This window comes from Pelobates fuscus, chromosome 9 (genome assembly GCF_036172605.1).
Source record: "Pelobates fuscus isolate aPelFus1 chromosome 9, aPelFus1.pri, whole genome shotgun sequence".
Classification (NCBI taxonomy): domain Eukaryota; kingdom Metazoa; phylum Chordata; class Amphibia; order Anura; family Pelobatidae; genus Pelobates; species Pelobates fuscus.
In genome coordinates this window covers 163,779,169-163,851,257 of record NC_086325.1, presented here as the reverse complement: position 1 = coordinate 163,851,257, position 72,089 = coordinate 163,779,169, and the positions used below count along the sequence as shown (strand labels likewise).

At 39.5% G+C, this 72,089-nt stretch overlaps 2 protein-coding genes across 2 annotated transcripts; both read left to right on the top strand.

Moving 5' to 3' along the window:
- The first annotated feature begins 34,633 nt into the window (after positions 1 to 34,633).
- LOC134573721 (nicotinamide N-methyltransferase-like) lies at positions 34,634 to 39,409 on the top strand. Its single transcript, XM_063433499.1, has 3 exons — positions 34,634 to 34,784; positions 35,457 to 35,664; positions 38,980 to 39,409. The coding sequence occupies exons 1-3, from the start codon at positions 34,634 to 34,636 to the stop codon at positions 39,407 to 39,409; spliced, it is 789 nt and encodes a 262-aa protein (XP_063289569.1).
- A 16,028-nt stretch (positions 39,410 to 55,437) lies between these two features.
- LOC134572631 (nicotinamide N-methyltransferase-like) lies at positions 55,438 to 64,690 on the top strand. Its single transcript, XM_063431711.1, has 3 exons — positions 55,438 to 55,585; positions 62,014 to 62,221; positions 64,238 to 64,690. The coding sequence occupies exons 1-3, from the start codon at positions 55,438 to 55,440 to the stop codon at positions 64,665 to 64,667; spliced, it is 786 nt and encodes a 261-aa protein (XP_063287781.1). The 3' UTR covers positions 64,668 to 64,690.
- The last annotated feature ends 7,399 nt before the right edge of the window (positions 64,691 to 72,089 follow it).

Below are 72,089 nucleotides of genomic sequence, written 5' to 3'. Positions count from 1 at the left end.
ACCACCCAGCCCCCCTGGGCCCCTCTTGCCTCCCTAAATATAGTACAATCTTACTTGTATTCAAGTCTGAAGCTGCTGGTTCTGCCCCTGTTTGTCTTTGCAGATCGGGGGCAGAGCCAGCACAAGTAAAACACAGACCTGGCCAATCAGCATCTCCTAATAGAGATGAATTGAATCAATGCATCTCTATGAGAAAAGTTCAGTGTCTGTATGCAGAGGGAGGAGAGACTGAATGTTGTGATGCTTACTTTGCAGCACTCAACCAGGAAGCACCTCTGGCAGCCATCTGAGGAGTGGCCAGCGAAGTTATCACTAGGCTGTAATGTAAACACTGCATTTTCTCTGAAAAGACAATGTTTACAACAAAAAGCCTGAAGGGAATGATTCAACTCACCAAAACAAATACAATATTCTGGTGTTGTTCTGGTGACTATAGTGTCCCTTTAAAAATTGTCTAGTTGGTCAAGCACAGAAGAGGTGGTGGAGCAATCTCTTTGTGCTGAACTTTGGATGTGAGGAGCAACAGCTTGGGGGCAAAGAAATTGTATGTGCATTGTTCGTACGGCAAGACCTTAAACATTTTGCCCCTCTACATAAACACTTTTCTTCATTTTGTTGTAACGTATGTGTTACATTTTCCATTTGTAATATGTGTTTTTTTACATGCAGCATTTTAAAAAAATATATATATTATTAAAGTATAAAACAGGAACCTATTTCTTGATTTTCGCACCCCTGCCTTATCTTCAGTTACCGATCTTGTTACAAGAATCTGACGATCTGCCTAGAACCCCTACTAGTGTCATCAGTAACATTGTGGCTATTTAGTCCAGATCCTACCAAACCAAGTTGTGAGGTTGGTAGGGAATACTGAAAAGCAGCCAAATCACCTACTGAAGTTACTGAATAATGTTGGCCCTATGCCACTAAAAAAAATTATTGCTTTGTATATTTTTTCATGAATACTAACCTCACTAAAACAAATAATCTTCTTATTGACTGTTTCTTTCTCTTCAGGTAATTTTACCATCAAAGTTGGTGAGCAGTGACACGCTGGTGGAGATGGGAGACGTATGGCAGTTTCTTGATCTGCTGAAGGAAATTCTTACTATGGACCCAGACAAGAGAATAACTCCGATAGGCCTTCTCAGCCATCCCTTCATAACCATGGCACATCTCCAGCACTTTGCACGGAGTTCATAGTACGTGATCTTCCTTGTGCACTGGGAAGGTTGCTTGGAAATGTTGGGAAAATTGGTATCAATGTGGGAGTAGGAGGATCAATCATATTCAGAAATAATATAGGAAGCTTAATATATCTACTAGAATATGTAGAATTATATAAATTGTATGAGTAACCTCCAGCACTCTAGCTTTTTGCTGCCTCTTGTGATGGTTCATAGTATAACGGAACCCTTCAGGCATACTGTTCTGGCGCCCCCTCTGTTGCAAGAAGTCAAACAGCTCACCACCTACTCTGCAGCCATGAGAGGTGAACGCTTAGCTCAGAGAAAGAGAGCTTCCTGCTCTGTGAAGGGTGTAGTGGAGGCAGGGAGCAGTGAAGTCAAACTGTCCGAAAAAGGTTTGATCACTTACATTGAGGGGTGTCAGGGCAATCCAAGCACCATAACCACTGCAGTGCACTGATCGGTTAGGGTGCCTGGAGTTTTCCTATTACAAATATTGTAAGAGTATTTTTTAACTTTAACAGCAGCTAAAATTATGTTTACTTCAGGTCTGGGAAGGAATGTTGTATTCAACGAGTCGTCATTTGTGTTTTCTTGCTCATATAATTCCCTGTTTATTCAATTATTTTATTACTTTTTTGTCTATTACTTATCATTTGTTTTCATTTTTCCATAACTTTTTACTCGTTAATTTCTTCACAATGTTTATCACTTCCTTGTTTTCAGTGACATTCTTCCTTTTTATATAATTTAATCTCACTGTCTTTGTCTCTCTTTTCCCAGCGTAAATCATTGCTTCCAGGCCATGGAGATAAACAAAGAACAGGTGAGTATAGTGATAGTCCTCATTATGATCCCATTAAAAACGGAGGGGAACTGTTAGGGGTGTCCAGTAGACAGCAATGTGCAGCTGAAGATGTAATGGTTTCTCCAGCTTGTGGGATGGGGATCATTATTCATAACTCTAATTATAACGTGAACACAGACATAGAACAGGTAAAGGGATGATATTCTATTTTTACTAAATAAACTCTTAGTATTTATAAGAAAAATGTCAATTTAATTTGTGTTAACGCAGAGCAGCACTTTTCGGGATTTATTTTCTCTCTTTATTTTCTATGCTATCATACAACAGGAGGTGTGTCCCGAGTCTCCAGAAATGGAGACAGAGTCATCGAATGAAGAGGAAAAAGAGAAGGATTACAACGGGAGACTTCTGGAACTTGTGAGTGCTTCCATGGGTGTAACTGGGTGCAAGAATCAAAGAATCTCAGTCCCCCCTAAGCAATGCATCTGAGTGAGATGATGGGATGAGTCTGACTGTGTGTTTAATTGGATGATTGTATGTAACCTTAAAGGGATACTCTGGGTACCATTACATCTTCATCAATTGAAGTTGTTATGGTGCCAGGAAGTCCTATGTGCCTTCCTATCATAAAGGTTTAACCCTTTATGACAGCAATGTGCAGCTGAAGATGTAATGGTTTCTCCAGCTTGTGGGATGGGGATCATTATTCATAACTCTAATTATAACGTGAACACAGACATAGAACAGGTAAAGGGATGATATTCTATTTTTACTAAATAAACTCTTAGAAATTATAAGAAAAATGTCAATTTAATTTGTGTTAACGCAGAGCAGCACTTATCGGGATTTATTTTCTCTCTTTATTTTCTATGCTATCATACAACAGGAGGTGTGTCCCGAGTCTCCAGAAATGGAGACAGAGTCATCGAATGAAGAGGAAAAAGAGAAGGATTACAACGGGAGACTTCTGGAACTTGTGAGTGCTTCCATGGGTGTAACTGGGTGCAAGAATCAAAGAATCTCAGTCCCCCCTAAGCAATGCATCTGAGTGAGATGATGGGATGAGTCTGACTGTGTGTTTAATTGGATGATTGTATGTAACCTTAAAGGGATACTCTGGGTACCATAACAACTTCATCAATTGAAGTTGTTATGGTGCCAGGAAGTCCTATGTGCCTTCCTATCATAAAGCGTTAAACCGTCTATGAAGGGTTTAACCCTGTCTGCTCTGCAGACAGGGTTAAACCCTTCATAGACGGTTTAACCCTTTATGACAGCAATGTGCAGCTGAAGATGTAATGGTTTCTCCAGCTTGTGGGATGGGGATCATTATTCATAACTCTAATTATAACGTGAACACAGACATAGAACAGGTAAAGGGATGATATTCTATTTTTACTAAATAAACTCTTCGTATTTATAAGAAAAATGTCAATTTAATTTGTGTTAACGCAGAGCAGCACATTTCGGGATTTATTTTCTCACTTTATTTCTATGCTATCATACAACAATAGGTGTGTTTCGAGTCTCCAGAAATGGAGACAGAGTCATCGAATGAAGAGGAAAAAGAGAAGGATTACAACGGGAGACTTCTGGAACTTGTGAGTGCTTCCATGGGTGTAACTGGGTGCAAGAATCAAAGAATCTCAGTCCCCCCCTAAGCAATGCATCTGAGTGAGATGATGGGATGAGTCTGACTGTGTGTTTAATTGGATGATTGTATGTAACCTTAAAGGGATACTCTGGGTACCATTACATCTTCATCAATTGAAGTTGTTATGGTGCCAGGAAGTCCTATGTGCCTTCCTATCATAAAGGTTTAACCCTTTATGACAGCAATGTGCAGCTGAAGATGTAATGGTTTCTCCAGCTTGTGGGATGGGGATCATTATTCATAATTCTAATTATAACGTGAACACAGACATAGAACAGGTAAAGGGATGATATTCTATTTTTACTAAATAAACTCTTAGTATTTATAAGAAAAATGTCAATTTAATTTGTGTTAACGCAGAGCAGCACATTTCGGGATTTATTTTCGCACTTTATTTCTATGCTATCATACAACAGGAGGTGTGGCCTGAGCCTCCAGAAATGGAGACAGAGTCATCGAATGAAGAGGAAAAAGAGAAGGATTACAACGGGAGACTTCTGGAACTTGTGAGTACTTCCATGGGTGTAACTGGGTGCAAGAATCAAAGAATCTCAGTCCCCCCTAAGCAATGCATCTGAGTGAGATGATGGGATGAGTCTGACTGTGTGTTTAATTGGATGATTGTATGTAACCTTAAAGGGATACTCTGGGTACCATAACAACTTCATCAATTGAAGTTGTTATGGTGCCAGGAAGTCCTATGTGCCTTCCTATCATAAAGGTTTAACCCTTTATGACAGCAATGTGCAGCTGAAGATGTAATGGTTTCTCCAGCTTGTGGGATGGGGATCATTATTCATAACTCTAATTATAACGTGAACACAGACATAGAACAGGTAAAGGGACGATATTCTATTTTTACTAAATAAACTCTTAGTATTTATAAGAAAAATGTCAATTTAATTTGTGTTAACGCAGAGCAGCACATTTTGGGATTTATTTTCTCACTTTATTTTCTATGCTATCATACAACAATAGGTGTGTTTCGAGTCTCCAGAAATGGAGACAGAGTCATCGAATGAAGAGGAAAAAGAGAAGGATTACAACGGGAGACTTCTGGAACTTGTGAGTACTTCCATGGGTGTAACTGGGTGCAAGAATCAAAGAATCTCAGTCCCCCCTAAGCAATGCATCTGAGTGAGATGATGGGATGAGTCTGACTGTGTGTTTAATTGGATGATTGCATGTAACCTTAAAGGGATACTCTGGGTACCATTACATCTTCATCAATTGAAGTTGTTATGGTGCCAGGAAGTCCTATGTGCCTTCCTATCATAAAGGTTTAACCCTTTATGACAGCAATGTGCAGCTGAAGATGTAATGGTTTCTCCAGCTTGTGGGATGGGGATCATTATTCATAACTCTAATTATAACGTGAACACAGACATAGAACAGGTAAAGGGATGATATTCTATTTTTACTAAATAAACTCTTAGTATTTATAAGAAAAATGTCAATTTAATTTGTGTTAACGCAGAGCAGCACATTTCGGGATTTATTTTCTCACTTTATTTTCTATGCTATCATACAACAATAGGTGTGTTTCGAGTCTCCAGAAATGGAGACAGAGTCATCGAATGAAGAGGAAAAAGAGAAGGATTACAACGGGAGACTTCTGGAACTTGTGAGTACTTCCATGGGTGTAACTGGGTGCAAGAATCAAAGAATCTCAGTCCCCCCTAAGCAATGCATCTGAGTGAGATGATGGGATGAGTCTGACTGTGTGTTTAATTGGATGATTGCATGTAACCTTAAAGGGATACTCTGGGTACCATTACATCTTCATCAATTGAAGTTGTTATGGTGCCAGGAAGTCCTATGTGCCTTTCTATCATAAAGGTTTAACCCTTTATGACAGCAATGTGCAGCTGAAGATGTAATGGTTTCTCCAGCTTGTGGGATGGGGATCATTATTCATAACTCTAATTATAACGTGAACACAGACATAGAACAGGTAAAGGGATGATATTCTATTTTTACTAAATAAACTCTTAGTATTTATAAGAAAAATGTCAATTTAATTTGTGTTAACGCAGAGCAGCACATTTCGGGATTTATTTTCGCACTTTATTTCTATGCTATCATACAATAGGAGGTGTGTCCCGAGTCTCCAGAAATGGAGACAGAGTCATCGAATGAAGAGGACAAGAAGGAACAGCTGATAGAAGAAGATTCTGGGAAGAAAGAAAAGGAAAAAAAGAATGATCGCAACGAGAGACATCTGGAACTTGTGAGTACTTCCATGGGTGTAACTGGGTGCAAGAATCAAAGAATCTCAGTCCCCCCTAAGCAATGCATCTGAGTGAGATGATGGGGTGAGTCTGACTGTGTGTTTAATTGGATGATTGTATGTAACCTTAAAGGGATACTCTGGGTACCATAACAACTTCATCAATTGAAGTTGTTATGGTGCCAGGAAGTCCTATGTGCCTTCCTATCATAAAGCGTTAAACCGTCTATGAAGGGTTTAACCCTGTCTGCTCTGCAGACAGGGTTAAACCCTTCATAGACGGTTTAAGCCTTTATGACAGCAATGTGCAGCTGAAGATGTAATGGTTTCTCCAGCTTGTGGGATGGGGATCATTATTCATAACTCTAATTATAACGTGAACACAGACATAGAACAGGTAAAGGGATGATATTCTATTTTTACTAAATAAACTCTTATTATTTATAAGAAAAATGTCAATTTAATTTGTGTTAACGCAGAGCAGCACATTTCGGGATTTATTTTCGCACTTTATTTCTATGCTATCATACAATAGGAGATGTGTCCCGAGTCTCCAGAAATGGAGACAGAGTCATCGAATGAAGAGGACAAGAAGGAACAGCTGATAGAAGAAGATTCTGGGAAGAAAGAAAAGGAAAAAAAGAATGATCGCAATGAGAGACATCTGGAACTTGTGAGTGCTTCCATGGGTGTAACTGGGTGCAAGAATCAAAGAATCTCAGTCCCCCCTAAGCAATGCATCTGAGTGAGATGATGGGATGAGTCTGACTGTGTGTTTAATTGGATGATTGTATGTAACCTTAAAGGGATACTCTGGGTACCATAACAACTTCATCAATTGAAGTTGTTATGGTGCCAGGAAGTCCTATGTGCCTTCCTATCATAAAGCGTTAAACCGTCTATGAAGGGTTTAACCCTGTCTGCTCTGCACAGTGCCTTCAACCGATTCTGCATTAAATCCGGAGGCCTGGGACTTGGTACCACTGACTTGTTCCCTATTCATAAAACTGAGTGCAAAATGAACATTTTATGAATGGGTTGTGTTTACAATCAGTGTGCTGTGAATTCAGGTTTGTATCAGTGTGAGGTTCCCATAAATGTCAATGTAGGGTATATCTGGAAAGATATGTCAATGTTTATATGGAAAAGCAAGGTGTGTTTGTGTGTCGGGTTTGTGTGCAAGTGAATATGTGTGTATTTGTGTGTTGCTTTTTTTTTTCCATTTTTTTTCTTGATCGGAGGAATTCCAGGGCCCAGTCGCAATTATTTGTGCTGTTTTTATTTTGTATCTCTGTGTATAAAATATAATTCATAGTGTCACACATATTACTATGAAAGTTGATACATGACATTGTCCAAGGGATACATTAACGAATAAATTCTGATTCTGTTTTTCTTTTGATTTGTAGCATACAAATTCTATCGCACTTGCAAAGCAAATAGCTAGCCAAACTGAGGCTGAGCCCCTGGGAGCATGTGAGAGTTCCCCATCAGCACAGATCGAGATCCAAGACCAGGTAAGGATGTACGCAATATGGCAGATTAGTCCTTAAGGTTTTGGGGCACTAGATATTGACTGGAGGTAGAGACTTTACCTCTCCGAACTTTGTTATACACAGAAAAAAAAAAGATGACAATACTCTCTACATTACAGAAAGGAAGATCTTAGATCTATATTTATTGCTATGGTTCTAGGGATAATTTATTTATTTAGAACACATTGCTTATTCTGCGTACAGTTTGATAATTGTAGTACTGAGTGTGTGTGATTTATCACCTTCCCATGTGTGTCACTGTGATACACTATACACCAGTGGGAGGCAAACTTTGGCAGTCCAGATGTTCTGAACTACATCTCCCCTGATGCTTTGCCAGAATTATGGCTGTCAGAGCATTTTGGGAGATGGTTGTGTAACCCTGCTATACTCACTCTAACCTCGTGGCACATAGCACAGCATAGCGCATTGTGTTGACTTGTTATATCCTGTGTGCTTTCTATTTTATTCCACTCTTTACAGAGAAATCGATACATATATATATACACACATATACACACACACACACATACATACAACATACATATACACACACACACACATATACATACACACATACATACACACACACACACACCTAATGGATCAAAGTTAATGAATAGCAATGCCCAATTGACGCCTTCAATGAATACATTCTGATGGTTTTCTTTTCCTTTCGTGGCTAGCATGCTCAAGAAGGACCTTTACTGGAAGAGTCAAGCGAAGCAGAAGAGAGCTGTGAAGTAGTTGCGGAGGATATGGAACCTGACACCCAGGAAAGACAACCTCAGTGCGGGAAGGATACATCGGATGAAAACGAAATCGAAATCCTGAGTGAGTTTGATGAAGGCGACAAAGTAGAGGAGGAGAAAAAAAAGAAAAAGAGGGGATCCCGCATGAGACGGTGGTTACGAGCCTTGTGCTGCTGCTTCCACAGAAAACCAAAGAAATTGAAGGTGAACACACCTGAGACCTCAGATGTCATCATATATCAAGTCCATGGACTTTGCAATTCGAGCAGAGAAAGCAGCACAGAGAGCGAAGCCGCAGCTTCCACCCACTCCTCCCTGCCATCAGAGCGCAGTGCAGGTATGCTGCGGAAATGGAAATGTGTCAACGACCTGTCTAAAATAGGAATGTAAAAAACAAAAAGCCTCTTCATAAACATCAATAAAATATCAAGGCATTCCATCAATAAGAATCAAGAATGTGGAAAACCTTCCCGCTGCCTGTATGGATGAAATCAACATGTTTATTTTTATTTATTTATTATTGCCATTTATATAGCGCCAACAGATTCCGTAGCGCTTTACAATATTATGAGAGGGGGATTTAACTATAAATAGGACAATTACAAATAAACTTACAGGAACAATAGGTTGAAGAGGACCCTGCTCGGCACCTCAAAATGCATAACACATTGGGAATCCAACTGAAAATTGATTGTGAGGGGGGTGATTGTGAGAGGGAGGGGGTGATGAGGAGAGGGGGGTGATTGTGAGAGGGAGGGGGTGATGAGGAGAGGGGTGGTGACTGTGAGAGGGGGGTGATTGTCAGAGGGAGGGGGGTGATGAGGAGGGGGGTGTGATTGTGAAAGGGAGGGGGGCGATGAGGAGAGGGGGGGTGATTGTGAGAGGGAGGGGGGTGATGAGGAGAGGGGGGGTGATTGTAAGAGGGAGGGGGTGATTGTGAGAGGGAGGGGGTGATGAGGAGGGGGGGGTGATTGTAAGAGGGAGGGGGTGATTGTGAGAGGGAGGAGGGTGATGAGGAGAGGGGGGTGATTGTAAGAGGGAGGGGGTGATTGTGAGAGGGAGGGGGGAGATGAGGAGAGGGGGGGTGATTGTGAGAGGGGGGTGATTGTCAGAGGGAGGGGTTGATGAGGAGACGGGGGGTGATTGTGAGAGGGAGGGGGGCGATGAGGAGAGGGGGGTGATTGTGAGAGGGGGGGTGATTGTGAGAGGGAGGGGGTGATGAGAAGAGGGGGGTGTAGCGTTACTCACCTTTCCCAGGGGCCGGTCGCGGTCCTCTCTTCAAGCCGCGCGCGGTCCTGTGGCTGCACAAGCCGCGCGCGGCTCATCCAACGCTTCAGACAGGAAGGCGGGCAGTGACCGCGAGATGCGGTCACATGTCCCGCCTGAATCTAAAAGCGCGCCGCGAGTCTCGGGCGCGCTCTTAAAGAGACAGTGGGAGCCTAAATTGCCAAAAGGCTCCCATTGGCCCCTGTCATCCCACACACCCCATACACTTACCATTTGGGGGTGTGGAAGTGACAGGAGCCAATCACATTAGTTTTGAACCTATTTATACTTACCCTTTTCCCTTAGTTCCTTGCCCTATCGTGGTTTCTGCTACAGTTCCCTTTAGCGCTTGTTGTGTTCAGTTGTGTTCCTCCGTATTTGACCTTGGCTTTGTATTCTGACTTCGTTTTCGCTTTATCCTTGTCTGTTCTGTTTGCCGGCTTGCTGATTCCTGTGTACCAGACCCCAGCTAGTTCTCGTTTACGCTGTCTCTTTGTGCCCTTGACCTCGGATCGTTCCTGACTCCTATATACGTCGAGTCCGGCCACTCTAAGGTCCGGTAGACGTATCTCTCCTCTGTGCTGTCTTCTGTTTAGCTGGATCCTGCGTGTAGGGGTATATTCTCGTTACATTACGATAGGGCCATGGACCCCGCAGATTTAGCTCAACAGATGGTGTCCCATGAGGCTAGATTTGTAGAGCAGGATCACCGTATGGATCAGATAGCTCAGGCTCTCCAGACGCTCTTAGGTAGAACCATTCCAGCAACCACACCTAACCCTCCTACACCCCTGCTTCCTGAAGTATCTACTTTGCCTAATACTTTGGCCCATTTAACGCCTCCTCCTAGGTATGGAGGGGATTCTAAGACATGCAGAGGGTTCATTAACCAAATAGAGTTTCACTTTGAGATGTATCCACGTTCATTTCCCACAGAGAGATACAAAGTTGGGTTCTTTATGCACCAACTTACCGACAAAGCACTTGAGTGGGCAAATCCTATTTGGGAAGCTAATGGACCTATGGTGCATGACTTTCACAGTTTTCTTACAGCTTTTCGCAGAACTTTTGACACTATGAAAAGGTCTAAGAATGCCGCAAGAGCATTAATGAGAGTTAAACAGGGTTCTAGATCTGTGGCTGATTTCGCTATTCAGTTTCGTACCCTTGCCTCACAGGTAGATTGGACCAACAATGGGTTAACTACTGCCTTCATGGAAGGCTTATCAGACTCTATATTGGATGAGGTAGCAGCTAAGGAGCTTCCTGTTGCCTTAGAGGACCTTATTGACTACCTCATTGATATAGATAATAGGATTCGTGACAGGCTCTATACCAAGAACAGGAATAGACGTTTTGTTACACCTATTCACCCCAGAGTTAATACACCGGAGAGTGTTAAAGTATCTGAAGAGGAACCTATGCAATTAGGGGTTGCCAAATAATGATAATGAAAAATTACATAGAAGAAGGGAGGGACTCTGCCTATATTGTGGTAGGAGAGACCATATGGTAAAGGAATGTCCTTTGCTCCCGGAAAACTCTCGCACCTAAGACCTTATAGGGGACTGGCCTTGGGTGTGATTTCTAAGTCTCCTACATTGCCTCCTAACCGACTGCTTCTCCCTGTTTCTTTACACATGGGAGAGAGTTGTATAGTTGAAAATATATTCGCCCTGGTTGACTCTGGGGCAGCTGAGAATTTTATAGACTCTGGTTTTGTAAAGAAAAACAACATTCCCATCAGGGAGAAGGAGATACCCTTGGCCGTTGAGGCCATAGATGGTAGACCATTGATATCTCCAGTTGTTACTCGTGAGACTGCACCGCTACACATGTACACAGGGGTTTTACACTATGAAACCATTCGGTTCCAGGTCATCACCTCTCCCTCTTCACAGTTAGTGTTAGGGTATCCATGGTTACGTGCCCACAATCCCATTTTTGACTGGGAGACAGGGCAGATAAAATCATGAATCAGAGTGAAGCCTGCCATGAGTCTTGTACTATTGAAGTCACGCCTGTGAATACTATTAATGTTCCTACCATTCCTCCTTTGTCTACGACTATACCCTCTCAGTATTTATCTCTAAAGACTGTCTTTGATAAAAGAGAGGCTGACAAATTACCGCCTCACAGACCCTACGATTGTGCTATTGACTTGTTGCCTGGCACTATACCCCCAAAGGGCAGGGTGTACCCTCTATCGGTTCAAGAAAACCGTGTCATGGAGGAATACATCAAAGAATCATTAGACAAGGGATTTATTAGGAGATCCTCTTCTCCGGCTGGAGCGGGGTTCTTCTTTGTATCAAAAAAAAGAAGGTGATTTAAGACCTTGCATTGATTATAGAGGTCTTAATAAAATCACCATCAAAAATGCTTACCCTATACCATTAATAACAGAATTGTTTGACAGGCTCAAACATGCTACGGTATTCACCAAATTAGATACAATTTGATACGTATAAAAAAGGACCACGAATGGAAGACAGCCTTCAACACTAGGTCAGGTCATTATGAGTATACCGTCATGCCATTTGGGCTTTGCAATGCCCCAGCAGTATTCCAAGAATTTATTAATGATGTCTTAAGAGACTTTATTCACTCATTTGTTATTGTGTACTTGGATGACATTTTAATATATTCTACAGACTTACACACTCATCACAGACATGTTATGACAGTTCTGAAGACCCTTCTTGCTAATGGTCTTTATTGTAAACTAGAAAAATGTCTATTCGACCAATCCGAAGTCCAGTTTTTGGGGTATTTGATTTCCGCTAAGGGTTTTCGTATGGATCCCCGGAAGCTCGCTGCTGTCATAGAATGGCCTCTGCCGCAAGGTCTAAAAGCCATCCAGCGTTTTCTGGGTTTCTCTAATTATTATAGACATTTTATCAAAGGTTTTTCGTCTATTGTAGCACCTATTACTCGTATGACAAAAAAGGATGGCAATACTCGTGTCTGGTCTACTGAGGCACTTCAAGCTTTTGACTTTCTTAAGAATACGTTCGCCTGTGCACCTATTTTACAGCATCCTGTCCCCTCATTGCCCTATATACTTGAAGTTGATGCTTCGGATATCGGGGTAGGTGCTGTCTTATCTCAAAGAGAGTCTCCTGAAAAGCCATTGCATCCTTGTGGCTTCTTTTCTAAACAAATGTCCAAAGCAGAGAAGAATTATGATGTGGGTAATCGCGAACTCCTTCCTATCATTTTAGCACTCAAAGAATGGAGACATTTGTTAGAAGGCACTAAGGATCCCATCCTCATATTTACGGATCATAAGAACCTGTCCTACCTTAGCGAAGCTAAAAGATTGTCTTCCAGGCAGGCTAGGTGGTCACTGTTCTTGTCCCATTTCAATTATATAATCACCTATAGGCCAGGTGATTGGAACACTAAAGCGGACGCTCTGTCCAGACAGTTTGAAACTATTGACAAACAGGAGATTGATGTTACTCCTGTCATTCCCCTAGACAGGATAATAGCAACTACTGTATTGTCTATTTCCTTGTCCCTCTTGCAGGCCATACAAGCGAAACAAAGCATGGCACCTAGCGAGAGGCCTAATGATAAATTGTTCGTTGACGTTCCCGAGAGACGGGATATTCTGTCACTATATCATGATACTAAGACTGCTGGACATCCTGGTATTTCCAAAACAGTGTCAGCTGTTTCTCGGTATTTTTGGGGGGTTTACTTACGAAAGGATGTCACTGACTATAAAAGTGCTTGTACTACTTGTGCCTGTATGAAATCCTCTCGTAGAGTTCCTTGTGGGCTGTTGCATCCGTTACCCGTTCCCGAGAGACCTTGGACCAACCTATCTATGGATTTTATTGTTGAATTACCCCCTTCGAATGGTAACACAGTCATCCTGATGATAGTTGACCGGTTTTCCAAAATGGCTCACTTTGTGTCTCTTCGCAAGTTGCCCACATCCAAGGAACTGGCCATTATCTTCGCTAGAGAAGTATTTCGGTTACATGGCATTCCCTTATCTATTGTGTCCGATAGGGGTAGCCAATTTATTTCCAGGTTCTGGAAAGCCTTTTGTACAGAAATGGGTATTTCTCTCTCGTTTTCTTCCGCTTACCATCCCCAGTCTAATGGAGCTGCTGAACGTGCCAACCAGTCTCTGGAGCAGTACCTCCGTTGTTTTGTGTCTCACCATCAGGACAATTGGTCTGACCTGCTTCCTTGGGCTGAATTTGCTCGGAATAACGCCACTCATGATTCTTCCGGCAAAAGCACTTTTTACGTCGTCTATGGCCAGCATCCCGTTGTTCTCCCGGCTGCATTCTCCTCACAGGGCATGCTAGTTCTGGATGAGCATTTGGCTGGTTTGCGTAATACTTGGGAGCAGGTTCAGCGTTCTTTGGTTGACTCTGCTGCTCGCCAGAAGGCTCAGGCTGACAAGCATCGCAGAGCGGCTCCTTCCTATGTTGTGGGGGACAGAGTTTTGCTTTCCACGCGGAATATTCGCCTCCGGGTGCCTTCTATGAAATTGGCTCCCCGCTTCATTGGTCTTTATCGTATTATACATAAGGTTAATCCCGTTTCTTATGCCTTGGGTCTGCCTAAGAATCTGCGCATACCTAATGTTTTTCACACCTCGTTGTTGAAGCCTTACGTGCGCAACCGCTATACCCGGCATGCTCCTCCTCCCCCTCCTGTCTCTGTGGAGGGTCATGAGGAATTCGAGGTGTCTGCTGTTCTTGACTCTCGTTTCCTTAGGGGTCGGCTTCAGTACTTGGTACATTGGAAGGGTTATGGGCCTGAGGAGCGCAGTTGGATTTCTGCTGATGCTGTTCATGCTCCCCGCCTTGTGCGTTCTTTCCATTCACGTTTTCCTACCCGACCTAGTCCTGCCCGCCCGGAGGGCGTGTCCTCAGGGGGGGTACTGTAGCGTTACTCACCTTTCCCAGGGGCCGGCCGCGGTCCTCTCTTCAAGCCGCGCGTGGTCCTGCGGCTGCACAAGCCGCGCGCGGCTCATCCGACGCTTCAGACAGGAAGGCGGGCAGTGACCGCGAGATGCGGTCACATGTCCCGCCTGAATCGAAGAGCGCGCCGCGAGTCTCGGGCGCGCTCTTAAAGAGACAGTGGGAGCCTAAATTGCCAAAAGGCTCCCATTGGACCATGTCATCCCACACACCCCATACACTTACCTTTTGGGGGTGTGGAAGTGACAGGAGCCAATCACATTAGTTTTGAACCTATTTATACTTACCCTTTTCCCTTAGTTCCTTGCCCTATCGTGGTTTCTGCTACAGTTCCCTTTAGCGCTTGTTGTGTTCAGTTGTGTTCCTCCGTATTTGACCTTGGCTTTGTATTCTGACTTCGTTTTCGCTTTATCCTTGTCTGTTCTGTTTGCCGGCTTGCTGATTCCTGTGTACCAGACCCTGGCTAGTTCTCGTTTACGCTGTCTCTTTGTGCCCTTGACCTCGGATCGTTCCTGACTCTGTACTTCTCCTATATACGTCGAGTCCGGCCACTCTAAGGTCCGGTAGACGTATCTCTCCTCTGTGCTGTCTTCTGTTTAGCTGGATCCTGCGTGTAGGGGTATATTCTCGTTACAGGGGGGTGATTGTGAGAGGGAGAGGGGTGATGAGGAGAGGGGGGTGATGAGGAGAGGGGGGTGATGAGGAGAGGGGGGTGATTGTGAGAGCGGGGTGATTGTCAGAGGGAGGGGGTGATGAGGAGACGGGGGTGATTGTGAGAGGGAGGGGGGCGATGAGGAGAGGGGGGTAATTGTGAGAGGGGGGGTGATTTTGAGAGGGAGGGGGTGATGAGAAGAGGGGGGTGATTGTGAGAGGGAGAGGGGTGATGAGGAGACGGGGGTGATTGTGAGAGGGAGGGGGTGATGAGGAGGGGGGGTGATTGTGAGAGGGAGGGGGTGATGAGGAGAGGGGGGTGATTGTGAGAGGGAGGGGGTGATGAGGAGAGAAGGGTGATGAGGAGAGGGGGGTGATTGTGAGAGGGGCGTGATTGTGAGAGGGGGGGTGATGATGAGGGGGGGGTGATTGTGAGAGGGAGGGGGTGATGAGGAGAGGGAGGGTGATTGTGAGAGGGAGGGGGTGATGAGGAGAGGGGGGTGATGAGGAGGGGGGGTGATTGTGAGAGGGAGGGGGTGAATAGGAGAGGGGGGTGATTGTGAGAGGGAGGGGGTGATGAGGAGAGAAGGGTGATGAGGAGAGGGGGGTGATTGTGAGAGGGGCGTGATTGTGAGAGGGGGGGGTGATGATGAGGGGGGGGTGATTGTGAGAGGGAGGGGGTGATGAGGAGAGGGAGGGTGATTGTGAGAGGGAGGGGGTGATGAGGAGAGGGGGGTGATGAGGAGAGGGGGGTGATTGTGAGAGGGGGGTGATAAGGAGAGGAAAGGGGGTGATAAGGAGAGGGAAGGGGGTGATAAGGAGAGGGGGCTGATTGTGAGAGGGAGGGGGGTGATTGTGAGAGGGGGTGATGTAAGAGGTAGGGGGGTGACAGGAGGGTCATTGCAGTCTGCCCCAGGCACCCCCCTAGTAAGTGGCACCCGGGGCAGACCGCCCCCCTTAGTACGCCACTGGTCATATCATATGCGTAGAATTTCTCCTTATTTTCAGTTCAGTGTTTTAGTGTTCACTGTTTTTAGAATAGTGTAATTTTAATTTTGCTAAAAATTTAAATGTAGGCCCCTCTTGATCTTGAGGCTCTAGGCTGAAGCCTAGTTAGCCTATAGGAAAATCCAGCCCTGCCTGAATCACACATACAATACTTACATGACGTCAATGACCTCTAAAACCTATATTACGTTTGATATGATGTATAATTTACTGACTGTACTTTTGAACTTTTATGTTATACTTTGTTTTATTTTATGTTTGTAATATTGATTGCTATTGTCATGTAATATCAACCAAATTGAAAAAAAAATCTCAATAAAATGTATACATTTAAAAATAAATAAATGAATGGAGTAATTCGTTATTAGTTAACAGTCCCTTTAGTTACACATAAAAGTGTTTGTGGTGGTGAGGAGATTCTTATCACATTTTGGTGAGTTAAGATTTATGATAAAGACTTGAATCCTGTCTTAGATCTGAGATTCCCTTTCCAGATGTTGCCAGCACTTGGCAATAAGACAGGAGATATAATCCAAAAGCTGGTCATTTCCCACCAGTCGCAGAGAGAGTAAGGAACGTTTGATGCAGCCTCATATTTTACAGATGGCGTTAATCAAGGAAGTTTTTGTGATTTGCCGAATCAGCCCACATCGACCTCATAACCCTCTTTGCTATGGGACACTTGGAGGTGCGTCATAGCATAAAAATGTACCTCGGCACACTATTAGAAAGATACTGCTTTGTAATTCACTTACTTACTGCAGTAAGCTGTATTTACACCGACTCTCTTTCTTAGGTCCACAATAAAGTAACAACATAAGTCTTTTGCCTCTTTTTATTTCATGGGAGAACGTTCTTGCATTTGGAGATTTACGTTTTATCGAAATGTTCCAACGTACTAGTTTATAGATTCTTTTCCCTGGTAATTGCACGAGTTTATTTTCTGTTCTCCCACAGTGAATGTCCTAAATCTGAGAAACAAAAAGAAGGGTGGTGGTGGTCAGTTTTTCATTAGTTATTCAGAGTTATTCATTAAAGGAACACTATAGGGTCAGGGGCACAAACATGTGTTCCTGATCCTATAGTGTTAAAACCACCATTTATGTGGCCTGACCCCCTCTTAGCCCGTTAGAAGGGGTTAAAACTCCCCTTATTTCCACCGGCACTGGTCTGCCGGCACTGGCCCCGCCCCCGCCCCCGATCTGCCTCCTTGGTGACATCATCAAACTGTAAGATTTTTAGCCAATCCAATGCTTTCCCATAGAAAAATTGGCTGGAATCGGCAAGTTGGCGGAATGAGAGCAGTGCCAAACACCATTTTGGTCAATCAGAACCTCCTCATTGAGTCAATGTATCTCTATGAGGAGAATTCTACGTCTCCATACAGAGCGTCTGTGGAGTGGCCACTTGGAGGTGTCCCTAGGGGGCAATGTAAACCCTGCCTTTTCTCTGAAAAAATATGCAAATATATTTTCTTGGACAATGTAAAACAATTCTGAGAAATGGCAATGCTTACATTTGGATGAAAGCATGTAACCAATGTTCCAGAGTCTTCATATTTGGCATGATCTTGCACAGTATGGTAACACCGAATACGGCTAATAATTCTTTGTATTACTACTCATGGTTCCATAGGTCTGCTTCTGTATGAAAAGCTATGTGGCAGCATTTTATTGTCCCCAGAATTGGCCAAATAGTCCCATTTGTTGCAATGGGAAGGATGTTTTAAACTTTATTGCTTCTAAACCTCTTTTGCTGCCCATTCACACAGGGGACAATTTAGTCCCTTTAAAAGTTGGGAAACAAGCAAGCACAGGCTCAAAATCTCCTTTGATTGCACCTTGTTGAATGGGGCCCTTGATGGGTTGAGATAAATGGTTAATCGGATAATTACAACATTTTAAATTATTGGGAATTCAAAAGGAATTTCAAATTTAAGGCCAAAATATCTGAGCTGGTTGATTTGGCCTTAAATTTGAAATTCACTTTGAATTCACTTTGCATTCTTCACAATTCTTGCTTTAGTGAATAAGTCTGAATGTGTGTATTGTGTTTTTATGAAATTAAAAGATAGTGAGTTGGACACCAGCATGTGTTACGTATTTTGACAGGAGGAGCCCAGGCAGCAGGAATAAGCCAAAGCGGGGTATCAAAAGGAATAAGCAGAAGTGTAGTCAGAAAGGACAAAGTTAAATCCTAAAGGTACATTTTAACAAAATGGAGGCTCTTTAGTTTTATTCCAATGGCCATTTGTTTAAATGTACATAAGGATTTAGGCCAGAGCGACGGTAACGTTCTCTTTGTTTTTACTATGTATTTTGAACTGTTGGATACTAAGCTACTGCTGCTGTAAACGCGGTGCTTTGTGTTTGTATAGGAATTGAAGAAGGCTCACTTGGGATGGCCAAAAATTGTTAAGAAATACATTTCTATTGAGTGACTGTTGGCTGTGGTGGGAGAGGATACAATGAATTTATAGTCAACTGAATCTTTGGTCTTCATCTCTACAAACCACATTATCCACAGCCAGCCTAACTTCTAGCTGAGGATCATGGTTTAGCATAGACTATCTGCCCAGTTGCTTTTCTTTTATGACAGCAAGCAGCAAGTGGCTGCTCGATGTTTAGTAGATGGCATGGCAGGTGGGGGCATTAGGGAGGTTTAAAACTAATGACAACTGAGCAAAGTTAATATAAGCCATTGGAGGATTTTGAGAAAGAAGCATTGTGGCGCTCTGCTCCCCTCCCCTCCAATTCCCTTTTCAACCCCTCAGTCGCAGGCAATATGTGAAAAGTAAAACATTTATTTGGTTGGTCAAAATTTAGCTTGCAACGTAAATGCAAACGAAATTCAGATGGACCAAACCAAACCATGGACAAAATGTAGTTCAGTAGATCAGGTTTTATTTTCTGATGGAAAAGGGACGAAACAAATTTAGGTCCATGCCCAAGTCTTGTTTAGAGCATCTGCTCTGCCAGAGATTGCCTACCCCTGCTGTTAAGAAAATAAACTACAGGTTTCCCATTTGTGTGCTGTTCATGCCAGCTACGTCTTACCAGCTCATTCAGCCTAAAAGGCCAACACATTAATGAGCACTCTGCATTGACCTTTTAATAGCAATTGTCTGTCCCCGAGCTAATCAGCATTTTAATTATGGTGTAACGAGATGTTTACAGTGAAGCTGCGGGTGAGAATTATCAATGCATGACTCTAGAGGAAGAGAAAACTTAAACGGCCACTTCAGGGTGGAAATGGATAATGTACCCGGGAAGATAATTAATATTTATGTAATACCAGCTTTTGTGTCTAATGAACAGTGTGAGCCGTAATTCAAGCTGCTCCAAACACATGCAGGAGACCAGGATTGACTCTATACAGATTAAACAAAAGGTTAAGGAATATCACAACCAAAAGAAAAATGCAGTAACCAGCACTATAAAACCTGGTTTGTTGGCATAAGACTGCTATCAAGTCTGCCTAAAACACGGCTATTCACTACAGTAGAAAGTCAAAGTAAAGTGAATTTTAACTTTAAGACCAAGATTCCCAAACTGAAAATGTAGACAACTTTAAGAATGTTTCCTATTAGTTTATATTGGATTAGAATTTTAAATTCACTTTGAATTTAATATAAAATGTGGATGATCCATGTTTTAATGAAAAGTCCTGTAAGTGTTAGCAATAACAGGTTTTACAATTTTACTATTTTACTATTCATAAATCGGTCTCTCATTGGGTATTACAATTGCATTAGAACATGGGTCCTCAAACTCCGGCCCCCCAGATGTTGCTGAACTACAACTCCCATGATTCTTTGAATTACATAGATAGCCAGAGAATCATGGGAGTTGTAGTTCAGCAACATCTGGGGGGCCGGAGTTTGAGGACCCATGCATTAAAATGTGTTGCCAGATAAAGCTATCGAGGGTGATGTATACCTACCAAGTGTCTCATTTTAGGTGGGACAGTCCTGATTTTGGGTTGTGATTCCTAAGTCTCTCTTTCCTGCCCCAAAGTCTATTTTTTTTACCAGTAAACAGTGTTTGAAACACTTTTCAATCTCTTAACTGAATGATTCTGGGTATCATTCATGTCGACTTCCGAGCAATGCTTTATTCAGTGGGGCAATATTAATTTTATGAATCTTATCCAGTCTAGAATCTGGGTTGACTGGCTTCTGGGTACTCCAGATGAAAGTTTAACCTCCTCCACACTAGATAAGCACTCTAGGGCATTTCAGCTTCAGCATGTGCAATTACTTGGTTAATTCCCGACAATTCATGATTTACATCTTTATTTATTGAATTGTCAATTATCATGAATTCAAAGTGAAATAAATTTTTTATTCCCCCCAAAAGAGCCAAACCGGATACATTCTCAAAGTCAGTTATGTTTTATCAGTTCGGCTATTTTTGGCCTTTTTTCGTGTTTGTGAATAACCCAAGTCGAACTACAAAACATTTCTTCAGTTCAGCTATTTTTTTTATCTCAATATATCATCCTAAAATGTGCAATTTGTGACAATTCCTGGTTATATTCTTGCTTTCTAGATTGTTACATAAAGAATGGTTATTCACTGCCAACTCTATCACATTAACATCAAACATTTAGACTAACAAAGTCAACTGTGACTATTGTCGAATTGTAGAATTCTCCCAAATCCACTGTTGTTGTCTGTATCTTGCCATTTGGATTTAATTCCTACAATACAGAATTTATTGAATAGCACTGGCAGTGTATAGTATTTGAGGACACATCCGCACACATTAAAAGAAAATAGTAACTCTAATTATAATTTGGACTATAACACTTAACACTGGGTCTCTGTTTTCCATTATATTTTCTAGATAGATATATGCTGTGCAATTCACCATTTTTGTGTGTTGTTGACCACTTTGTTAATTACTGTGTACAACAAAATATTGGTGTAATATAAATAAAAGCTGGCAAACAATTAACCAGACGGATTCACACCTGTGTTTGATTCACTTTTCTAATACTTAGATCTCCGACGATTTTTTTTTCTCTAGAGAAATAAAGCAGGATACTGTGACTTTTCAGTAATTCTGCCAATCTTCTGGCTGACTCAGACTTGAAAATGAGTTTTATGTCTTGTAACCTGCTGATTAATTGAGTCTCTGCCGTGTATGTCTGTCTGCGGTTGTGTTTTTCACGAGGAATCGATTAGGTCGGTATTAAACATGCCCGTTCGTACTAGTAGAAACAGAAATAAGTTAATTTCCCTTTTAAATGAATGTTTTCATTCGAAATGGTCAGAGAATAATTCCAATCAATTTTTTTTCCCAACTATAAAAAAAAGTGCTTATGCCCTATCTGCAAACCATCTGTTAATATATTATTCAATTAATTCCCAAAGTATAATATGCAGAGGAGTGCGCATGGGGAGTGCCACATGTGACCATGTGGGTATTCTTTGGTTTTGCCCGTACCCTAAATAAATTCAAGTCTCTATTTATGTGGCAGTTTTAATTGTTTGTAATCTTTGCTTTTGACTTTAATATATACACCAGGCTACCGCTAAATTGGTAATTTAGTCCACGTGGTTTACATTTTCTATTTATGTACAGTTTAGCACTCGATTCCAGTAAGTATCGATTCACAAACCGGACTTTACATAGGACACAAGGTCATGCGTTTAGACTGGAAGAAAGAAGATTTTGTCTAAGGCAAAGGAAAGTTTTTTTTACTGTAAGAACAATAAGGATGTGGAATTCTCTGCCTGAAGAAGTGGTTTTATCAGAGTCCATACAGATGTTCAAACAACAACTAGATGCATACTTGCAAAAACAGAATATTCAAGGATATAATTTTTCCATGTAGGTAATAGCTTCTTGATCCAAGGATAAATCTTAGTGCCATTCTGAGGTCAAGAAGGATTTTTTTCGTAGTTTGTTGCAAAATTGGAAGTGCTTCAAACTGGGTGTTTTGCCTTCTTTTGGATCAACAGAAAAAAAAAACAAATGTGAGGAAGGCTGAACTTGATGGACTCAAGTCTCTTTTCAGCTGTGTAACTATGTAACAATGTAATAAGTATTTAAGGGAACACTGTAGGGTTAGGAGTACAAACATGTATTGCCAATGCTATAGTGTTCTATTCTCTATTCAGGTGCCCCACCTCACCTTTGTGAGTGTTTAAAATAGTTTGAAAGATGATATTTTAAAGTTTACTTACATTATATCCCACAACATGCTAGTCTTGATGCGTCTGCTCCACCACCATAGCTGAGATCATCAATCTTGATGATCTCACCCAATCCAATGCCCTCCCATAAGGGCGTATGTGAGGCAAATTGCTGTGCTGAGCCAATCAAATGCTCTCTATGAAAAGAGAATGCTCTCTATTGAATAATGAAGTCTGGCTTATACTGGACACTGCACCCAGACTCCTTCATTTAAATTAATTGGTCTGGGTGTCCCTTTAAGTTTTAGTGTGTATACAGCATTAGAGAAACTGAGAAAATATAGACAAAAAATGTTTAGATGTGTCCAATAACAGAAAAATAATTAAAAATAACTAAATAGATATTAAATTAAAATAACTAAATACATTTAAATAACTATATATATATATATATATATATATATATATATATATATATATATATATATATAGTTATTTAAATGTATTTAGTTATTTTAATTTTTAGTATAGTAATATAGTATATATATAAAACATTGCCTAATAAAAAGGTGAAATAAAAATATCTTTACACCCCTTAAAATTGCTAGAAACATAATACGTACAAGATTCTTATTAACACACTTGTGCTTGGCTATATTGCACTATTGGTTGTTTTCTTTATCTTTTTTAGATTTTTGCTGCTGATTTCAAACACAGATACCTCAATATCTACTTGTACGTATTGTGTTTCTATCACTGTTAATGGGTGTTAAGATATTTTTAATTCACCTTTTTATTGAGCACAATTTTCTTTATTTATTGCTGTGTGTTTTACTCTCTGTAAGGTTTTGGGACACCTTTTTTAGACCACTGCCACCTCTCTATTATAGTGAGCGTCTACTTCTGTTTGTTTTTTTAATTAAAAGATTGATGTGTATTTATGTGCGATTGTGTGTCAGAAATATTGTGGCTATGCATTTCTAGATTTACACCAAGAAATGCAAAACATTTTTTTAATCTATCTTTTAGGCACCCAGCATGTCCAATGAATTAGACCAGTGGTAGATTCTCAGATGTTGCAAAACAAATGCTACCATGATGCTTTGCCTGAATTCAGAGTGACAAAGCATCATGGAAGTTGTAGTTGTTGTGGAGACTGACCTTTTGAACACCAGAAATGAGACACCAGGAAGGAAGCTCAGGATGTTGGGACAAGAGCCCCAAATCAGGACTGCCCTGTCAAATGTAGGACTGTTGGGAGGTATCATATAGTGTGAAGGCATATGCAGTTTATCAGGAAAACCTTTGGAGCCTATGAGTTATTTTTTGCAGGGGACACCATCAAAGATGTAATACACCTGTGCATGCAATGTGCAATTATGAAACACATTCTGAGATAATCCATTGGAATGTACGAAAATAGGATAGCACGTACTGCTGAACTCACCATAGTTATTGATGTGTAGAATGTGACGTCTATTTACATACATGAATCCTTTTAAATAAACTGATCCTGACACTCCTCAAAATACAGTAGTCAGCTTATCCGGTGATTTATTATCTCTCTTCTTAATTATTCAGACAATTTACACTCCGTTTCATAATAGTGCTAATGCTTTGAAAAAGGTCCGTTAGTGAATGGTCCTCATTCCTTCCATCAATGGACAAGTTTAAGAGATATCAGTTATCTGTCAAAATTGATTATCCGCCAGCCGTACTATGCCCTTGATTAATAACTGATGATCTGCTATCCTAACCCTTCAGTAATCACATCTAATGCTTCCATAGAAACTCAATAAATGGTGGTGACTATGGAACTGATATAAGCTTGCCAGATCCACCATATCTTCACATACGGTAGACAATATCACTTTTTCATGCAGCACATGAAGCATAGAGCCTTGTAGAATGTTTACTTGAAAAGAACACGATAGTGTTAGGAATACAAACATGTGACCTGTTCTTTGTTTAAGGTCCCAGTCCCCCTCCAATCACATCATCATGCTGGTCTCCACTCTGCTACCCTTCTTCCTTAGCTGAGATGACCAGTCTTGATGATCTTAGCCAATCCAATGATTTTCCACAGGAAAGCATTGAGAGGATAGGGTGCATGCACAAACACTGCGCCAATCAGCATTCCTTTATAGAGATGCATTGAAGTAATGCAGAGCATGATGATGCTGAATGTAGGTCCTGCAAAGATTGCATGACCTAACCGAGGAACTCCCTCTAGTGGCTGTCTGAGTGATAACCTCTAGAGGTGTTACACGGCAGCTTTTTAAACACTGCCTTTTCTCTGAGAAGGCAATATTTCAAATGCTAGGCCTGCATGGACATGCTATAGACACCAGACCAAATACAAGGAACCAAAAGTGTATAAGTGCTGTAGAGGTGATGAGGTACTCAGTTCAGCTGCACTGTACCACCGTGACACAAAAATGTATACACAGATAATAATATTACCACAAAAAGCTTGCTTGAACTGATGACAAAATTAATCTATAGATAACAGAAAAAACACAATATTGTGAAGACAATCTGGAGAGTGTAATGTATAATTTGGAGTTTTTTTAGACATTATATTTCTATTGATATACTGTGTTTAGGCGATATGCCCTTGTTTTTACTCCATGTAATTCTGATTGCCTTTTCTTTTATTGGTGCTTTTCATGTCGTCATCTGTTCTCTATAATTCCGCCTTCTATGCCATGTGGACTTATACTTTGGAGGTAGACACACCTTCGATTGATTAGAGAAGGTATAAAACACACGCCCAACTGAACTCACTTATGCTTGAGAAAGCCCCGAGAGGCGGGGCGAAACATGTAGCACGCCGAACCCAGAAGTCACTACATGCGGATGGAGAGTCTGTTATCAGCTGGAATACACAGTGTAATAGGACTTGTATGGTTTATTCACTGATACCCAGGACTATATTTGATCTACTCATACACCACTTTTTTAATTATTTGATATATTTGTTTATTTGAAAATTAAATAAATATTTTTGTATACTTCAACTATTCGGCTGAGAGTGAGTTCATCAAGCAAACTGCACTTGGATCTTACGTTCTCCAGGGGCTGATCCTCCCAGAGCCTGATAGTTTGGAGTGGTACTTCAACCACTCCACAATTGTGAGTTTTATATTTTTACATATACCCTGCAAAAGACTGTTTTACAATATTGCACTAGGTTCTTGTTTTTATGTATTTTAGATTAAGCTGTTCCTGTGTACAAGTACAAGTGCAAGTATAAATTTGCTGTTCACATTATATTGTATATATATTGTATATATTTTGCCTGACCACTTGGTGTTTTATGCATGCTTCAGCTGCTCTCTGATCTTGTTTTTATTTCTGTATATACGTGTGTGTATATATTGGTAGATTTCTCATACTATCTGTTCAAGTATATTTCTCTGATTGCTATTTTTCCAAATAACATTGCACACCTGCACCTTTTGGATTTTGGATTTTTAATGTACACAAAGGGGTAATGGGGAGAAATCACACGGACCAGAGCTCCATAACCCCTGGCTCTGGGTTTGAAAAGCTCCATGGGAGAGGGAAGTTTCCCACACTGTGCTGACATGATCTGGATGGTAAGCTCCCAGTGAACAGATGATTCTTTGCAATAATAGTGGAGAAAAAGTACAAGTAAAACTGTAGGGTACATAGAATCCAGATATTAAACCCACAGTCTGCTGGTACATAGGTAGCAATCCATACTGTAATAAAATATAACCTTTAATTGATAGTTTAAAACCAATATTGATTCAGTCACAATGTATCTAAATAGCACAATCGCTATGTTAAACTAAAAGTAAGATAGTAACAAAGGAGAGGGAAAGGAAAGATGAGATAAATAGAATCGTGCCTATTAGGATCCTGGCACTGGTAATAAGGGAAAGACAGGGTTAAATACAGGGTAGAGCCCAATTGCCCAGCGTTGTCTCCCCACTCCCGTTTCCCAGTATCACCAAAAATAAATTAAATTCCTTCCATCACTAATCGCTACCTAAAGACTAACATTAGAAAACATCTAATCTAGCTTCGCGTCTGATGCGTCTGAAATAAAATAAAATGGAGCAGAGGGGTGGCTGTTCGAGTCTAGCAATCTGTTTCAGAGTCGTCCCTGTCTGCCTCCCACACCCTCTGCCGCACTAGTCCCGACGCGCGTTTCGCCGAGAGTCGGCTTTTCAAGGGAACCGGATAAGTGAATAGCCGTCATTTAAATATCCCGAACTCCATTCTGCTAGACTGTTCGGCAAGGATAATGCAATTCTTAATTAAATTGGAACAAGAGAACTTAGAAAAGACCAATGGGGATTTGGATACGGAGATTAAAAAAATCAAAATATTTGAAAAAGAACCAAACTTTATAGCTATGGAAACAAAGTTAGAAAAGAACTTGGAGAATTTTAAGAGGAATATAAGACAAAAAAAACATTATAAATTCCAGAGGGATTTTAAGGATTTCCAGGAAGGAAATATCTTTAAAAATAAAACTAAAACTAAACATAGTTTTAGAAACAACAAACTGGGGAATAAGGGTTTTTCCTCCTCTGATGAAACAGAATGGTCTGAATCAGAAACAAGATCTCGATATAATAAAAGACCACCTCCCAAAAAGACACAATATACATCTACAGCCCAAACTAGAGGCATCTTGAGAAACACAGATAGGAACATTTCCTTCTCAGATCCCCCTCCCTTTGGTTCAACCCCAGATTCTAACTCTAGACAAGAAGACCCCTCAGGTTCATCTCAGTCCTCCTCGACTTTTTTAGATCAGGAATGGCGCCAACCACAAAGAGCACGACTCAGAGACAGGAAAAAGTGGGGGTACAAAATACATCAGTCCAACTTCCAATAGTGGATAAATTGGAAGATAACAAAATAATCAATTTATCCAACTTTGTTCTCAAACCAAGACATATCTCACTTCTACAAAAAGGGCTATCATTTGTTCCTACACCCTCTAGAAATAGGTTCAACTGGGCCAAGGATGTAAACCAATTTGGTCAGAAATTGGCCCTTCATGCCTTTCATGAAAAGAGAAATCTAAAGAATCTGAGGGAATTAGGTCTTACATCAGAGGATAATGAAATATACAACCTCCTTACAGACCTGTATTCTGAACAGGAACTATCAGATTCCCTTACAGACTGTAAACCTCTTTGTTGGTTTACTCCGAACCTTAAAGAATTCCCATGTATAGATTTATTTGTTCAAATGTGTACCAGTGATTTAGAGTGTCAAAGAACCCAACAGTGTCAAACTTCCAACTTGAAATTTGAGGAAAGTTTAGCCTTACAAGAACTACAATTAGAGACAGAAATTGTGATAAAATCCTCTGATAAAGGAGGGAATATAGTCCTCATGCAGAGAGACCAATACATTAATATGTGTATGAAACATCTATCAGATGATAAGGCTTATCAGACCCTAAAAGAAGATCCTACCACAGGATTCCTGAGGGAATTACAGCTATTGGTACAAGGAGGCTTAACGGATAAAGTAATTACACAAAATGAATATAGGTACATTGTGTCGCAGCTTAATATTACTATAGAGCAAAGGGAGTGTTTACATTACTCCCTAGGGACAACTCCAGTGGCGACTCCTCAGACGGCCATTAGAGGGGCTTCCTGGGTTAGACGTTCAGCATCTCCATACTCTGCATGAAAATGCTGAACTTTCCCCAAAGATATGCATTGATTTAATTCATCTTTATGAGGAGATGCCGATTAGCCAGGGCGGTATTTGGCTCCACCCTCAGCACCACCTTGACAACCTCAGCCAGATTAGCTGAGATCATTACTTCTGATTATGTCAGCCAAGGAGTCAGATCAGGGCGGAGTCTGAGAGTAGGGTAATATTTTACTATATTTGGGAGGGCAAGTGGGGGTAGATAGTGATTTTAACATTATAGGGTCAGGAATAAATGTTTCTGTTCCTGACCCTATAGTGTTCCGTTAATTCTTTAACATTTTTGAACACTCTAAATGTATTATCTTTTTTAAATGAAAAAAATTCCCTATTATTACCACTGAAATCAAGAACAACAGGTATTTCCTAACAGTCTGTTGATATATCTCAGTAGTTCATTCCTATTTGTGTACAATATATTTTGCATCTCTATTTATACTCTCTGGTTCATACTTGTAAATGGTTCTTTTAATTTTAGGGTCGGCTCTCTATGCATGATTTATGTGATACATTTCTGTTGAGTCTAATGAATTGTAATATTTTTTTATTTTTTTTGCGACTAAGGGGACAAATGACAACTAGTGATGCCCATATGTTTTCGTCTACAGTTTACAGTATAAATGGTAATAACTAACCTTGGCTCAATAGTTACTTGATAATTTAATTTCTCTTTTTTGATTAAGGTGATGTCAAATATTGGTCAATGATGATATATCTCCTTCTCACATTAAAAACAGATTGTCTATGTAGCTACAGAATAACAGATGACAGAAAGCACCTGACACCTAAATGTTTGTAAGCCAAACTAAGTGAAGCATATGAATATTTATTAAGCTTGTTTCCTGATTGTTATATATACCTAACATGATTAGTGGCAAGGTGTTGCTTGGAGTTTAATAGGGTATTTCACATTCTATATATTTAATCCTGTAACCCACTGGCCACTGAGTTCTGTCTCTGTAGAATACCTGCTCTTGTTGTGGTTCTGGGCCATCAGAAGCTTGAGACGAGTTGGTAAGATTCTATGCATTCCGGGCTAAATTTTTAAGATACATCATTATGAGGTCAGCTATCACATCCGGTGTTTGTGAAATGAAATGTGAAAAAAGGGATTTCTCTCTCTATGTTTCTCTCTCTGTCTATATATATATATATATATATATATATATATATATAAAGGATTAACTGAATGTTGGTATTACAAGCTGTCAAGACAATCTCCCTTTCTCAAGAACTGCAGAAAGCGTCAGTGCTTTGAGAAATGCTTTATACTTAAGAAAGGGAGGTTCTCCTGAAGGCTTGTCCTTCCTAAAACTCTGTTAATTCAATGAAAAAGGTATTACAAGATACTAATAGCATCTGCTATTTTACATCTATTTTATAAGTATAATACACATAGACATAATCAGACAAAAATCGGTCTAGACTTTTAAAGTCAAAGCAGACAAACATGAGGGAAAGAGACTAGAGACGGGGCTGTGAGTCCTGCTAAAGAGGTTTAGCATGGAGAAAATTAGCTTTGTTTTCTAAGCACAACAAAGCCAAATTAATGGGACATTTGCTCTGCATTTGCTGGTGACTGGTGATTCTGTTGTCTCTATTAGTGAGCAACATATGCGAGAGGTCTGCACGTGGGCCGACCAGGATTAGTACTGAACTGTCATGCTCATTTTGAAGGAGCATGTGTCATTGTTGATGACATAGAAGATGTGGTGTATTACCAAACTCTATAAACTATGTACGCATACACATATAAACTCTGGTCCGTCTACTTTAGCAAATTTTTATTCAGAGACAAAACAACAACAACATACAAATAATCACACACTCTCTAACTAACTAAAACAACAACAACAACAACAACCACCACAATCTAACTAACTGACAATAACAACTAAACCTTATAAAGTCATTAGATCCCACTCACAGTTCACCATGATACAAATGAGCCCATGTCTGCTCATGTGTCTGCTCAGTAGCACAGCCAAGAAGGAACAGGGAGGAATGGAGATAGGGGGAAGTGGTAATCTCTTTCCTGACTTGTAAAGGTATTGAATGACCTAATTACCATATCAAAGGTTAAAGCTTATCCCCCTGTAAAAAAGGCATACTTGATCACCATATTAGTTTGAGGACAGAATGTCACACAAGAGATCAGACTGCACACTGAAACAGCTACACATTAAACTTATAAATCCATTATCCAAACAAATAATGTTAACAATACACAAGATAAATTGACAAAGCAAAAAAGGCAAATTAATACAACAGTAATTACCCAATTCCACAAGCCTAACAAGACAGAAACACGAGTCACCAATACCCCTAAACATTTTGTCACCTTCATGGCTACCTTCGTAATCGATGGGTAATCACTTTCGTATTAAGAATTTTGCCTTTTTTGCTTTGTCTATTTATCTTGTTGTACTGTAAACATTTTCTGTATTTTTAAATTTAATTTGTAGCTGTTGTAGTGTGCATTCCGATCTCTTGTATATATAAGTTTGTTTGGAGCACTTGAGAGAGTGCTTATGTGGATTGCACCTAGTTGTGTAATTATATTAAAATATTGTTTTCTTTTCATGTATTTTTGTTATCACTGTTGATGACATACTATGCCCGCTCTTTGGCCAAGAACCCTCTTCTCTGATCTGCCTTTAAATGCCCAGGCTGGATTTTTGACCCAGTCTGGCCCATAGATGTATTATAGTTTGTGTGATTTGTGATGTTTGAGCTGTTATTTTGGTGTGTGAGTTACTTGTGATGTGTGTCTTTGTGTTTTGTGACCCATGATGCTTGAATGCAAGACTGCAATGGCCATGGGTTAACGCATAGGGGCTCAGGCAGCTTGTGGTCTGCAACACCAGCTGGGGCAGACCACATGAATTGCTCTACAAGTATATTTGAGAGCTGCATGGATTACTTTCTGCAAAGCACTGATGTTTTCTGCAATTCTGGACTGGAGGGAGCAGCAAGCACCACTAGAGGTACAGACCACATGAACCACCTACTGGGCCACAATGGGAACGAATTCCTTCCTCCCTGGCCCAAAGTAAGCAAAATGGAGGATGGGATTGCCTTCATACAGAACACACAACACCATTTCCAAAAGTGAGACTTTGTTGTTGTTTGTTGTGTATGGAGGCTGCCTGTGGTGTTGTATATATTTGGAAGCTGATTACGGCATTTTGTGTTTATAGATGGAGTTGTATGCAGTGTAATATGTGTGTAGAGAGGGATGTTTGTGGTGTAGTGTGTGTGGGGTGGTAGAAGAGTTGTTGCATGTGTGGAGGATAGAGGCTGTAGAGTGTGTGCAGAGGTGATATTGGCTATTGTACATACAGGTGGGTGGGGGAAAAGGGTTGTAGAACGTGAAGGGGATAGGGACTATAGAGTATGTATGATAGATGGAAATTGTAGTATGCTTGGTTGGATTTACATGCCAGGTGCCCGTGGGCACAGAATTCTAAACATATATTAAATTTTGACAACTGTATGTGTATATATGTATGTCCATATTGCTGCTTATAATATACTGTGTTTTAATCTGTGAGTGTGTCGTGTGTGGGGGATGCGGCTGTAGTGTGTGTGGGCAGAGCCGATCCTGGCCAGGTGCACGGGGTGTAACGTGTATACGGGCATATCAGAAAGGAGTAGAGCATTAGGCTCTGCCCCAGCATTAGGGCCCACCCCTCATGTTAAGACCTGCCCCTTATCACACTACAGCTCTAACCCCCCACTGCACCCCCTATACCTCATTACAGCACCTATACCCCAACTAGATCACTATCTCCCCTACTATAGGCACTAACCCCACATTTGCAGCCACATACCCTACTACAGCCCTAACCCCCTACTACAGCCCAGGACTCCCTACGTCTGCCCCTAACTCAGCACTAAAGACCCTAAACCCACTTCTGCAATCCTTTTAATCAAACAGCATTCCCCCACTACAGTCTCTTATTCCTATTGCAGACCCTATCCCCCACTACAGCCCCTACCCTCTAAATGTAGCTCCTATCGCCAACTACAGTCCCCTGCCCCCCCAATTGCACCCACTACAGCCCCTACCCCCTTACTACAGCCTCTAGCTCCCTACTAAAATATCTTAACCCAATGGTAGCTCTTACGATCAAAGAGCAGTCCCTATCCCCCCACTCTAGACCCTATCACTACTACAGTCTCCAAATTCCGCCCTTACGATCAATGAGCAGTCCCTATCCCCCCACTCTAGACCCTATCACTACTACAGTCTCCAAATTCCGCCCTTACGATCAATGAGCAGTCCCTATCCCCCCACTCTAGACCCTATCACTACTACAGTCTCCAAATTCCGCCCTTACAATCAATGAGCAGTCCCTACCCCCCCCCCCCCTAGACCCTATCACTACTACAGTCTCCAAATTCCCTACTACAGGACTTCCTCAATTGAATAAAATCCACATGGCAGAAAGATCCTGTAAGCACTTAAACCCTCTTAAATAAGGCCTGACTGTCCTCACAAATCGCACCCAGGAGATAGAATGCAAAATGGATGAAGTAATTGGAGTAATCATCTCACATAAGGCTGCCCTTTAAGACCTCCTACTGGATAGGATACACAGAGCTCTGCATCCCATGATCCCAAGCAGCATGGGGATGTAATAATGCAAATGCATTTTTTTCATATAAAAGAGAGTCACCACCTCAGAATGAGGGCACAATGGTTCCATTTTATCAGGACCTTGCCCCAAGCACATTGAAAAAAAAGAGCCCTAGAAACAGGCGCCCAACTATTCTAGACACCGTTATGCATGGGTTTACCCTTTCTGACTTGCTTCAGAAACACAACAAATTCCACGTACTCAATAAAAAATCAGACAACAGCTTGAGTATCTGCTCCCTTAACAAAACGAACCACTAAATCCATGAACTCACTGAAGCATGTTTCCGCAAGGAAGAACCGAGTGACCACCAGTTCTACAACATGATTCCAACAAGAGAAGTTTTGATAACCTTCACCTTCTTCTAAAGAACTCTACCTTTTGCAGAGACTGCCCTTGATAGAAGAACTCTACTTTAAACAGAGTTTTCTCAACCACAGATCCTTGAAGCACCCACCTGAATCCCAGGTTTCCTACCATTGAGCAGTTTATTATAATGTTCTTTATATTACCAAACAACCTGATATGCAAACTGAATATTGTGCATAATAATTTCTTCATACTAACGAATGCATAATTAGCAATTTGTGTATTGCGTTTTTCAATTGATATTTTTTCTACTGTTCTTTACACTGTACTTTGAGGTGCGCATCACTAGAATTTTAGAAATACATGATTGTGACTGTTCTACACACTTAATCTATATTTAAAGTGCACCATATACTTAAATGTTTAACGTTGAGGTGTAGATGTAATTTGGGTTGAGGTTCCTTGATGGAGAGGATGCCTCATAAACCACCCCACACATTTTTCCAACCATGACAATGGGGAGCTTTTACATCCCATACTTTGCAATGGGGCTTGCTTCTGGTGGTGGGGGAACTCAGGTCATGATCCATAGATCCTTACCTCTCAATCTGTACATACGTTAATAATAGATTTTATGACCTCACTATGCTTTTTCCAGTTTGATTGGTACCAATTTGCATCACCCCAACTTCTACATCAGTGCGGAGAGTTGGAATATATTTTAGATCAACACCATCAGACAAGACCCCATCCATTAATTAACCTGAAAGACTACCTACAATCAAACAAATTGCCCAAACATGTCAAACCAAATGCTATAAAATGGAGCCAGGCACTTAGCTTAACAATTACATTTCCCGAACATTACGTAGACAACCTTTTTTATGATAGAGCTTCTTAATATTTGCATAGTAAGTTTTATCATGAATTCCATTTCATTGCTGAGCACAATGTGACGGCCAAGGAGGCATAAATATTATTGATTGGAGCATTGTTGATTTGACATTGCTAGTGTTATACTGTGTGTGGTGTGAAGCACTTTACCACACATATTACGCTGCAAACTTTGCATTGTGTTTTCTTTTATAGATTGGTCCATGTATTATCTCTGATAGAAGGGTAACATTTTATATAGGGTTGAGTGTGCTTTCACATTATGTTTTACACTATTTGTTTTTGTTTGTTAATATTTCAGTGATTGATTCACTAGTACTATAGTGAACTAGTATACTATTTCGTTTGGCACAATATTAGTGTCATTATCCGCTATTGTATGTATCTCTATTTGTATCATGCCTAGGCAGCATTACAAATCCATCTTTGGATCACAATTAAATTAGTGGTTGACCAGCATCCTTTGATCTCCCCTTGGCCTTGGTCCATGGTCATCGTGACCCATCTGGAATTTGTCCGGTTTGCCCAAAGTCCAGTGCAGGCGTATCTAAGTCACATGCACATACATGTAAATTCATTAAAAATAGAGATAGCAAATCACATATTTATCAGAAGACATATATACACTAATACAAGTCCCACAGACTCTGACACATGACAGATCATACAAACATGCTGACACATTATGAGTTACACTTGTAAAAACATTGCACGTTACACACATGACTTATACATACACACATAAATTGACAAAAATGATGTAACATTTTGAAACACAAAGTTGATTTATAACAATTCAAACTGTTCAGTTTTTTAGCAGATAAAGGTTCTGCAGGGTGAGTTTATACAGAATATATATTTGTTTTTTTTAGATATCATTGTGAGGTTCAAATATGGCATTTGATACACGTAAACATTATCACGAAGAAGAACTTGACCCGTGTCTTCTCGTAAGAACATATGCTTCAGCTGAGGTACATTCTGATTTCAGAAGAAATTTTGTGGAATATCCAATGAAAACACTATTTGATTTTTTCTCCTCTGGTATGTATGATGTTATCATTGAGGATTATAATGAGACCAGTTATGGATCACATAAACAGTAGTTTGATATCAATGAAAGAAAATCTTACATTCAACAAGAATTAATTATGAAGGTTTATTCCACACTGATAGGCCATTCTCTGAGCTACAGAGATTACTTTCAGTCAGGATGTTTTGTGAAAAGAAAGTTGCAGAAACTATCAACAGATTGCTCTCAGCCAAGTATGGCTAAGGCAGATGACACACTTCCTTCTAGCCAATCATTCCTTTTAGCCAATCAGTCCTTCTAGCCAATCAGTCCTTCTAGCCAATCAGCACGGAGATTTGCTGAAACTATTGAGCTGACACTCTCATCTAATCACAACTGCCCTTTGCTACTCAAGCTAATGCTACTTAAATAATCCAAGCAGTACAGAGGGGACAGGCTTCGGGGGACTTTCGTTTAGAACTAAAACATTAAAATTTATTTAACAATCAATGGAAGAATGGCAGAAACTATAACCGATTCATAGAGAAAAAGCAGTTACAGTGCCTATAATGTCCTTGTAAGAAGGGAAGCTATGGTGGAATAGGAACAGAATGAGAAACAAAAACATTATTCAATGAACCAAGTTTGTTATATATGTAGAATATACTAAATAGTCTGCATTTGTTTATGTATACCTTCTGCAGATATTGTGAAAGGAGATACTCTGATGGATTTTTCCATTGGTCCATCCATGTGTTTTCTGATGTCGGCAGCCGATTACTTCAAAGAAATTATCACACTAGAATCGTCGGAAGCCTGTAAGATCGAAACAGAGAAATGGTTAAGAAATGACCCAGATGCCATAGACTGGTCAGATTCTGCAATGTTTGCCTGTGAACTCAAAGGAGAAAGGTGAGAGTGATACGTAATATTAAAGAACACAAATGAAATAGTTCACGTCTAATGAGCAAATAACAAGCATGTAAACCAAAAAAGTAAAATTCCTGGAAATATTACACTTTCAGCAAATGATAATTTAGTAGAAAAATATCAGCGAAATGGAATAGAATAAAGCCAAACATAGAGCTATTAAAGCTTACATAATAACAGGACAAAAATGTGTTAAACTTCAACCATGTATACATAAATGATTCAGCTGATCATAAATACAGGAAATGGGTTTGGAAACAGGTTTCATGTCCAAGATCAAGCCCAATGCAGAACAAATGCTTTAATTTTATATTTAAAATAAATCTATATATATTTTTTACTGATTGGGGTGTTTGCTACTTTAATCTTCTTTAAATATGTCTCAATAAAGAATCATTTTATTCTAAATTAGTAATTTCTAAGGATTTACAGAAATTTCAGCTGCCGAATTTTTTGGCCGAAAATGGCCCTATCCCTGTTTCCCGTTTTTTTTTTTTTTAAATATATTTTTTATTTTTTTGTAGTGCATAGTTTAACAGACATGCTTGCATTAACAATTCAGATGATTATATATCACAATGAAAGATAGTAATGAAAAGTCAAGAATACTGCACTTGGGACAGGGGAGAAAGAACACTATGGGACAGGGGAGAAAGAACACTATTTGACTGGGAGGGGGGAAAGAACACTATGGGATGGGGGGGTGGAATAACACTATGGGACAGGGGAGGGGGAGAGAAAAGAACACTATGGGACAGGGGGGAGAACATTATGGGACAGAAGAGGGGGGGAAGAACACTGGGACAGGTGAGGGGAGAAAAGAACACTATGGGACGGGGGGGAGAACATTATGGGACAGAAGAGGGGGGGAAGAACACTGGGACAGGTGAGGGGAGAAAAGAACACTATGGGACAGGGGGGGAGAACATTATGGGACAGAAGAGGGGGGGAAGAACACTGGGACAGGTGAGGGGAGAAAAGAACACTATGAGACAGGGGAGTGGGGAAGAACACTATGGGACAGGGGATAGGAGAAAAGAACACTATGGGACGGGGGTGGAATAACACTATGGGACAGGGGAGGGGGAGAGAAAAGAACACTATGGGACAGGAGGGGGGGGACATTATGGGACAGAAGAGGGGGGGAAGAACACTGGGACAGGTGAGGGGAGAAAAGAACACTATGGGACGGGGATAGGAGAAAAGAACACTATGGGACAGGGGAGTGGGGAAGAACACTATGGGACAGGGGAGTGGGGAAGAACACTATGGGACAGAGTGGGGGGAAACATTATGGGACTGGGGAGGAGGGAGGAAAGAACACTAAAAAAGAGGGAGGGGAGAGGAACACTAGAAGGGGGAGAGAGGAACATTAAGCGGGGGGGCGAAGGGGGGAGAGAGGGAGGAGGACCACTAAAAGAGAAAGGAGAAAGGCAGGTTCTCATATAAGATTAATTCAATTCCTTAAAAAAGTCTAATATTAATATGATTATAGAAAAAAAAAACATTTTAATATAGACAATATAGACACTATAGAGGAAAGGGACCTCAGTTAGGAAAAAGGACAAATGAGTCATTTATTACATGTGAGTTTACAGAGGAAGAGGTTCTATTTCAACTGTCAAAAGTAAAGACAAATAAGTCAATGGGACCTGATGGAATACACGCAAAGTTATTAAAAGAGCTTAGTGGTGTACTGGCAAAACCATTAACAGATTTATTTAACCAATCATTGATAACAGGAGTAGTCCCAGAAGATTGGAAGTTGGCGAATGTTGTGCCCATTCACAAGAAAGGTAGTAGGGAGGAGTCGGGCAACTATAGGCCAGTAAGCCTTACTTCAGTAGTGGGGAAAGTGATGGAAACCATGTTAAAGGATAGGATTGTTCGACATCTAAAAACAAATGGATTTCAAGATCAAAGACAACATGGGTTTACTTCAGGGAGATCATGCCAAACTAATCTTATTGATTTTTTTGATTGGGTAACTAAAATTATAGATCAGGGTGGTGCAGTAGACATTGCTTACCTAGATTTCAGTAAGGCTTTTGACACTGTTGCACACAGAAGGCTTATCAATAAATTGCAATCTATAAGTTTGGATTTCAATATTGTTGAATGGGTAAGGCAGTGGCTAAGTGACAGGCAATGGAGTGTAGTCAATGGAGTATATTCGAAGCTTGGGATTGTCACCAGTGGGGTACCTCATGGATCTGTACTTGGACCCATTCTCTTTAATATTTTTATTAGTGAAATTGCAGAAGGTCTTGATGGTAAGGTATGTATTTTTGCTGATGATACTAAGATATGTAACAGGGTTGATGTCCCGCGAGGGATAAGCCAAATGGCAAATGATTTAGGTACACTAGAAAAATGGTCAGAGTTGTGGCAACTGATATTTAATGTGAATAAGTGCAAAATAATGCATCTTGGACGTAAAAACCCAAGGACTGAGTACTGTGCTCTTGTAATCTCACCCTTATAGTCAAGATGCAACAAAACAGAACATGCTGCTGGCTTGTCTAGGCTCAGGCAGGGGTAATCACAAATCCAATATTAATTGCATGCCAACATAGGTGCACAAGAAAAAATTGGGCTATTTTGCCCTAGCATTTAGAAATTCCATTTGAATCCCAGGTAATTAATACTGTAGTAAATAACCGTAAGCATTGAGGCAGTGCTTCTGACATCACTTGGTAGGATTCAATTAAACAGTTTTCCAAACAAATCAAACAACCCACCAAAACAATACACATTAAATGAATCACAAATGAGATTTGGAGATTCATTTTTGGAAGAATTGCTACTTGTCTGTGATCGTGAATCAACCAAATTGTAAAAGTACGAGCCGCCATATGACATAATCACAAAGTAACCGCAATGGCAAATTGACAAGAGCATGTAAGGCTAGTCTGTACAATATTGCCGCCATATGCGATAATACATATACATATCTGGCCACAATCATGGGAGAAACTAGACATCCATATGTAAAAGTGAGAGGGAACTAAAAACATCCAAAGTAGAATATAACCCTTTCACCACAAACGTAAAGTAATATTTATTTTCAATATTTATAAATATTATTCAAAGCACTTTAAGCTTATCGGGAGTCGATAAACTACCGATAAATGTTGTCAGATGGAAGCAATCAGTCTAGGAAAAAAGTTATCAAAACTGTCAAACATCAAGTCAAATGTACCAAAATTCACAAGAACAATACTGCAATATATTGTTGTTTATTGCCGTCTCAGGTGTCATTTTACAATTATTTCACATTATCTTATTGTCTTTCAGAGATCAATGGAAAGAACAACAAGAAAAAGTAAGAGGGGCCGTGAAACGTGTGATAAAATGGGATGTTACCCAAGACGATCCAGTATCTCATACTGTACTACCAGAAGTAGATTGTCTCTCTTGTGTTTGGTATTTACACGTTCTGAGCAAACACCATGATATGTTGACTAGCTACCTGAAAAAATTATCTTCCTTTTTGAAAGTGGGAGGACACATGATATTGTTCTTTGCCCTGAATATGTCATATTACTGGGTTGGAGAACATACGTTTTTTTCACTGAATTGTAGCGAAGAAGTCATATTAAAGGCTCTCAGAGATGCTGGGTGTTCACTAGTGATGTATGAGAAGAATGAAAGCAAGTTGGACACTCACATGGTGGATCTTGAACATTTAGGTCATTTTGTAGCCCGTAAAGAAAGAGAGCTTTAAAGGGACACTCCAAACACCTAAAGAACGCTAGCTTTCTCAAGTGCTTTATGTGTGAAGAGTGTTAGTCTTCTTTTTTTTTTAATTCTTTTTTTTTGGGATGCAGGTAGGTACAACAGTGCCTGTATCGCCCCAACGGCATCAGCAGGCTTGATTTTCATAGACATAACAGTTGTGGCATGTTGAGTATGCATACATTTTTAAATGAATAAGATAACGATGCAGTAAACAAGCTATAAGCAAAATGGTTCAAGTTAAATTAGCATAATTGGTTTGAGGCGTCACGGTGAAGTCACCAGGCTTGTATACTAATAAGAAAACATTAATATAAGATTCGCTTGCCTCGCTTTTCACACCATTTATACATAATAAAGTGAATAAGCTATTTGCGGCACGTCGCCCGCTGGGTTAGTATTACTAACATGTATAGTCACAATGGTATCACCAGGCTTGTGTCTTTAAACATCAATGCCTGTTCTGAGTAGTGTTTGTTTGTCTATTGACATCTCAGCTTATGCACATTCAAGTGAGTAATACAGGCTGGTTCTAGGTACTCTACATTAGCTTGCTGGTCGGCTGCAAGTTTTTGCAATGAAGAGGTATGTAGCATAGGTGGGCAACGAGCCTAAATTAAAACAAAACATATACGCTTTTATATTTTTGTGCCTTTCTATCGCTGGTTCAGCATTCTGGAGTCCTGGTCCCTGGGGACAATCTAAATTGCAACGCATTGTTAGGAAAGCTAAGTTTTGCATGCAAGAGTGGCACATGAAGGCTAGAAAACACCTCCGTATAGAAGCCTGACTACCAGCGAGTTACTGTCGGAGTCTTCTTTTTTATTTTATAAAAAAAACATGTATAAAACTTTACTTTATCCTCTTCCCTTCCTACAATGTTTCAACTGTAAAGTTAAGGATAAAAACTTAAATAATAATAATAAAAAAAAACATCCAACGCCCTCTTTACAGTCATGCAAGTCTTGATATATTTTGGAAATTAAAAAAAAATCTCTGATTAGGATTTTGTCTGCATTAGCCACACATTTATGTTTACTGTAAGTTTTGTGCTGAATGTTTGCAATCTGATAACCGTTTTTGTCCAATATTGTTAAAATGTTTTTCTTAAAAATATTGATAAGGCAAAGTAGGTCAAAATGTTTCATTTAAAGTTTGTGTGACGCCTACATTATGTTACAAAATTTGTATTTGAGCTTCAACGATAATATAATTAAAATGCTTTGATGCATTGTTAGATAACTATATACTTTCAAATCATTTATTCCGCTATAAATATGTCTGCACAGGGTGGGAAAAAAAATAATCTAGAATTTGGATTTGGAAGAGAATGACTAGGAAGAGAAAGCGAGTATGGGCTATTCACGAAAGGGAGTATTTAAGGTGATTTCAAACTGAAATTCAAATTTAAAGGACCACTATAGGCACCCAGACCACTTCAACTCAATGAAGTGGTCTGGGTGCCAGGTCCATCTAGGTTTAACCCTGCTTGCTGTAAACATAGCAGTTTCAGAGAAACTGCTATGTTTACAAATGGGTTAATCCAGCCTCTAGTGGCTGTCTTCAGTGAGAAGACGCCAATGTCCATAGGAAAGCATTGACAATGCTTTCCTATGAGACTGGCTGAATGCGTGCGCGGCTCTTGCCGTGTGCGCATTCAGCCAATGACGGCAGAAGAGGTAGGAGAGTCCCCAGCGCCAAGGGAGCCTGGCGCTGGAAAAAGGTAAGAATTTTATCCCCTTCCTCACCCTTTTGACAGGAGTTGTCAAAAAGTGTGTGCATCTGTGTGTCTGTTTATCTGTGTATGTGCGTGTGTAGCATGCTGAACTACTGGAACAATATAGAACAAACAATCGGACACTCCAGCATTTGAAACAAAATAAAATGTATGTAATTAGGTACATAAATGGGAAAAAAAATATACCTTTGGTAGTTTGATAGTTTGAAATGATGTCTTTAGATCTTCTCGGTCACTATTTACGGGAAAACCCAATTAACAAGTATTAACAATTTCACATTAAAACAGAATAAATCGGAAAACAAATACGTAAATTAGCAAAGCTATTAAAATCTGGGCATATTGATTTAACTAATTTAAACTTACTTTAAAAAAAAGTACGAGAAAATATTTTGCTATGGCATGAAAGGAAATGGAAATGCACTAAAACTAAGTACTACATGAAATACATAAACAGAAACACTAAAAAGAATAACACTGAGCATGTTATCTCAAGTATACAAAGATATATCTTAAGATAAATGCAGTGACGTGGGACAGAACGATCCACGTGTTTGATAAACTGAATGTCCTCTATGAACAAGTAAATGTACTGAATACAAAAAATGGTAAAATTATATATTAGAAATAAATACGAACAAGGCATACTGCATAAACAATACAATTACAGAACACATGGAGATTGAACGGTAGAAACATAGACACAGGTGAAACAAAATCCATTTTACATGAGCAAATCACTAAAAGCTGCAAAATGAAGATTAAAAATATATTAAAATATAGACCTTAATTGCACTACAGAGTTGTCTTTAATGTTAGCACTCGACTTGTTTCTGATTCAAGGCTCGTAAACCCCCCCTTTTGAATTTGTTTAAATTTAGTGTTTTATATCCCCTCTTTGGAATGTCTTACCCCTTTAGTGTGCCTTACACTCCCTTGTGTCTCTTACGACCTCCCCTTGGGTATCTCATCCTTTTCCTAGCCCCTTTGTGTGTGTCTTACTTCCCACCAGCCATTTTGGGTGTCTCTTTATGAACCCAAGCCCCATTCTGTGTCTCTTCCTCCCCCCACCAGATCCTTTATTTCTATCTTTCTTTACCTATGCCTATTTGTGTAGATCTTTCTCCCCTCAGTCTGTTTTGTTTGTTTCTTTCCCCCCAAGTCATATAAACATAGATATACAGACAAAAATACATACATGCACAAAGACACAAACATACAGAAACACAGGCATAGTCATTCTCATAAGAGAAATTTGCCTTTTAGCTGATACCAGCAAGGTGATTTGTATGTGTTATAGCCCTATTCAGGGTTAAGTATGTAGGGGTTTATAAAACACACCTTCATGTCTCATTAGAGATGTTTACACTTTGTCTGATACCAGCAAAGTTTATTGTATGTGTAGAAGCCCTATAAAGGGTTAAATGTTAAAGGGTTTATGAAATACCCCTTCCTGTCTTACTGGAGATTCTTGGCTGATATCAGCATATCTAATGGCTAGTGTAGGAACTCACCTACTGAGGCTTGCCTTGACGTGGCAGGTGAGCTTATATATTCAAATGGACATTGGAATAAAACTAAAGAGCCTCCATTTTGTTTAAATGTACATGGGGATTTAGGCCAGAGCGCAGGTTAACGTTCTCTTTATTTTCCTTTTTTAGTTATCTATTATATTTTTAACCTGACTTTTTTGATTTTACCATCTCATAAGAACACGCCAAAAGAATCCTTAGGTAGGGATTATACCACCCAAACGTCATACACCGAGCAGTATAAGCCTGCTCAACATATTGTGAGTACATTTTATATCTTCTTTTAACTTATATTCCAGTTAAACAGAGAGCACTATATATTTTATCTTTTTATTTTCGGCTGAAATCACTGTTGGATCACTGTTACTCCATTTATCCTTGAGTGGGGATAATTCCACTTCACACATTTCATACCAGAGCTGGATTTTAGCTCTGGGAATTGTGAGTAATAATTATATACTCTCATTTATCCATTTGTATTTACGTACTGTACCATCGGATTCCTTTTCTGTTCTTCTCTCCATATGGCGCACTGAAAAATTCAACCTACACCTGAGACGAAAATACTGTTGTCCTACAAGAACCTCTCTCACTGTGGACTATTATTCTGGACTTTATTTGTAACTATTTTTATGCTTATTTTTTAGACATATTCTTCTGTATTAAAGGCCAACCCTTTCTTTTATTTTTATTGTTCTATTTTAACTATTTATAAGGGTTTGGAGGGTATTCCCTTGTTTATAGGTGTGCTGCCCATTATATATATTTTCATATTTGTGGCACATTAGCGCTGATCCAATTTTGACTTTTTTTCTATTCACACTGTCATACAAACACAGACATACAGTCATACAGAAACACACAGACATTGTCATACAGAGACATACAGATATAGACATACAGTCATACAGAGACATAGACAGTGTTATACAGAGACATAAAGACACAGACATACAGTTATACAGAGACATAGACAAAGTCATACAGAGACAAAGACACAGGCATACCGAGACATATGGACACAGTCACACAAAGACATACAGATGTAATCATACAGAAACACACAAACAAATGCATACAGAGACAGACATACAGTCAAACAGAGACATAGAGAGACAGGCATACAGAGACAAACATACATAGACATACCTACATAAACATACAGGCATACAGAGACAGACGTACAGTCATACAGAGTTATACAGACACAGGCATACAGATACATACATACATACATAGACATACAGGCATACAGAAACATACAGTCTCAATGACATACTTACATCTGTACATTTAGGTACCTGGGAAGCATGCTCTCTGTTGGCTCTGTGTATTCCCATACTGCAGCCCAGCCCCATCACTGGGTACTATTATACCCACAGGGAGCAGGGATATGGTGTAATTCATATCCCCGCCCCTCCACGCAGCTCACAGCATACACCATGGTAGGAGGAAAGGCTGCGCAGAGGGTAGGAGCCTGGGCTCATGAACGATAGAAGGCTGGGCTGTGCAGGCGGTAGGAGGCTTTATCTCCTGTGCTTCCTTATAGTAGCGCTGGTCCTGTGTGCATGTATCTGCCTGTAATGTATTGTGTTTGAATTTGTGAGTACAGTGAGTGTATTCAGCTGTGCTAATGGATGCAGGGTCAAATAAAATGTTAATAGTGGTTAGCATGAAGTGGGGGTTTAAGATTAGAGAGGGGTCATTTCACAGTTACATTACATGGGACATTTAGTAGTAAGAGGTTTAAAAGCTTGAGAGGGGTTAAAATTGTTATATACGTGGTGCTCGTGATTATTGGGTTTAAGGTTAGAGAGGGGATACATTTAATATTCAGGTAACAGAGCACCACAGCAATAATGTGTGTAGAAATCAGTCTGGGTAAATAAGATACATTGTTCTTGTTCTAAATTACATTTTAGTTGTATAAATTGTTATTAGTAAGTCACCTAAAATTTCTCAAAATAGCCCCGACCCTGGCCACACCCTCGCACACAACCCTAAAATGAAAGTGTCCCTCTTTGTCCCTTTGAGATGTTGGGAGGTGTGCCCCTGAAGACAAGCTGCCACTGATTTCCTACAGTCCCCTTCCTGCCACCAGAGAGATCGTAGACTTGGTGTTTTTGGACAAGATTATTCCACTGACAGTTGCCACACTGCTGGAACGTATATATTTGAGACATGTGACTGTTATACACATTGGGAAATCCATTACCAACGTTACTATTAAAAAGGCTCAATTCTCAAAAAAAAAAAATCAATACATTTGTGAGACATAAAAATTAAACCATCGTCACCCACACAGAAGGACTAAGGAAGGAATAAGCCAGAGATGTACAAAGTTAAAATGGATTTAGGCATAATGACCGAATGCACCTTGTTTATAGGTTTTATTAATATTGTAATAGTACATAACATTTTACAAATAATACTGTCATCTTTGACATAAATAAAAATTAGATGTATGATAAGGACTATACAGCATTGCACACAACCGATTCTATATGTTTTTATTCTCACATCTAAATCCAGATGGAACCCATTAGAGAATGAGTAGGAGACCATCATCCTCACAGCATTGGATCCTGGTTCCATGAAGGGGCAGTCGACATCAGCGACCGATGAGACACCACAACTTCCTTCATAGATGTCTTCTCATATGGCTGCATAGTGTGATAGTCTCCTTACTCGCCAATCTTAACTGAAAAAAGTATATTAATCGACTCCCTGGGCAGACATTTGCAGTGTATGGTGCATAGTAATTAGAATGTATTTTTTTTTTTTTAGAATTCTGCCAGCAGATGCCTCCATAGGACAGTTACTGGTTAATATGTAATAACAACCTAAGCCCAATGCATAGTATCTATTTCCTAATTCTTTGCTATCACACTGGGATACAGTTTACAACTCCAGGGAGGGTATTCTAACTTTCCTTCACAATAACCAGCAACTAGTTACGAATCACTACGATATAATCTTTCAATGTAGGGTAATAACTGCTTGATCCAAGGATAAATCTGACTGCCATTCTGGGGTCAAGAAGGAATTTTTTTGTGATTGTGCTGATAGGAGCTTTTGTAGATGCCCCTTCTATGGAAACCCATTGGTGGGATGGCAGTTGTTTGGTCCACTCGTATATTCTTACTAGGTGGGTGGCTTTATGATATGTTTCTATGTTAGGTAGACCTATCCCCCCTTCTCTTCTAGTTTGTGTTAGGAGAGAATATGCCAGTCTGGGGTGGGCGTTTTTCCATAGGTATTGTGAGAAGGCGTTCTTGATGTTAATAAAAAACTTTTTAGGGATGGTTATAGGAAGGGCTTGGAGGAGGTAGAGAATACGAGGGAGAATATTCATTTTTAGGACATTTAATTTACCAAACCAGTTGTGTTGTAAATTGTTCCATTTGGACAGATCTCTATTTATATTCGTCATTAGTGGTGGAAAGTTAAGATTGTAGGTCTGAGACAGGTGTCGAGGAATTTGTATGCCCAGGTATTTAATTGAGACTGTTGCCCAAGAGAAATGGAATTCGTTTTTAAGCTGATTCTCTACTTCTGGTGAAGTTTGAATCGGGAGTAACTCACATTTAGCAAGGTTGTCTTTAAAATTTGAGAGTTTTCCGTAATCCTGCATCTCTTGGAGAATATGAGGGATGGATTGTATAGGGTTTTTGACCGAAAATAAAATATCGTCGGCGAAGGCCGATACCTTGTACTCTGAGGTGTCTATTTTTATTCCTTGAATTAGGGGGTTGTCCCGTATACCCTGTAAGAATGGTTCTAGCTTTAGGATGAAAAGTAAGGGTGAAAGAGGGCATCCTTGACGGGTGCCGTTTGTTATTGTAAACGGGGTGGAGAGTTGCCCATTGATGCGCAGTCTGGCTGTTGGTTTGGAGTATATGGCTGACATCCAGTCCAGCCATCTAGGTCCAAACCCCAATGCCCTCAGCGTTGTCAGCATAAAGGACCAATCAACTCTATCAAATGCCTTCTCGGCGTCTATAGCCAAGAGGGCACTTTGACAGACCTCCTGTTTAGCCCAGTGAATCAGGTTTAGAATTTTTGTAGTATTATTTTTTGCCTCTCTGTTTGGTACAAAGCCAGCTTGATCTGGATGGATCAAGTCTCCGCCCAGACTTTCTGTGGCTGTCCAATCACAGACTTCCCAACGCAGCTCAATGAGAAGTCTTTGCAAGGGAGATCTTGTAGGCAACCGCAGCCTCTTGAGTTTAGCTTTATGGAGCTAAACAAACAAGGAATTAACAGGGCCAGTTAATTTATAAAAGTGAAAATGTCTATTGAAATCTGCACTTTTTGTAAAATGAAAAAATACACTACAAAAAAACACTATTCACACATAAAGCACTTCAGCAAGCTAAACTGCTCTAGGGGTCTAGAATATCACTCTAATAATTTTATCACCACCCCCTTGCCTTAATTTATAACCCAGATCTTTCAAGAGAATTAATTAATTAATTAATGTTTGCAGAAATAGCCAAACTGGTGAAAAAAAAAATCCAACTATTATTTTTTTTTAGTTTGGCTATTCAGCATAAATGTGTCATTCTGCTGTTAACTCTCCACAGTTCTCCATTTATGTAATAAATTCCTTGGAGTTATCAATTGTATATGCTAGGGAATTTTGTAAATATCGTGTTAAGCATTTTTTTTATTATTATTGATTTGAAATAATACAATTATTGAACTGATTAATATTTTTTCATTCTACTCCTTTTTGAGTCACGGTTGAAATTTTGTAGCACTTAAATCTTTTTTGTTTCAATATAAATCCAACAACCCTCGGGCCTCATCTCACACTCAGTGAAGCTCTACATTTAAAATCCTGCAGCAAATCCAACAACCCTCAGGTATTGACTGAAGCTTGCAAGATACTCCACTCCATTTATTCTTGCATTGCTACCATATTATCACGTGTTACTATAGATTTGTTACCATTTATACCTGTAGTTTGCCACTGTAATTTTCTGTGCATGCAGTTTGCATCATTGTCATTTAATGTTTCTGACCAATATTTCATGTAGACAGTTACTCATATTTTGGGTGACCGAATTTGGTTGCTAAACCTTTCAATAGTATATAACACATAGCTACTCTACCACCTCCCTCCACTTTCCTATTCTCCTCCCATCTGTAAATATCTTCATATAATTGTATAACACTCATACTCAGTGGAGTGCTCTGCATTTTACTTTTCCTCACCACTCATTTACGTTGTTTCTTAATCTGTATTTTCTGTCCCCAGTATAGACATGGTCATCACCATTTTTTAAAAACTGACACCCTTTACCCCGATAACCTTCATCAACTATGACAGGAATCAAATGTATTTTTCTAGAGATTGTGTTTAATAATAAAGTTGGGTATAACTGTACATGAATATATTTGTAATATTCTCAGAACATAATTAAATAATTAAACTGTTATTCAATAAATTCAATCAAAATAAATTGAATATAAAATAAAATCTGCTAATCATATGAAAAATATAGAGAATTAAATACAATATTATGAGTATAATATAAACTGTGTGATGGTATTGTAAATACGAATATCCATTTCACTAATTCCCAGATCATATGAATTTGTTCCCATTAAAATAATACAAATAACAGCTACCAATGTTATTTGCTCAAACGCATGTGATTGCAGTATCATACAAATTAACTGTTTTACATATACTCAGACAAGCAACACACTCTTTGCCTGACAGACAAATGCCTTCACTGATGCATGCACTGACATACACTCACTGACAGAAACACAGTCATTGTCACGCACACTGTTTAACCAACACACATGTTCACAGAAACATACACACTCACAGTTACACACACACACACACACACACACTGATAGACATACACATTCACTAACAGACACACATACACACTCACCAGAAGACATATACTCTAAGTGACAGACACGCATACATACACTGACAGACACACACTCTTAGTGACACACATACATTTACTAACAGACACACACTCTATAAATACTAATTGATATTGTCAGCGCTTAGAAGCTAATCCCCTTAAAATGTAACAAGGGTGCACACATATAAAAATGTATCTAAAAACTGTAACAATAAAAACAGTATATATGTCCCTAAAAAGTCCAAAGTCTGTTCAATTTACATCTAGGTTCCTTTGGGGGAAAGTCCAAATTCCTACTGTAGCAATAGAGGACCCAACGGTGTACTGGAAATTCCTTAAGGCAAAGAGAGACAAAATATAGTGTAACTATTTAACATATATTGCCCCAGTATAAAAAACGATTCTGGCCCTGAAAATTTAAATTCACTTATAATTTTTTTCTTTTAGTTTTTTTATTTGGATTTTAGACATGTGCAATTCGTTTCGCTCCCTGAATGTGAATTTGGCCGAATTTCAAGCAAAACTGACATTCAGATGCTTCCGAATGTCTGAAGTGCCGAATTTCGGAAGTGTGGAACTTCGTCAATTCGGACATTCAGATGCTTCCGAATTGCCGAAGTAGCGAATTTCGGAAGTGCCGAATTGCTGTAGTGCCAAACCAAATCAAATTGCTGAAGTGCCGAAGTACCGAATTGCCAAACCGCCAAAGTCCGAATTACCGAACCAAACTGAATTTTGGAAGTGACGAATTTCAGAAGTGTCGAAGTGCTTCAGATTTCTGAAAAGTGGCAAAACAAGAGATGGAGTGAAAATTACGCAAATTATGACAGGGGCAGGGGTAAGGTTAGTGGTAGGGGTAGGGAGCCCTACAGATGTTCCGAATTGCCAAAGTCCCGAATTTTGTACATGCCAAACCAAAGCAAATTCACAAAGTGCTGAATTGTTAATCTGCCAAATTTTTTTACCTATCCGAATTTCCGAACCTAACTGAATTTTTTGCCCATGCACATCCCTATTGGATTTACAGAATGGGAGTTGTGTTCCATAGCATTCTGAGTGCCGGTTATTGCTCACTGCAGGTGCTCTGAATGGCAACTCCCAAAATGCTTTGTGTCCAGCTAAGCTTGGACAATGGGAGTTTCTGGCATACTCATCACAAGTTATTCTACTAAATCAGGGATTGTGAATAGGTTAACTGAATAGGTAAGTGAAACGTTTAGGCCAGTGCCTGATAATTGGAATAAATGTCTCAAGCTCTGCTGTTTCTTCAGCTCAGCTATTTTGTCCTAAATTTTGCAATTCCCTTTGTATTCACAGCTAAATGACATCAATTCAGTAATAGTTTATTCAGAGCATTTTTAGTTCAAGTTATGTGTAATGATGATGTGTGCCTTTGTACCATAAGCAGGTTAGTATGCAGGACATGACCACTTTCAAGAGGTGAATTAAAGATGATTTCCTGTACCTGGTAAATGATGAGAAGCCGAGAGTGTGGTTTGCAGAGTGGGGGATTGTGATAAAGTTTTCATAGGACCTTGTATGTAGATAGTCAAAATAAGCCATCGAGGGTTTCTACCAACAAATATGATGTATGAAAGATATGAACAGGAATTTGCTGGTAAAGGCAACATAAAAATTAATAATGCCCTGGAGTTCAAAGAGTTAAATCAAGGAGATGGGATAAAAAAAAAAAAAAAAAAAACACCAGTTCCACAGATTGCCTTAGGCACTGTGAACCCATGATAGGATCCTGTTGATTTAAAATGTGTGATCGGAAGCTGGCTGGTATGATGAATTCTAATAAATAGTTTGTTTTCGTCAATCCAGCAATTTCCAAAGACAGGTCTGGCCAGACAATTAGAACGGGAAGCATTAATACAAGGTAAAGCTAAAATCTCTGTCTCCATCCGAAATGATTATTATTTTTCATTCTTTGTGAGTAGTTTATTTTTTCACATGTATAAACTGCATGTTCCGTGATCATATGATCAACTAAATCTTTTTAAAATTTTCAGTAATTCTTCATTAAATTCAAGACAGTAAATTATTCCACATAATAATTTTTTTTTTTTTAAAAAGAGTCAATAGAATATACAAAGATGCATATAAACGTGCAGAATGAAATAAATCCCAATAAAATCAGGGTTGCAAACATTCTGAAGAAATGGTAGCAGGAACCATATACCAGAGATTAACTAGCTTATTCTTCTTCTCATTTATACTTAAACAGTGAATGTATTTATTAACTACATAAATATTTTTGTTCCATCTCTTAATGTCCGAAACTATTCCCAATTCGACCATTTAGACATAGCTGGAAACACTTCTATACGTTATTGAACTTTTATTATTTCTTTGCATTTAGCCATAGGTTTATTTATGGTCAACATACTATATAAAATGTTCAACTTGTGTTAGTCTTTAACTATAGCAACTCTTTCCTTTATAAAAAAAAAAAAATGTACTCATATAAGTTTACTGATTCATATCTAGAATATTTTGTTCCAGATATTCCATATTGTGAACCCGTAATAATTTATTATGGCGACCTAGTTTCTTTTTCCATTTAGTCCGGAAAATCAATAGATTTTCAATGATAAATTCTTATGCTTAACATTTAGCAGATCTCTTTTACAGTCACAACTCTAAACTAAAAACACAACTTCCTTAACTTCCATCAAGTGAGACTCAGTTTTGCACCATTTTTACATTACTAAACTCTTTCCACTGTGTCATATATTTGGTATACAATACTAGCATCATGCAAAGGATGATTAAGACCTTATTTTTGTGCTACAAATATGGTGGAAATTATAATTTGTTTTATCTTGCCAATTACATTTTCTTTTTTTAAACTAGCTAGAATCATATTTAACCATTGTATATAGGCCTAAATGGACAATTCCTAAAAAGATATATCCATTTTGGATAATATATGAGTTTAATACATTAATTCTACCTGTCCAGGCAAGGGGGTCCACATAAATGCCTCAGGGGTGGGGCATAATTGTACTAACATCCATGTTTTGCCCCTATTTGGCAATGTCATGAAAGCATAGTCATTATCACATAAAACGCGCAGGCATGCAAAGAGTTGGGAAACCTGATGCAAAAGCGTGACAGAAGAATCAAATTGTCCTTGTCTGATTTGAGTGTTGCAGTTTCTAATCTGCTTTAATGGTAACACTATTTAATGTACCACATTAGTCATACACCCATGATCAAGGCACTATAACTGAATTATAAAAATGTGTAATCTACATTTTGTGTTACGTGTGGTCACAGTAATACGTGGCATGCACAACACAAGCTAGAGCACCAGATTGCACCAACATCATATTGGACCCACAGCACTTTTCACATCATAGCACCAGATTTCACTTCCTCCAGCACCAGACTGCACACAAAGCTATTGCCATAGCAATATTAGCATGCACAGCAGTTGCCACAATACTAGGAGACACACACAGCACCAGCTATAGCACCATAATGTGCCCACAGAACTAGATGTTGTGGCAACAGTTATGACACAATTAAGATTTCTTAATAGCAACATGAGTAGATTAATTTCTAAAGGAGTTACATGCAAAGTTACAAACAATTCCTCTAGAATTTAATTCAGTCATATCCACATAGATGCATTTTTAAACAATGTTACAGGAGACGTTCAGAGTTCAGCTAGAAATTCATTAACACAGAATGCAACACAGAGCGTTGCAGCTTAAAGTCCTAAAAATCTTAGATGCTATCAGTCTGAATCACACTCAGTTAACTCACTCACTGCTGGCTACAATTCTCACAGGCTAAACACTTTAATATTGCAACTAAAAAAAAAACCACAATATGTCTTACAAAAATAGTTAATTTAACCATTCCTTCAACCCAGTAACCAAAATAAAAATTTAAACAAGTGTTTACACTGCAGATTATTAACTTTTCTGATTAAAGATTAACTATCCCTAAATTCAGATAGGTTAATATATCTGGATAGCTTTGTCGGGAGTGGCCTTTTATAGCAGAACTTGATTTCATGTTCTATAGGTGAGAGTTGGAGGTAACTAGTGGCTAGAGAGGCCACTAGAGGCAAGAAACAGGTACTGGAATTTAAAAGAACAGTATTAAATGGAAAAAGTCGTTCTTCTACTGATCGTCTTATAGACTTATAGTCTTATAAACTTTGATCAACAGATGGTGTTATAGCATCTCAAGAATTTCTTATTACGAATTCCAACTACCACTTCGTATAAGGGGTTAATTGAATTTTGTGATGCAAATGCTGTCAAATATATTATCTTTGTGGGTACCTTTCCTTAAAGTAGCTCTCAAGCTTCAAAAGAGTTTTTTTAGACTTGCAGTCTACTTTTTGGGCCATAAAGTATATTTTTGACGCATCTGGACTTTGTTTCAACTTTCTCTTACAAATGTTTCTTGTAGAAATCCACATTAAATTTAAAAAAATAAAATTAATTACTTTGGTAATATCTCTTTCTGGTAATCCTGTGTCTGTTTTTTTCAGTCACACTGTCTTATTTTGTGGGCTATGTGTCTATTAGTAATATGTGGCACATGTGATATATATTCCTGCCTTTTACACACATTCAGCTAATATTAGTTTAACAATATTTCATTTCATTCATTAAGATTTTATTTATGAATATTCAATATTGTTAACATGGTACCATTTGTATATGATTAAACATAATTATAGTTAATATATATCTGATAAATATATATGTGTGGGCTGGGCTCTTAATCCTCTTTGTTATAAACACTTACGTTTCTTGTGAGAAGAAACCTTATCTCTGGTCAGTGTTTACTTTAGTCGTATTCCTTTGGTCATTCAGTGAATAGAGCTAGAGAAATAAATGTGCCTGTGTTTTGCATTTTGTTAAAAAATTGGGTCACATCTGCTAAGTGCTGACTTTCCAGTATGCAGTTTTTATTTTACTCTTATCACAAAATGCCTGACAGTAAAAAAACCTGACATTGTGTATCTTATCCCCAATTTCCCCCTGGTGTATTACATTCCCCTTGTGTGTCTTCTGCATTTCCCTTTTGTGTTTTACTTCCAATTTAGCCCCTTATGTCTCTTACTTCTCTCATCGACTTTGTGTGTCTCTTTCTCCCCCCAGCCCCTTTGTGTGTTATTGTCCCTTTCTCGTTTTTGTCTTCTTAACTACTTTTAAAATGTTAATTATGCATCTGAAATTATTGTAAGAGGATCTTGCTGGTATAAATCCAATTTCATCTTTATGACTTACTGTTGGGATGACCTGTTTCAATCTCCCAGCTAATACAGAATCAAAAATCTTTCTATCTTCATTTTATCAGTGAAATGGGTCTATATTTTTTTAGGATTTTCATTCGATTTTAAAATAGGTAAATATCTGCTATTAGGCACGTACTTTCTCTACAAAATTCAGTGAACATATAAGTTACATGTCTACAAATACTTCTGGAGAAAATGTCATAAAAGATTTCTTGGAATCCATCCGGACATGGAGTTTTTTTTTTTTTAATTCTAGTTATAGCTTGTAAAACTTCTGTTTCTACAATAGGCTTATTGAGGTAATTTTTTTTTTTTTTTATTCCTAGATGTGGAAAATCACCTATTTCTCTATTCTCATTTGATACTAATTTAAGATTCATTTTATTTCTTGTTTGATGTTACAGAGCTTAAACCTTCCAATACGTTTGTAACAGATAAAGAAATAAAAACGTGGTAAAGGCTCATTTGTTTGGGTTGAGCACCCCATCCCTCCACTATAGGTGCCCCTTTGAAGGTGTCCACAGTAAAACATAACTTGTACTGGAGATAGAACAAGCATTATAAGCAGCATGTATTGCAAAATTAGTGTGGCACTCACTGATATTGGGGCACTGTGTTATTGTGGTGGGCTTAACATGGTATATGGTGTAACTAAATTACCATATTTATTTTCTATGTTTGTTAATTTGAAGTAGCCTTGTAAAATGTAAAACTGTATTTTTTGTGTGTGCTATTCCTTAATTTGAAGCATGTTTGTCGGTAGGTTTGTTTATGATATAGTATGTAATTTAATAATATACTTACATTTACCTTTGTATCTGTGTACATATTTTATCTCTATGTCTATACAATTTTTATTAAATTTTTTCTTCTGTCTTATATTGCACTTGTATTATATTAAAAATGTCAATAAAGATATATATATATATTTAAATAAATTATATAGTATCAATATAAATGACCAATATAAGACTGAAGATAACAGATGTCTTGATAACTAGTTTTTCTCCCACATCCGTTCATGCCGTCACAAAATGAAAAATACAGCCAGATAGTCTTGCAAATTGGAAAAAATATTTTTTTCACAAAAATCTTGTGTTTTGGATAGTGGAAAGGGAAAAAGAGGACAAACGTATGGAGTTGCATATAAAATAAATATATAGTTAAGTGTCGTATTTCTGTAGAAAAACTATTTCTTGAATCATCAGGTCATTAGTGAATGTAACAATATTTTATATATTCAGGGTTATTTATTAAAGTGAATTTAAAATTTAAGGCCAAAATAACTGACTTGGATAACTTCACATTTTTCCACTTTGAATTTAGTTTGCATTCCCAACAATTCTCACTGTAGCTAATGACTCTGTATATGTCAGTTTTTTGAAGCAGCCCTTCTCAGAAGGACAAATAATGGTCAGTCTTTCTTGCTGTACACAGTGTGTGTGTCTTTATAAACCTCCAGTTGAATACATTATGAATGCAGGTCAGCAGTGATATATGATTTAAAATATATTAAACTGATATATTAGAAATGTCAAACACATCTAACTATCACAACCTTTCCTCTTGTAGATTGTCCTGATGGAAGCTGCAACTCTCAAACATTATCACGATGAGGAGTTTGACCCTCAAATGCTGGTAAAAATGTACATTAGTGAAGATAAAACACATACGAAAGAGGAACTATTGGAATATCCAATGAAAGTTGTTTATGAACTATGCTCCACAGGTGGGTGCAATGCTAAAAAATACACATGTGAGATATTAATATCATCTGTCATAGTAAAATGCATGGCTCTCCTGATTGTCTGTTGGGCCCAGTATCCAAAATCAGATATGTACACTATTCAATGTTTGCTGTAATCAGTTTATATGTGTGGCAAACCTAGCCACTTCAGACTACAGAACTGTGACTCTAAAGGTTGTCCTAAACCCTGCTGCCCTATTCTGTTGCCCTATTCTGTTTTAATGTACTTTGCATTCTGTATTGAAATGTATGTAATCCCTATAGCATTCGTATGCTAGCAGCCGAAAGCCGCTAGCATGTACATGGTTGTAATTGCATGTAATCCCTATAGCATTCGTATGCTAGCAGCCGAAAGCCGCCAGCATGTACATGGTTGTTTCACGAACAGCAACTTTACCGGCTGTTCGTGAAACTAACTAAGTACCGAACCCAAGCCCACACACGGAGAGTCGTGTGGCACCAATTACCAGATTGCAACATTGTTGCAATCGGTAGTTAAGTGCTTTCCTGGGTGGCCGGCGTTCGACTACCGACCACGCGGTAGTTGGCCATCTTGGTTCCTTTGTCTCCCCAGCGGTGTTTGGTTGTCGAGCGCCTGGAACTGAAAACGGCTACTCGACGGCACGAACACCGCTGTACTTCCAGGCCGTTCGGGAGCTCCGGTCTTCTCCTATTGTGGTTCCCCATCGGTGTTCGGTACTTTCAAACTAACTTAATAAGAAAGTGTATTTCGTGCGGCGTTCGGTTGTTTTAGCTGGGATCTGAGCGGTATTCACACGAAATGTGCACCCAGACCCCAGCTATCAACCGAACATCAGTTTGTCAGAATAACATGAATATTGTACAAGTGGTGAATTTAAATGTAAAATGCCGGTTCTGCTGCACGGAGGGATAATCCACTTTACGGTATATTCCAGTGGGAGTATCCCTCTCGTGACGCAGTGCCTGATGGGAGAAATGCTCCAAATGTTAAGTCCCCAATGTAGTCCCTTACTGTATTACCCCTGCTATGTCAGTAAGGAAACCCCTTGCATGGGGACCTGCATAAATACTGGAAGCTGAGAATAAAGACCTCAGTTGACTCCCAGAACTGTGTTTCGTCCGGTTACTGGGGGATTTGGGATATTGCCTTACTTTTCAGTGCTGACTGTGGATTACCCTTTAATACCAACGGAGATCATGGGATTTAATATTGCCGCTCCGCTACAATATGATTTGTCCTGATTTGTTACAAATGTAACCTTTATAATAATCACAGTCTCAGGTTTGCCCAAAGTATCCTACACTGGTCCTAGTAAGACACCTTAATCATTAGCAAGACTGTAAAACCAAACTTTGTGATACTATAACCCTGCTGTACAAATAAGTGCAGTGCTGGATTTGCCACTGAGGCCAGAGTTTTGGTCCCCCTGGCCCAAGGTAAGCATTAGGGAGGGGGAAATTTTTTTATACAGTCCCTGTCGCCCCACTACATCAACTGTCCACCCACTACTGCCCCCTTCACCACACTACACCTCTTTTCTTCTCAGTATAGTCCCATGTCACCCATCTGCAGGTTCTGTCACCCCAGCATATCCCATGTCACCACACCCTAGCCCTTGTCACCTCACCACAGTATAGTTTGTCACCTCACTATAGCGCATGTCACCCCACTACAGCCACTGTCACCCCATTATAGTCCCTATCATTGCACTATAGCACCTGTCACTCCACTATAGCTCATCATCCCACTACAGTCCCTGTGACCCCACTTTAACCACTATCCACTACACAAAAGTCCCTATCCTCTTAATATAGCCCCTTTTCCTTCCCTTTTGCCCCTATAACCCATTACAACCCCCATCACGCCATAATACACACTATTCACCACACAATAGTCCCTAACTTCCACTTCAGCCCCAATCCTCCATTGTAGGCCTTATCCCACTACTACAGCCCCTATCCCCCATCTAAGGCCACTATCCTCCCCACTAATATTCTCTCCACCATAGCCCCTATCTCACCCACGGTAGTCCCTATTTTCCCCAATATGACCCCTATCTCCATGCCATAGCCACTACCCCCACACCATAGTTCCTATCCCCCACTATAAGCCTAATACTTCCACTACAGAACCCTACTTCCCCACTACATTCTCTTTAGCCCCACTCTAGCCATTACCATTCACTAAACCCCCTATTAACCCACTAAAGCACCAAAATAAAACACAATAAGCAACCACCCCAGAAATGCAACCCCACAAGCAGCATTGCAACAAACATACAACCCCACAAACAGCATTACCACAAATCTACAATACCATATGCAGCCTCCACACAGACACACAGATGCATTTGATACAATATTATAATGCAAATTATGTATAAATTATAATGTGAATTGCATAACATAAGGTTATAGATTGGACACCTACCCTAAATAAGAGTTGTCTGGGCTTATCATAAAGTAACAATGATAATTTGGCCCAGTTGGTCTCAATACATATCGTAACGAGAGAATTAAGAAAACCTGAGATGAGTACAGAGCTGGATTGGCTAACAACTGTGAAGAACCACCAATGACAAGCCAGACCGGCACATTTAAAAAACGAAACTAGAAGGAGCAGATCATACCGATTGAGAAAGCCCTCTAGAAGGGTGATAAGACCAGACAACCCTTATTTAGGGTAGGTTTCCAATCTATAACCTTATCGCTCCACTCTCAAGGTTAATTGCTCTTTTGGCTTTTTTCCACTTTCTCTTTGTTTTCATGGTTGTGGTGGGTGAGAGGGATACCCACTAGAGTGTTGCAGCAAAACTCAATTTAACACTATTAACATTTGGGCGCCTTTATCACACAGATTTTTGTATATATTTCTACACAGATAGAAATACTGACATAGATACAGATACACAGACACAGATACAAACACTGACACACATGCAGATACACAGACACATAGATACCAACACTGACTCACATACAGATACAAAGATGCACATACTGACACACATGTAGATACACACACTTATACCCATTCAGATACACAGACATACAAATGCACAAACTAACACATGCACAAACACAGACATGCAGATACAAACACGGACACATATGCAGATACTCAGACACACAGATGAACACACTGACACTCATACAGATACACAGATGCAAACACTGACACACATGCAGATACACCGATGCAACCAGTGATATACATGCAGATACACAGACATATAGATACAAATGCTGACACACATTCAGATACACAGAAACGTCATTTAGCCACCCTACTGTTTTCTACCTTATAGGTACAGGATAGTAACCTCTGTTGGCTAAGGCTATTGGGGGTGAGTTTTCGCTCCTCCTCTCCCTCCTGTGTGGCTCCATGTATGTTAGCTGGGAGGAAGTAAAGACAAAAAGGAATTGAGGGTGTACCCAAAACATGCATTTTGCAGAAAGTAGTGGTGGGCTTAACACAATATGGGCATATGGTGGAACTGAATCCCCATATTTGTTTGTCAAGAGAGATGATTTTTAAAAAGCTTTATAAAATGTAAAAATCTACTTTTATGTGTGTGCTGTTCCTTAATCTGTATTAAGATGGAAGAAAGTGACCAGCTCTCACATACTTCCAGCACTGGCTGCTAATATTAGAGGGGCATTGTTTAAGGACTGTAGCGCACGTCGGGGTCCCTGGAGACACATAACCAATCAGGTGGCCCTAAGTGCTTGAACCGCCCTATGGGCCCTCTCAGCGTCTGGGCCCTGGTGGAGACGCACCAGAGCCACTGGAATGATTGCATAAGGGATAAAAGAGAAAAAAGGTTACACAATACTGAGAACAGGACCATTTATTAAGCATCTGAAGAGATTTGCCACTTTAATAATTATTTTTTTAAAATAACTATTAAAATAATTTGGTAGGCCTATTGGTTAAAATGTTTGCATCTCTGAGTTCTAGATTCATTACCTACCATATGTTTAGCACTTTTCCAAGCATGCACCTGTTTCTCATTCTGAATGTTTTTGAAACATTCATTTCTATATCTTAAGATATAAAGTTATTATTAGTTAGTTGTTTTATTACATAGTTACATAGTTACATAGTTACATAGCTGAAAAGAGACTTGCGTCCATCAAGTTCAGCCTTCCTCACATATGCTTTTGCTGTTGATCCAAAAGAAGGCAAAAAACCCAGTCTGAAGCGCATCCAATTTTGCAACAAACTAGGAAATAAATCCTTCTTGACCCCAAAATAGCAGTCAGATGTCTCCTTGGGTCAAGCAGCTATTTCCCCACTAATTAGAAATTATATCCCTGTATGTTATGTTTTTGCAAGTATTTATCCAATTGCAGTTTAAACATCTGTATGGACTTTGACAAAACCACCTCATCCGTCAATGAATTCCATATCCTTATTGCTCTTACTGTATAAAAAACATTTTCTTTGCCTTAGATGAAATCTCCTTTCTTCTAGCCTAAATGTGTGACCTTGTGTCCTATGTATAGCCCTGTTTATGAATAGATTTCCAGATAAAGGTTTGTACTGGCCCCAAATATATTTGTATAATGTTATCATATCCCCTCTCAGGTGCTGTTTTTCCAAACTAAAGAGATTTAAATTTTTTAACCTTTCTTCATAACTAAAATGCTCCATTCCTTTTATCAATTTTGTATCTCGTCTCTGGACTTTTTCTAGTGCCATGATATCCTTCTTTAGAACAGGTGCCCAAAATTGCACAGCATATTCAAGGTGTGGTCTTACCAGCGATTTATAAAGAGGCAAAATTATATTTTCATCTCGAGAATTTATGCCCCTATTTATACATGACAAAACCTTACTGGCCTTAGCAACGGCAGATTGACATTGCATATTGCTACCTAATTTGTTGTCTATAACAATTCCCAAATCCTTATCATGTGTGGTTATCCCTAGTTCACTACCATTTAGGGTGTAAATTGCTTGTGCATTCTTAACCCCGAAGTGCATTTTTCTACGTTAAATTTCATCTGCCATTTTAGTGCCCAGTCCCCCAATCTATCCAAATCCCTCTGCAGCAAGGCAATATCCTGCTTACATTTTATTATTTTACAAAGTTTTGTGTCATCTGCAAACACTGATACATGGCTTTCAATGCCCATTTCAAGATCATTTATAAATATGTTAAATAGAAGCGGTCCCAAAACAGAACCCTGAGGGACACCACTTACCACTTTTGTCCAGCTTGAAAATTTACCATTTATGACAACTCGTTGTACTCTATCCTTAAGCCAATGTTCTACCCAAGAACAAGAATATTCATCTAGACCAATTTCTTTTAGTTTGAAGACTAACCTATTGTGAGGAACCGTATCAAATGCCTTGGCAAAATTCAAGTAGATCACATCCACTGCAACACCCTGATTTATATTTCTACTTACTTCTTCGTAGAATGCAATTAGGTTAGTTTGACATGACCTATGTTTCATAAAACCATGCTGATTATTACTAATAACACAGTTCTTCCCAATGAATTCCTGAATATTATCCCTTAATAGCCGTTCAAATAATTTCCCAGTCACAGAAGTTAAGCTCACAGGTCTATAATTTCCAGGCAAGGATTTTGAACCCTTTTTAAATATAGGAACAACATCTGCCTTCCTCCAATCCTCCGGTACCGTACCTGAAACAAAAGAATGTTGAAAAATTAAATACAGAGGTTCACTTATTTCCCCACTTAGCTCCTTAAGTACTCGTGGGTGGATACCGTCAGGCCCCGGAGCTTTATTTACATTAATTTTCTTTAATAGCTGTAGCACCTTGTCTCGAGTTATCCAATGACAAGTTATCTGCAAGTTTGTTGCAGCAATCATTTGCATATCTCTTGCCATAGGATCCTCATCAATATATACTGAAGAAAAATAGTTATTTAAAATGTCTGCCTTTTCCTGGTCTTCATTGACTAACAGACCCATCTCTGTTTTCAGTGTACCTACACTTTCATTTTTTGTTTTTTTTAGAATTAATGTACTTGAAAAAAATGTTGGAGTTGGTTTGCATTCTTTGGCTATCAATTTCTCCTTTTCTAGTTTAGCCACTTGAATTGCCTTTTTGCAAGTATTATTGGCTTCCTTATATCTTATATAGGATGCCTCTGATTTGTCCGATTTAAATGCTTTAAAAGCCCTTTTCTTATTTTTAATCTCTTGTTTTACTTCTCTACTAAGCCACATTGGTTTTAATTTGTTTCTTTTATATTTATTACCCAATGGTACATACTGTGAAATGTACCTTTCTAATATTTGTTTGAATAGTTTCCATTTATCCTTAGTGTTTTTATCACTAAGGAGTTTATGCCAGTCGATATGTTGTAGAGCTGCCCTAATCTTACTAAATGTATTTATGTGTCTTTGTTTTTTTGTCTTCTGTCCTATTTATTGTTCTTCAGGAACTGTGAAAGGAGAAACACTGATAGATCTCAGTGGGGGTCCAGATTTAGGTCAACTGCTGGTTGCTGGCAATTTCTATAAAGAGATCACAGTTTTGGAGTCTTCTGTTGCCAGTCAAGAAGAAATACAGAGATGGTTGAATAGGCACCCAGATGCAATAGACTGGTCACATGCTACAAGACTTTTATCTAAGCTGATAGGTGGAAGGTGAGTCAAGATTTTTGTTTAATGAGACCTCCCTTTCCATCCTGTGTGACATGAAACAACTAAAGGGACACCATAGTCACCTGAACAACTACACCCTAATGTAGTTATTCTGGTAAGTATAGTTTGTACCAGCAGACATTTTCATCTAAAAACTGCCTTTTCAGAGAATAGGCAGTGTTTGCATTGTTGCCTAGGGACATCTCCAGTGGCCGTCACTCACACGGCCACTAGAGGTGCTTCCTGGGTGTGCAGCACTAATGTTCAGCATTTCCACGTAATGTTCAGCGTCTCCACTGGAATAAAGGTGAGTTTTTATTCTATTTAAGGGGGGTAAGGGTGGGCGACCACCTAAGTAGGGATTTTTACACTATAGGGTCAGGAATGCATGTTTGTATTCTTTTAATGCAGACTGTCAGTGGCTGTTAAAACATTTATTTGATAGCTATGGAAGTACACACAGTTCACACTTGTACATAGCAGAATTTTTAAAATATATATTAATAATAAAAACATACATATATATTTACTGTCCCTCAATTTTTATTGGTCACTCCTCTCTTTAATCATCTCTTTCTTTGGAACCACGAATCACAAATAAAATAAACATGCACATCCATTGCATGAATAATTTGTTCAGCTGTACGTCCATATAGTGATTTGAAATTATGGAGTTAAGACAACTAACTGATCGCTCTAAATTCAGACAAATTGCTATTCAGCCAAACATGAAGGAAGAAGTCTAGCAAAGAGATTTCAAAAGCATGAGTAGCAAATAAATAAAATAAAAAAATCGTAACATATGTAGTAGACTTGAGTGACACTGAAATTTTAGTTTCCTCTAAATACATTTGTCTGAACCGAATTTCATCAGTTTGTTCATTAGTTTCAATATGAAATTCTGACATTATTTTAGTTTCGGAATTTCATTCGGCCAAATAAAATTCCGATCCATGTCTGTTCTTGCAGCCGTTTAGCAAGTAACTCCCTAGATTGGTACCCTTGTTGGATTGCTATGTTTAAGGGTTCCAAATTAGGGAGCTGTTTAGTAGATTTAGTAGCTCCTTTTTTTTGTATAATTATGGAAATCTCGCAAGGATTAGGGAAGTATCTAGCCGAAAAACTAAAATTCCAAAAACATCTACTTTTTGCAATTTTGGTCTTTCAGACAACGGGGCTAATTCTAAGTAACAATTACTTAGTTTTAGTAAATAAGGGAGGTTAAAGCCAGTGTCTGTTCATTTTTATAAAAAAAAAAAAGAAAAGACAAGCAACTAGGCTGCGAATTTCCAAGCCCCTAATTCAATAAAGGGGGACCTGACCACTATGTTTCAGTGGTGGGGCACTTTATAAAACAGTTACAATTGACTGGGGGTGACATAGTGTCTCCCCATGTCATCACCTGTGCCCCAAGGGCCATTAAACTAAATGGGTAGTCTAACCGTGGAAGCCTATTTAATAATACATGTTTCAGAGAAAGACAAGACCCGGTTAATATTGTTTTTATTTGAAATTTTATATTTGTTTCTAAATTGCCAGGTCCCCCTTTATTGGATTATTGCTGCCCCCTGTTTAGTATACATACTCCAACTTGTGGCATGGCACGTAGGGGCAGGAGGGAGGATTTAATCTCCCTTATACTAATTTGGGAGTCATATTGACCCCCTGTAATTTAGGGTGAGGGTGTACATTGGGGATTAAGGAGCAAAGCGTCTTTCTTAATATTATAAGGAGGAAGCTGTGAGCTGGTAGCTCCCTCCTTGTAATATAAAATGAACAAAATAATAAATTGCATGGACAAAATTTCAACAAGCAATTTGATCTTTGATTTTTGTTTCATCTGTTGTAATTTGCATTTGTCATTCGGACATATGCGCGAATAGCCAAACTTTTGACGAAAACGTATTCATCAGAAAACTAATGCCCATGTCTAATATTTAGCTACCTAAGGCTACTGGACATTTACAATATTTAATTGAAGCTATATATCATAACTAAAATATTTTCTAAATTTTACAGCATATCAACAGAAGAACTGGAAGAGAAAACAAGAAGAGCTATTAAACATTGTCTTCTATGGGATCCAACCAAGGATAACCCGGTGGAACCCGATAATTTGCCTCTGGCAGACACTCTGCTCAGCACCTGGTACCTTGAAGCAGCCTGCAAAGACCATGACAGTTATCGTAACTACTTGAAAAAATTCTTATCTTACTTGAAAGTTGGAGGACATATCATTTTGTTTTATGTCTCAAAATGCACACATTACACCATCCATCAACATCGCTTTTCTACTCTGAACTATGAGAAGGAATTTGTACAAACTGTCTTACTTGACAGTGGCATTGCCATTGAAAGGTCATCATTAAAGAAAAGCAAAGTAGACAGCCACCAAATAAAATATGAAAATGTTGGATATTTTCTAGGCCATAAAGAAAAGCAAGTTTAACCAGCACCGATGCTTCCATTTGAGTTGGGAAAATGATCAATATATCTTATTGTTCTGTATTTTTGTTGTTTAAAGTCAAATTAAAGAAAGAAAAATCTCCAGGTTGGCTATTTATCTATTAACAACGACTCTCGTTGGTTGGGTCAATTCAAATTGGGTGAAGTAAAATGAAAAATATAAATAACTCACTACTCCAGCAAATTATATGTTCTCTACCATTTGGCATGTATCTGACTCCTGAAATTGAGCTGCCAGACTAAAAACACTCAAAACACACAAGTAAATACAGACAAACACTCAGGGGCGGACTGACCACTCGGGCACATCGGTCATTAACCGAGGACCCGTGGCAGTCAGGGGCCCAGATGCATTGACAGGACGTTTGGTCTCCTATCTGGCCCAGCAATATTTATTGTGCTCTATTCCAGTGATCGTTGTGGCCCCTGCCTGTGTGGGGCCTGCAACTATCACATTATCACCTCCCAACTCTTCTCTTCCTGCAGTGAGAGACCTGGCAGCATGTGTCCCCCCTCTCAGGTCTCTTCACTCTCCGTGCATGGTGAAGTACAGGTGCTCTGTGCGGGATGAGAGGAGGGGAAAGGATGTGACATCACTTCCTCTGCTCTCATTCCACACATGCAGAGCGGCCTTAACACATCTACAAGAGGAGCAGCATCTGGGAGACAGATAGCTGATTGAATGCAGCCAGGAGGATAGATACACACAAAAAGGTGGGTTGTGGAGACAAATAGGGGTGACATAGGACATAGATATGTGGGTATGTGGGTGCAAACAGGGTGAGGTGGGACAGAGAAATGTGGGTCTGAGGTTGTAAGTAGGGTGAGGTGGGAGAGGGAAATGTGGGGCTATGGCTGTAAATAGGATGAGGTGGGAGAGATAAATGTGGGTCTATACATAGAAATAGGGTGAGATGGGACAGAGACACATGTGGAGGATGGAGGAAGCACAATTGGAGATGGGGCAAAGGTACAATTGGGGTGAGTGTGATGTGGAGACCAATAAGGTGACAGAGAAAAAAAAAGGAGGAGAGACAGATTACACATTAGGGAAGATAGAGAGTCAGAGACATGAAATGAAAACAAAATCACATTCAAAAGAAATACATTGCATGCAAACACACCACTGAAGTCATGCACATGGTGACACACTGCTTCTCTGTTTTCACAGACTGATAATCTACAGTTTGGCATTCACACACATACTGACACTCCTCACAAATAGAGTACTACAGTCGCACACTGATACTGACTGCTCAAATAAATAGAAGAACATTGTGAACATTAATACACACAAACATTCACACACCAACAATCCACTTAATTTACACACACAGCTTCTTCCACACAAATACATTTTAGATCCCTTCATACACATAGACACAAACACTACACACAAATACACTCCTAGGCATACTGACACTTCATACAAATATACCCCTGCATTCACATGCAATAATTCCCTATAAATAAATCCTTGCATTCACAGCTATGTTTTACATTCTAATAAAATACTGCTTGTTTTCATAGACTACATGCATATAACCTCCTGCATTTTATACTCACTGGTAGAGTTGAGCGAACCCGAACTGAAAAGTTCGGGTTCGTACCAAACATTACGTTTTTTTGGACCCCGGACCCGAACACGGACATATTATTGTTTGTTCGGGTTGGAGTTCGGTGTTTGGCGATTTAATGGCGCGTTTTGAAAGGCTACAGGGCAGCCAATCAACAAGCGTTTGACTTGTGTGCCCTTAGAAGCCATCACAGCCATGCCTACTAATGGCATGGCTGTGATTGGCCAGTGCAGCATGTGACCCAGCTAGTAGGGGCATGTCTATTAAACAGTGAGCAGCCTGTGGCTGCTCATTGTTGCAAAAAAATATTTATACCTAGTGCCCCCCCCGAACCCCACCCCTGAGCGGTGGGTGGGGGCCCTAAATAACAATAAGGGGGGACCTACTGTCCTCCCCCCTACCCCCACCCCTGCGTGGCGGGTGGGGGCCCTAAATAACAATAAGGGGGGAGACCTACTGTCCTTCCCCTCCGTCCCCCACCCCTGAGCGGTGGGTGGGGGCCATAAATAAAAATTGGGGGGGACCTACTGTCCTCCCCCAGGCCCCCACCCTTGTGCGGTGTGTGGGGGCCCTAAATATCAATAAGGGGGAGACCTATTGTCCTCCCCCCAGTCCCCACCCCTGTGCGGTGGGGGGGCCCAAAATAACAATAAGGGGGGGACCTAAAGTCCCCCCCCCGGCTCCCACCCCTGAGCGGCTGGTGGGGGCCCTAAATAAAAATGTACCCCCCCAGGTGACTAGGGGTCCCCAATCCCCTAGTCACCCCCCCAAAAAAAAATTACCCCTTCCTACCCCCCTCATCCTAATAATAATGAGGGGAGACCCTTATCTAAATACCTGATAAAAAAAAAATAGGCTTCCCATATGATGTCTTCTTTCTTCTAAAATCTTCTTTTCTCAGCCCCAAAAAAGGGCAAATAAAAATCCATAATAACCAACGCACTTTAAAAAAAAAAACAAGCACAAAAAAAAATTTCACCCATGGAGGGCTCCGCGCAGACTGAGCTTTGCAGGGCGGCGGAAGGCTTATAAAGCCTTGCCCCGCCCTGCAATTAGGCTCAGAGCACTCTGATTGGTGGATTTAAGCCATCCAATCAGAGTGCTCTAACAGGTAAATGAAGAGACTGACAGGTAAGTCTCTACATTTACCTGTCAGCACTCTGATTGGTTGGCTTGAAATCCACCAATCAGACTGCTCTGTGTCATTCTACACAGCGTGGGAAAGTTCTTTGGAATTTTCCCACGCTGTGTAAAATGACACAGAGCACTCTGATTGGTTAGCTTGAAATCCAGGCAATCAGAGTGCTCACTTACCCATCTTTACTTCCTTCTGCAACCCTCTAGCCCATTCCAGGAGTTTTTTAGAGCCATTTTCGTGCCCAAAAGTTCGGGTCCCCATTAACTTCAATGAGGCTCGGGTTCGGTGTCAAGTTCGGGGTCAAGTTCGAGCCCGAACCCGGACTTTTTTTCAAAGTTAGGCTGAACCCGAACATCCAGGTTTCCGCTCAACTCTACTCACTGGCACTACACAAAATATTCTCAGGGTTTTACACATATCAGCATTACTCAAATACATACTTTGACTCATACAATTGTACTTTGAGACTACATAAATACAAGACTGCATTAATATTCCTGCAGTAGACAAAATTCCTCCCTCCATTTACACACAGTTTTTCACTACACTCAAATATATCCTTAAATTCACACATATTGATATTCTACAAACACACATGGTACAATAAGCAGAAACGTCCACTCACACTGTTTTTAAATGCTCAAATGCAAACATGCATTGATAAACATTATATGCATCAAAAGTAATACACAACATCATATGAAAGTTACATTTAAAATTGATCAAATACATATATATTAGCCTTCAAGGGGCCCAGGACATAATTTTGCCCAGGTGCCCAATTGGCTGTCAGTCCGTCCCTGCAAACACTGATAAAAATTTGTAGTATTCCCAATTAATTGTTTCTTTTTAAAATGTATCTAGCCTACGTTTCCCTGCATGCACTCCTTCCGCAAAAGCTGCTCCACGATAGACAATTTTGATTAAGCAGCCTATGAAGGAGATATATTGATTGTCTACCTGCATAATTTTGGGTGGTTAGGAGTTTTTCAAGATGACATAGGAAATTTTTTCCCATCATTTAAAGTCATTCTCAATTGCAGGAATCTTGATAATAACACAACAACCATAACCACATGGAAATACATAGACAAAACAATTGTTAATTGTCTTCACTGTGTTTATATATATATTTAAAGGATCACTATAGTGTCAGGAAAACAGAGCGGTTTTCCTGACACTATAGTGCCCTGAGGGTGCCCCCACCCTCAGGGTCCCCCTCCCGTGGCGCTGAAGGGGTTAAAAGCCCTTCAGCAGCTTACCTTAATCCAGTGCTGGGCTCCATCAGTGCTGGTGACCTCTCCTCCCCCGCCGACGTCAGCTCCCCTGTCTGACGTCAGCGGAGCCAAATGCGCGCATTCAAAGTGTCCATAGGAAAGCATGTCTCAATGCTTTCCTATGGATGCTTAGCGCGATGGAGGCGAAATGCGTCTCCAGCATCGCAGAAGCGCCTCTAGCGACTGTCAGGAAGACAGCCACTAGAGGCTGGATTAACCCCAAATGTTTCTCTGAAACTGCTATGTTTGCATCTGAAGGGTTAAAACCTGAGGGACCTGGCACCCAGACCACTTCATTGAGCTGAAGTGGTCTGGGTTACTATAGTGTCCCCTTAATTATTGTATATAGGTTTAATCAGACCCTATATATTAAGTGGTGATTTTGTTGAAGGCAATATCCGTGGTAGTAGATGTCTATATATATATATCGCAGACCTTACCTTTCTGCTCTATCCAGTAAGATCCTACATACACATTTCGCGGTAATCTGGAATGTAGACGAAAGAATGAAAATGTCTGAGAAGATTCATTGTTCCATTAAATTGATTGCTGTATACATATTGTGCACAAACTCTTGTGATGCTAGATTTGATATCTCGTCGTTTTGTCTGCCAGCTGTTTTTCCCCCATCATGTTGTCCTCCCATAATTAAAGTTAAATAGATTAATATAAATCATTAAAGCCCATCAGAATGTGACTGTCTTGTGTTAAGTTCATATTTAAATCATTCATTTATTTAAATAAAAAAATCAAATACTAAGATATTCCCGAGGGTGGCAAACAGGCCTTGGATAAATAACGCATGTTGTCACCAGAACATTGCCAGAGGTTGGTAAATATTTTCTTCTTAATAACCCTTGATAGGGAACTTGGTACATAAATGTTAAACCTTATGCAAATTACAAAATACCACCAGTCCCCAAAATATATATATATAAAATGATAGAATTAACATACATATTCCCCAAGACCACTGATAACAGCATTACATAAATCACATCTATCCGCATTAAATATTCCTTGAAAAAGCACAATATTTGAGTCATGAAAAAGTAAAAAGAAAACAGTACTTCATATAAGCTAAACACAATTTCAATATTTTTCCACACTAGCATGTGATGTCATATTACAGGATTTCTAACTAAATCTTATACTAAACACAAAAAAAAACTAAAAAAACAAAATAACTCTGTAGGTGATAAATGATATTTTTTTTATATGTATGTGTTTTCCTCCAGGTTCTGTGAACAGAGAAACTCGGATAGATCTCCCTGTTGGTTCAGCCTTTAGCCATTTACTGATTATGGAAAATTGCTGGTAGCTGCAATTAGACCGATTATCTCGTAGCCACAAAATATTCTAAAAGCTTTTTTGCAACTGATTGTTACAGGAGAATTTCTGGGCAATTCCACCATAGTATGGAGGCTAGTAAACTCTTGAGGCAGAACATTGTCATTGGGTTTCCATTGGTACATGAGGATTGGACAATGATAAGGCAGCTAGTGGCGGTCCTTAATCATTTTAGAGATGTCACAGAAAACGTATTGTGAGTAGACTGGAAAGGTTCTCGTATCCTGATCTTTGTATACTTCCATTCTCCATGACAAAGGCTTAGCAGCAGTCTGACAACACTTAACTAGGTCAACTCAGTTGGAAGAATAGAAAGTTGAGTTTCTTATTAAAAGCATTGAATAGATTTTTAAAAATAACTATTTTTGTTTTAAATGTCAATTTTTATACAGCTTCAAGTCACGGCTATGGAAACCAGGTTTGCTTCAAGCTATGCTTGCTGATGTGTTTATGGATAGCTGGAAGAACACTATATCTATGGAAGTCAAGAACGGAGTACAAACCAGGTCACCTATATATACTATACATCGGTTTTTCATTTGGGATGGCCCAGTGAATGTTTTGGATACTTTTCTTAACAGGTTTAAAATGCTTGGGGTATCTGCTTGACTATTCAAAGTAGCTCAGCTTATATTATTTGTCTAGATTTAGAAATATATGTTGAAAATTAAACAAGAAAAACAAGAAATAATTTTAAACATATCAATGCTAATAATTATGTCCCCTATAATAGTGGACATTACATCTCATGGCTGAACAATATCCCTAGGGATCAAGTCCAGAGTGTCAGGATCGGGTCAGGGATCCAACACGCAAAGTACAAACAGGTACAGGATACGTATACCGGACCTTAGAATGGCCGGACTAACGTACAGAGAGTATAGAGAATGGTCAGATACAAGCCGAGGTCGAGGGAACGAGAGGACAGGTAAGTGAGTAACAAGCCGGGTCAAGGATAACAGAGGTAAACAGAGTAAGTCAAACAAGCCGGGTCGTAACCAAAAGGATAACTGAAAAACACCAGAGCACTGTGTGACTAGACAGGCTAGAACCACGACAGGGCAATGAGCAACAGAGCGAAGTATGTTTAAATACCCTGGCTAGAGAGGATAGACACGCCTCCGACGAGTCCTGATTGGTCTCCAACGGATTGAGTGACAGGTCGTTCCGGATTGGCGTCATGACGTCGGTATCCGGGCACCATGCTACATAAGGAAGTAACTCCCTCGCGGCCGGCGTCTATGTGAACGGGTCGACCGCGAGGAACAGGAGAAACATGGCGTCCGGACGGATAAACGAGATTCGAGAATCAATAATAGAGTTAACCTCATACTCCTCCTGACCCTCCACCTGAACAGAGCGAGGAGGGGCTGTTGTGGAGGAAAATCTGTTGCATATAAGTGGTTTCAGCAATGAAACATGAAACGAGTTAGGGATGCGTAAGGTAGTAGGAAGAGCTAGACGGTACGCAACTGGATTGATTCGAGTCAGTACCCTGTAAGGACCAATATAACGGGGAGCAAATTTCATGGAGGGCACTTTTAAACGGATGTTCCTTGTGCTCAGCCATACCCTATCACCTGGAACAAAGACCGGAGCCGCCCTTCTACGTTTATCAGCGTGTTTCTTAACCAGCATAGAGTTGTGCACAAGGATTTGTCGAGTTTGGTCCCACAACTTCCTCAAATTGGCCACATGAACATCAACCGACGGCACCCCCTGGGAAGGAGAAGCCGAAGGAAGAATAGACGGATGAAAGCCATAATTCATGAAGAAGGGGCTTGAATGAGTAGAATCGCAGACGAGATTGTTGTGTGCAAACTCCGCCCAAGGAATCAAACCGACCCAATCGTCCTGGTGTTCGGAAACAAAACATCGTAAATATTGTTCAATTTTCTGGTTGGTACGTTCAGCAGCTCCGTTAGACTGAGGATGATAGGCAGAAGAAAAGTTCAACTTGATACCTAGTTGTGAACAGAAGGCCCTCCAAAATCGGGAAATAAATTGAGAGCCTCTGTCAGATACAATTTGGGAGGGTATCCCATGTAGACGAAAAATCTCCC

Excerpts from the sequence above, each read along its gene's own strand:
- LOC134573721 (XM_063433499.1), top strand. The coding sequence starts at position 34,634 with ATGGCATTTGATACACGTAAACATTATCACGAAGAAGAACTTGACCCG. Across the intron at positions 34,785-35,456 it reads ATTTGATTTTTTCTCCTCTG|ATATTGTGAAAGGAGATACT; the intron begins GTATGTATGATG and ends TACCTTCTGCAG. Across the intron at positions 35,665-38,979 it reads TGTGAACTCAAAGGAGAAAG|AGATCAATGGAAAGAACAAC; the intron begins GTGAGAGTGATA and ends ATTGTCTTTCAG.
- LOC134572631 (XM_063431711.1), top strand. The coding sequence starts at position 55,438 with ATGGAAGCTGCAACTCTCAAACATTATCACGATGAGGAGTTTGACCCT. Across the intron at positions 55,586-62,013 it reads TTATGAACTATGCTCCACAG|GAACTGTGAAAGGAGAAACA; the intron begins GTGGGTGCAATG and ends ATTGTTCTTCAG. Across the intron at positions 62,222-64,237 it reads TCTAAGCTGATAGGTGGAAG|CATATCAACAGAAGAACTGG; the intron begins GTGAGTCAAGAT and ends TAAATTTTACAG.